We start from the raw sequence: 61,069 nt of genomic DNA, 5'->3' as shown, positions 1-61,069 counted from the left end.
GTAGTTTATGGACAAAACCGTACCATCAAACCTAGCTTGACGAGCATGGAAGTCAGCTTTTTCATTGATACTAAAACCGCAGTGACCTGGGATCCACATGATGTGGCATTTTTCAATACTTGGGTCTTTTAAAAGGTTGTAAATATCGAAGACGTACATATTGTATGGGTCTTTGTTCTTGATTAAAGTCAGAGCCGATTTGCTGTCAGAGAAAACTACAAATTTTTTCAGTTTATTTTCAGATGCAAGGAGGATCGCCTGTCTGATGGCTAGAAGTTCAATGAACGTAGATAATAGTTCTTGTAGAACTTTGAATTTTCGTAAAAGTAAATTTGGGTATTCTATAATTGAGAAACTAGAAATGTCCGAATTGACAGATCCATCCGTTGCGTATATTTTGAAGTTATTTTCGACGAAGTGGTTAAATTTTTGCAGACAAACAATTCGAAGACAAGACCTTGACCGATTTTTTTTTGAATTGGTGATCGAATTAATTCCGCTACGCACTTATCATGAATGATATTATTCCAAGAGGGTATTGTGTTAACTTTATTGAAGATGTTACTGAATTTTTTGAAGCAGTTAGAGTAACTATTGATGCCGTAATTGTGCTTGGAAGCGACTTTGTCAAAGAAGGCAGGTTTAAAGATGGAGAAGTTCTTTTGCAGTTACAAGAAAAATCCTCTTAGCTACAGGGAGTTCATATGAGACGGAACGTAAAATTGATGTTGGTGTTGAGCGGGATAATCCGGTACAACGTCTTAGGATTGAGTGTTGAAAGGTTTGTATTTTTTTTAGACAAACTTTCTTAATTACGATTCCAAAGACAGACCCACGGCCATTGCTATATAGATTTTGATATATATGCTAATCAAGAATTTATAAACTTTGCAATCCCTTCGGTATGCATTTCTATTTGTTATAAATTTTTGACTCTTCGATTTAATACAATAAACAACAATTTGACCTTACGCACGGACTCACAAAGAAGAGTCCCCAACCGCAACAGCATAGACGTAAGACAGATCACAAACGCATCACTTGCGTTTTGTTTTAGCAAATTTCGCGAACCATTCCAACATTTTTTGTTTGTTGTTGGCATCTTGCATTAATAACTGCTTGATAAGCGTAAACAAAGAGTTTTGATGATTAGCCATGCATTCCCATAAAGATGGATCGGTATGTCTCGAATCTAAAGCAAAATCGCCAGAGAATTCATAAGGACCGTTCTGATTCTTCGGTAAAACCGATATGGAAAATAACTGCGCGGTTAAGCTGTCTATATAAACAGCACCTATAGTTTATTTATGCACAAAAACGATTTTTAATATTGTTTTAGAAAATATTCCACAATTTTTATTATTCCAATAACTTACCATTTGCATTGGAATTGGGTGTGGTGAAGTCAATTAGTGTTTCATCCATCTGAGAGGTACGTTTCTGCTTCACAAAGAAATTGAGAAGCAAAAAAACTTTTTTCTTTAAAGTTACAAGATTTGCTTGCCTTATTTCTGTTTGCATCCTCCCCAACAATGGATAAAGCTAAGGGCAAGCGTAATCATGAATATGTCTTACGGCACGTACTAAGCTTTGATTTACCGCTTTCATGCAAAGATTTTCGTAATACTCGTTACCCGAAGCAGAGCCCAAAGTACTATCCAGGTATCTAAGACGTTCTTGCATTTCGGGTGTCGTACGTAACACCTATTCAATCAAAAATTGGACAACTTTCTGAACTCAATTTTTCAGACCGAAAAAAAGCCAAGGCTTTCCTTGTTTCTAATTTACATAAAATGTTTTCCTCATCAACACTACGAAATTTATGACTTTAAGTGATTTAAGAATAAGAATGAAAAGATTTGTCGGAGTTGTAAGATTGTAAGATATGACAAATTTTCGCAAAACTTTAGAGCGTCTTCAAGACTTTGATTGAAATAATAAATACAATGTTTTTTTTCAAGGATTTATGTCCCGTTAGCTTTTACACACGCTGCACCAAGGCCATTATTTCGGAAAAAGCCACGAGCCAATGTCTTTGATCAAAAGGATATATTTAAAACCAGATTAACGGCAAAAATTCTCATACGATTCATCTTGAATATTAATTAAAATAGGGCCATCTTCGGCTTTTTCAATAAGCGCCTCTAGAAAGGTGATCAAAAATCGTGTGGGGTAAGACGTAAGAAGGTTTTTTTGCTCTTGCGATACTTTGACCTCAAGAACTTCATCTTCCTGAGTGAGAGCGCGTGATTCTAAGGTCTTCTTATTTCCTTCAAGTTGCTGTTGTTTTTCTAATCGTTTTAAGATATCTACAGTGGAGCTTTCAGGGAATTGATTTCTTTTAGGTTGTGGTGCTGCTCAAATTTCTTGATGATGTGAAAGTATAGCATCAACTGATTTGAAGAAAAGAATTTAAATTATATCATTTTTCCCTCCGCCATATGCACAGAGTTGTTTTCAATAAATTCAAATACCCCACGATGAAAGAACACCTGTAACATAAAAATTGAGCTCGACAGGTCTCTGAAAGTGAGTAAAAACCGTTCGACAGTCCATCACGGTGAGCAAAAATCAATCGACAGGTCTTTGAAAGTGAGCAAAGTCAACCAGTGTGTGAAAATGACCAAAATCAATCCACTCTTGTCTGAAAATGAGCAATATATATATATTTTTTTAATAAAAGTGAAAGGGTTTAACAGTCCAATATTATCCAATGGATAACATAAAAACTTTAATTCTGTTTCCTTTTTCTATGTTAAAGTCTTTCAAGATCCTGCGATTTAAAATCCGAGGATTCGCAACATTTCTTGGAAGCGTAAAACTAGGCCCTTAGCGGGGAATCATATTGTGAACTTTACGAGTCTTCTCTTTCGTTGCCAGCATTAATTTCAACAATTTTCTAAGTAAATACAAGACTAAAAGTCATTCATCAAATTCAAATTTGTATATAGGGTTTTTTTAATTGGAACGTTTGAAAGACCACTGGGAATTATGTGAATAACTAATATGAAACTTCGGCCAAGAAGGCGTTCTTGCTTTTCAATATCATGCTATTTTTATATCCTACACTACTTTTGTGAACAAACTTTGCCCAAAAGAATTTATGATAAATAGCTTCTATTTTACCGATAGATCCAGAAATATTTTCGGAATCGATTTAAATTTTTGTTTTCATCTGTCTGTCTTTCTTGGTTTCTTATGTTGAACTTACAGGTCGTCATCCTTGAAATATTTTGAGGAAATACAGCACACTGCTATTTTTGCTCCAAGGACGAACTGTACTGAAAATAAACCGTGTGTTGTTGATTTGCTAACTCACAGAAGAAGAGGAAAATACTGAGTAGGAATGCCCTGTTTTATTTTGAATCATGTCGAAAAAAAAGCATTTACGCATAGAATAAATGATAAGCATCGACGTCTTCTAAAAAGTGTATTTGGTCACTTAAAAGGTTGAAGGCAGATGTTTTTATACGACATCAAAATTTTATCACGAATTGGGCCTGTTTGCTTTAGCTTTCGGTGCGTTGACAATACATCTTGGTCTTTTCGATATATACGTAAATAATTCTATATACAGCGTATGGCAAGGAATTCGTGCAAATTTATAATATTTGAGATTGTTGCAAATGTTTCGTATGCTTGTGTAAACGTGATATTGAAAAAATGATTTTACGACCATTTTTCTCTCGTTTTGCAACGTCATCGATACGTAATATTATGCGACGATTTCCACGCCTTGTATACTGTAAAAAACGCGTAGTTTGTAGTTTGTGGTTCGTTTTAGCAAGACGAACTCACGCCGTACAAGATTAAGAAGATAAGCGAATTTCTGTGGACCATTTACGGAAATGCAGATATTCTGCGGTCAAGGCGACACGCACATTTTACGGCACAAGCGTTTTATCTCTTCATAGGCGCGTAAAGAACCAGCTTATGCAACGAGTCGAAGAGCAAAAGTAGTTCAAATACAATATTCAAGTGAAACTTTAAGCAATAAATTCGGTAACTTTAACAGTATAATAACAAACGTTGAGGGTTTGCTGCTATACAACTAAATAATTATGCTGTTTTGAAATCTGTTCGTGATTTATGTCTCACCCTGTATATTTGAAAATTGTAAACGTTTGTATTTTTTATTTTCGTCTTATATACAAAATATGCATGCGCTTTGCAAGTAAATCAAAATTGCCTTAGAAAGAAAGAGAGCAATCGTATTGAAGTTCATTGTTTTAATGTGTTAATTCAGCGTTTCTAAATTTGTATTTGATGCAATTATTTACAATATTAAACATTGATATCCTCTTTTTTTATTTTAAGATTGATTTTATATAGTACGCTCAATATTCGTCTACGTTTACATAGTACTTTATTTTACCTGGGCAGAAAGTGGCTATTAAAGTTTTTTAAAATCTACGAACTTTGCATATAAATTTTTGCGATAAGTTTATGGGATTTCCATATGTGGAATACGTTGTCGTGGACAGACGGCGAATTTAGTAACTGTTTATTAATGTATTAAAAAGTCTGTAGTCGGTAGTGGTCCTTTGAGTTTTAAAAATATCTTTAACGACCTTTCCGCCTGTAAAATATTTGATGAAAATTGCGAATTTTATTTTTGAATCTCGCCAAAGAACGTATCGCGCGGAAGAAAGAAAATAAAAGAAGAAACTGGTATGGAAGATATCGAAAAAAGAAACTAATGTTGGTAATTGAAAAGGAATTTTCCTACTACTTTCGCTGAAGAAGTATATTTTTTAAAGTAAATTTCAAATATTATGGAAATCGAAATGTGCTGATTACTAAAAAAAAAATATAAATATATATGTTTTAATTCATATTAACTCTTCTTAGGGGTGGTTTCAACTCAGTATTTGGCTGTTTAAATGGTTGTGAACGGTTGAGAAAAAGCGTGTAATAAAGAGTATGCTGTGAGCAGCGTAGAATTAATCTAAATATACTAAATCTTACTAACAAGAGCTATATGAAAATAATGGAGACGCTATGCATGTATTTCTATTTTTATTTATGGCTGTAATTGGAAATGTTTGGGAGAGTATTTGTAACTCAACACATACACAGCCTGAAAAGTGTGTGAGAGTGTACATGTGCATTTGCGCCTGCATTTGCGAAGAATTAAAATAAGAACGGCGACAATTTCAAAGGAATATGTGGAAAAATCGAAGTTTGAAAAAAATGATTGCTATACACATGTATAGAAAGGAAATTTATGGAAATTATCCAAAAGTGATACTAATGTGAAAATAGAAAAAATTCAATATATCATATTATACGCATTACGGAATACGTGTTTATACAAACAAATTTGAAAACCTTCGGTTAGTTTTGTTTATGTGTAAATCAGGCTTAACGAAAATTTTCCAAAGGGAAATATCGCATCATATATTTTCTTAATAATATAAAGACTTACCTTTATCTACGTAAGGAAAACTTTAACAAATAAGTGGAGGCGAGATGTTTATATTTCAGTTTCTTTTGCTGTTCTACACAATTGTAGCAGCTTCATCACCAGCCACTTGCAGCAACGCGTCCGTGTATTTTAGTGGCTCTGATTTCATTTCAAGCCCTTCCATTTACTCGTACACCATAGAAAGCCAAACACCATTTAAAAAAAATTATACTCAGAAATTACATGATTATAACGAGCAATGGCGTACCGTACAGCACTATAATAATCCATATCGCAACAATAGACCAAATGTAAATAAAAATCGTCATTCATCTATAACGCCAATTATTCCGTTGGTTACAACAGGGAGAACGACGTCAGCGCGGCCAGAAGAAATTAATAACTGTGGTTTGGACGGACTAGCTGTTTATAAAATAGTGTTACAAACCTATTGGACAAGGGAACTATTTCCAAAACATTATCCAGATTGGAGACCAACCGCGCAATGGACAAAAACTGTTGGTGAGTGCAGCGATCAATATGAAATAATAATTTACAGAAAATACTACCTTGAGCGATACAACATAACTAGGGATCTATATTTAGAAATTTCTCTTTAGCTTAATACTTGCAATAATCAGATTTGAAATTTTTTTTTACCCCTTTGGGAAACATATGTGAATAAACCAATATGGATTTTGTCCCAAATGAGACTAAGAGCCGATAAATATTATCAGTTGAAATGTTATGAAAGTTATGAAAAAACTAAATCTATAGAATGCTTGCAAAATACTACATAAATGAACATCTTATTTTTTTTTCTTTTACATCACATTGTATATAACATTATTATTACTCATACGCCAGATTCTTTCCCTGAACGGAATTGACAAAGTATTTCTCGCTAACATAGCTTTCTAGGCTGTAGGCAGGTGCTTTCCACAGAGTGGGTTCAAATTGAATAGAAATTTTGTCTTCGTTCATGCAGGTCAAGCGTACGAAGACTTCCAATTATAAGTACTTACTTTGCAGTGCTCTATGATCTTTGCAAAAATTTGCAATTAAAAGTGACACAAAAAGAAATGTTTAAAAAAATGAAAAATAGTTTTGGGAAAAAGATGTTTGAGATGCAGTTTGACATTTAAGAAGGCGTTCGCTAAATCATGGAAGAGTTCTACTTATTCACACATTTTCTAGTTTGGCCGCACTAGAGTGTCAAATTTGCATGTTTTCCCATAGCCATGGTAACATAGCATATTTCAAAAAATCGGTAAAAATAGTTCCTGAAAGCAAAGTGTGAATTTTTATTGCCCATTCGACAGGTACTTTTATATAGATTCACGTGATATAGGTGAATATACGCGACATTTTCTAGTTTGGCCGCACTAGAGTCTCAAATTTGGGTGTTTTTCCATATGCATTTTTCGCTAACATACCAAATTTCAAAACACCGTTAAAAATAGTTCCCATAAGCAGAATTTGAATTTGTTTAGTTTGTTTGAAAGGTAGTTTTACATGTATTTATGAAATGTCCACAAAAATATTTTCTTTCTTTTAATATGGACGGACTAGGCTTTCAAACCAACTATATCTTAATTGTAAATATTTAACATGAGCTCTGTTGAGTCGTTAACAGAGGAATGTTAACAGAAATGGTAGGTGTCTTTACTAGCTAAATTCGAATTTATCTCACACCCTTAATAATTAATTGGTATCAACTTACAAAAAGTCACTATATAATTATAACTATAATTTAAATTAGTTAATCAGTTAAGACTTAACCTACAAGTAAATTGTTTTATGTATATAAACCAAACAAAATAACTGACCCAAAAATATCCTGCGAATGCACTTGTAGCGATGTCTGGTAGTGCAGTAGAATTAATTTTAAAATAAAAATTTATTGCTTATAAACAATTTCACCGGTTTGAAAAACCGGGGATTTGCGGCGTCTTCTAATCTTGACGCTAACGACTAGATATTGGCGTATTTATTTTTATTTGTCGAAGGTTTCATTGATAATGTTGAAAAACAAAGGTCCTTTTCTCTATAAGTAATCAAAAATTTTTTTTCTTTACGCTCATATAATTTGTTTGCAAATGTCCCTCATAACAATTACATAAACCTACCTGCAGAACGACGTGACCGAAAGTATGCAAACACAAACTGTAGTAATCTTATAAATGTTTTTCTTTTTACAATTTCTTTCCGTCAGACTCCTTATAGGAATTTGGCTGGAGTTAGCTAGTTTTCGCCTTCTCATATGTCGACAAAAATTTTTTTTCCACAATCTTCTGTTTACATTTAAAACAACTTATACTTCGTTTTATTTCCGAAAGACAATAACACCTATCTCCCACATTTGAAAAACCAATTCTGTGTCTCCAACTTTTTCGTTCGCCCCTCTAGCTAATTTGATCTTCACACGCTGTTGCTTATGAAATTCCAGGGTTTTGTCCAAAGTGACGCCCACGTATTTGATACCATTTAAGTAATTGAGTGCAACTTCATATAAGTAGACGTTTTGCAATAGTTTTTCTTTCGGTTACTCGGTTATGCGCAGCGTTTTTTACGAGTGTTCAGTTAGCGCGCCGCAGAAATTTCCAAAACATCTGCATAGCCACAGTGTTTTGAATCCGTGATTTTGAAAAGAAACAAATTAGGGTTAATGGATCCGTATGACTTTGACGAATGATCATATTGGCTTGTGCTTTTGGTGTAAAGATCATTTTAGGTTTATTCCATCCCGGTATATTTGTATCTTTAGAAAGCTAACTTAGTAAAGACCATCTGGTTTGAGGGGAACAAACATTCTGCACCCTGTAGCATTAAAATTAGACTTATTTCATCTTTCCGTATGTGACATTTTGCTGGCAAAACTGCGGTCCCTAGAGGACGCCGTATACGTTTCCATTCAATACACACACGCAGCGGGCCTAGTATTCCACAGGCATCCACGAAATTGCGTCCCCAACGAAACCTGGCCAGTTTCATTTGAACTGCTTGGTTAGTCTCCGTTTACTTTACATAGAATGACAGATACAATCTCAGCTAAGAAAGAAGTGAAATCGTTGACTACAATGCATTGTTTAAGATTTGAGCTTACAAGCATAACTAAAGATTTGGTATTTATTGTATAGTTTATTAATAAGTTTAGTATACGGGGATGTCTATCAAAAACTTTTGCTAGATCAGAACACAATTCGTTCCATCATTATGATAATCCCTAATCAGTTTAGGGAAAAGAGCTAAAAGTTTGTGGTGCCCCATCCTGATCGAAACCCAACTGGGCATCTTGCACCTTTATCAAAGTACCAATCGGTGTGTTCTTTAATGATATGCTCAATTACTCTGGAAAGGCAGACTAGCATACTAATCAGTCGAAGGCTATTGTGTATAAGGGATAAGTCGTCACGAAATTTAGATTTCATTTGTTTTGTGTTAGCAACATGTAATAAATGATTTGATATGTAAGGAACGATGCATATTCCGTCGACACCAACTGAGATATATGTCACTTTGCAAATGGCATTAAATAAGAGGCTTCTGCAATGGAGATGAATAATCTCTATCGCTGAAGTTATGGGAACAGGTTGCAAATTACGGGCATTTAGTGATTTTGTGTGTAGCTCAATAGAATAATCCACCTCCCAACGTACCTTTACTAGGGAGCATGACGCCTATTTGCTTAGCGGTGGATCTTTCAAAAAATTTAATGCAGTCCAGATTCAATACTTTTTTTAACAAATAGTTCAAACGATTACGCAACTTACAACAAATTCGCCAATCAAATGTATCAAGAGATCAGAGAGGTTGTTTATAAGCAATATTTACAAGCGGATCTTTTTACAAAATGTACCGTGAATGGGCTCAGCTGGGGATCCATTAGCATGTGAACATTTTAAATGAGAATCCTACGTAAGGATAATTTTGTCAACCTGTTGCTCCTCGAATTTTATATCAAACGTTAATTTTTCTTTGGCTTCCTGGCAATTTGATTGGGATTGAACATGTCATACTTTATAAAAATTGTAAGAGGAGGAAGAATTGACTTAAATCCAATATATTATCCTAATTGTGCAGATTACCAACTTGACGTTCTAAATAGGATACTGCCAATAATCTAATGCTTAATCCTCATTCTAAATGTTGTTGCTGCTGAACATTAAAATGGATCGTTAAACAGCCAAACTGGACAGAGTGATGATCGTTTAAACATATGTCTTGTGCTTTAAAAGATTTAGCTGGTTGGACTAAATCGCAGTTAAAATCTTCTTTGTTATAATATTGTGGTCAATAGCAAGTAAGTCGCTACGCCTTCTTACAGAAGAGATTTATATGTGCAATACCAAGATTAAAGCTATCATACTTCAAGGAGCTGCCAAAAACATTTTTTGCTTTGTTATTGGCACATGATTCAAATCTGGTAAGATAGAATATAGGCTAGTAATAAAGCAAGACGCCCATTACACAAATTTGAAGTAAAAATACGAGAAAGTCGTAAATAGATCGCTGTAAACATTTAACCAAATAGGATTGAATTATATAAATTTGTGAATATTACAATTCCCTATATAATATATTTAAAAGTTCACGTCAGCTTTATGTTGCCAATAGTAGAATACAAGTTGCATACGATAGTCAACTACTATAAATTTAAAAATAAAATGAGATGCTAATAAGAACGATAGAAAATATATAGGTGAACCATCGGATTTCGTCTTACTTGTTTACAAAATGTCATAACCATAGTAAATAAGTGGAACTTACACAGCTATAAGAGATAATTTCCCAGAATCTCGTAAAAGTGTAATGATAAGTATGAAAAATTTAATTGAAACCTGGAAGAAAAATTTAATGTAGTTACACAAAAATTTTTCTATTACTTCAATATATCCCTAGGTGAAATAAGGCAGTGTTCAAAAATTAAATCATAAAACTCTATAAATGGATTTGCTTGACAGTGATAACGGAACGGTATGAAAATTCGATGGTCATGGTGTCTGTAAGGAGACCCAGATTATTGAATGTAATTAACAGCCTATGCTTTTTAAATTTCTTGTTTCTCCCTTTTCTAATTCCTAAATGACGACAGGAGACGTGCGTTATAGCAAAAGCATTACCATCGCGGAAGTAAACGCTGATAAACAGAAATCAGGGAGTATAAATTTTAAGAGATAGAAGTTTTAAGGTCCAACTGTTTCTCAAAGAGAAAACTTTTTTAAAAGAATATCAATTCAATATTTTGCTTTATTAATACTACTAAGCTTATTATCTAATATCCATTTATTTAAATTAGAGCCGATAGCCTATGTTGCTAGTGCTCAATGTCTTTTTTTTAGTCTAAGAATTCAATTCATTAGTCTAAAATTAAAATAATACTAATAATAATAATAATAAAAGAAATTTGACAGAGTTGGTCTTCATGTTATCTTAAGGCTCTTGAAATCATGGAATGTTGGACCCAAATTCTTCAACTACATCAAATCATTCATGTCGCATCGGCGGTTCAAAGTTAGAATCAACAATCATCTTTCTGATTTCTTTCTGCTAAAGAATGGCATTCCGCAAGGATCTCCTCTCTCTGTCACGCTTTTCCAGATCGCTTTCAACGAAATTAGCAAAATTCTTTGCCGTGTACCAAGAGTGGAACATTGTCTCTACGCGGACGATGTATACATTTTTACAAAAGAAAAAGACAACACGAAAGCAATCAACATCCTCGAATCTATTGCATGTGAGATCTCCACATGGGCAAACTCGTCAGGAGCTAAAATTTCTATACAAAAATCAAAAAAATGCACATTTGTCGAAAACAAATGTGCGATGCAGGAAACCTACTGATGCATATTAACGACTTACCAGTACTAAATGTGCAGACGCTCCATGTTCTCGGGCTCACGCTTTCCAACAATTATCGTTGGAAAACGCACTGTCTTCGGTTAAAAAACTCCCTTTTAACAAGGGTAAATTTCATACAGTACGTTGCTTGCAGAAGCCATGCGCATATTAACACTATTGCTTATCTTACCGAAATGCTTGTGTTAAGCAAGATTGACTATGCTTTGATAATTTATGGCAATAGCTGCAAATATAATATCAACATCCTTAAACCGGTCTATCATCAAGCCGTCAGATCAAGTTGTTATGCTTTTCGGACGACGCCCATAAATAATATTATAATTGAAACTGGTCTCCCAACTTTACAAACTAGACTGTATGAGTTAAAAGCTAAAATAGTCCCTAAGCTTCTTAATTCAAACAAATCCATTCTCGGTGATGACGTAAGAAAGATTATTATTGCGAAGAAAATTCCAAAGTCACCATCTGCAATTGACCATTGTTTGTGCATCGCAAAGGAATTGAACATTCCCTTAAAAATTCCCCGCTCTTTTGGTGTTAAACCTCCCTGGATTTTGAAAGACTGCTCTTTTGACATCTCACTGTCTATGCACAAGAAAGAAGATACTCCAAATTACGTCTTCAGGAATCTAATAGCTGCAAAAACCCAAGTGTTGGACAGTACTGGTTGGAATCTTTTATACACAGACGGCTCAAAATCTCCTGTTCTGCCTCCTGCTTGTGCGGTGGTAGATGCTACAGGACGGGTTCTTCTCAACCACATATTTCACGAAAGTACTTCAACTTTCACAACGGAAGCCAGAGCTATCCTTCACTCTGCCAACCTTGCCCATAAAAACAAACTCAAAACCGTCATTGTAACCGACAGTTTGTCTGTATTACAATCTACTCGGAACCCTTCGACTTCGAGATGGAGCATCATCAACAAATTAAGGAATATAATTACTACACTCGACGGAAAAATTAAAATGTTATGGGTACCAAGTCACATCGGTTTACTGGGAAATGAGCAGGCTGATCGAGCGGCAAAGTATGCTGCTTCTGCTCCTCTAATTATGGATGATGTCATGGAAAAGTTGGATCTTCAAAGATACATTGGAAGAAAAGTTAAAGAGAAAATTGCAGAAGGAAATTTACAATACCATCATCAACACTACTCTTGCATTAACCCTCAATAAACTCCACCTCTATATCCAACAAATGTTGAGAAAACCAAGATCCAAACATTCTCGAGAATTCGCCTTGGTCATACAATTACAACTCACCAATGGATCCTGAAGAACTCTTCTTCCCCAATCGGCTGTTGTGGACAAACTCTTACTATAAAGCACATTCTCTGCGACTGCTTCAACTTTTCCTTGGGTAGAAGTATTGCATTTGGAACGATTAACCCTTTGAACATTCTACAATCAGCTTCAGAACAGAATATCAATTCTATACATTACTTTATTAATACTACTAAGCTCATTATCTAATGTACATTTTCTTATTCTTTTTTTTTAATTAGAGCCGATAGCCTGTGTTGCTAGTGCTCAGTGTCTTTTTTTTAGTCTAAGAATTCATTTCATTAGTCTAAAATTAAAATAATAATAATAATAATAATAAAAGAAATATCGTTTTCACTTAATACTTCCGTTGAACTTTCTTGAATACGTGGAAAAGCATTAATTTTACTCGAAAAAAATATTCTCTTTGAAAGTACGGGCTATTTTCTGAGCACCTGCTGGTGCCTAATTTGCTATGCCTTGGAAGCTATTTGCGTGCGCTTAAAAACAGATCCAACAAGCGTACAGCATTTCTGCCAAGAAGCTAAAAGTATCTGATAGACTCTATGATGTTGATTGTTACTTTAGTTGATGAATTATATTTTTTTTTTTTGCTGTTTTCTGCGTCGTTTCGCAACATTTAGAATAGAAAATTTGCGATTTTGTCTTTGAAAATCGCAGCGAAAGATGCACTCTAAAACTTAAAGTAGTGCTTTTCAAGACAGCGATCAGCGAGATATGCCCACTTGCCCTTAATCGGGAATGTGCTTGCCTGGACCAGATCATCCTGCATCTGCAACACCAAATAGGTCAAAGGAATGGAAAGGATTATCTTTCAGACTGAAGGATAGATCCTTGTGAAACGATAAGAATAAGATAAGAAAAAATAAGAGCACTTACTTTCCACTTGACTGTTGCTGAACAACTGAAGAAAGATCAGGGGTCGCGCGAAGATTTTATAGCTGTTGGCTCCCCATGCTTGCTATGATGTTGCGAAATTGCTAATACAATGCTATATGTCTGAGAGAGTTACTTGACGATGAATATCTGACTCAGCGAGTGATGTTACGGGAGCACTTATTTAAAATGAAGATAGAGTAGGTTTCTCCACATTTCTATATTGCTGTTGTCAAATGGAAACAGGGAAATTTCCAAGATGTCGGCGGTAGGAATCGGTGCTTCATGGCTAAGTCGTTCTGCGTTTGTATGTGTGTGCAAAACGAGTTTACATTGTGTAATAAACAAATGTGAAGAGAACTATTCTAGTCTAATAATCTTAACTTGGGACATGAATAAAAACACACCATTTCCCAATATAAGAGTTTGAAGGTATACAACAATGTCTAAATGTACATAAACAATGTATATTAGTTAATATGAATGTTAGATAATACAAAAATATTATATATATGTAATCCAATTTAGATCAATTAATAATTTGGGTATCACCCATGTTGTGAGCGATAATGTAGAAACTTCCGGGGATTGGTCGTACTTTGTCGCGGGAGTAGTTGTGATTTTACTTGCGTATGTTGGTCAGGTTGGTTTCCCTGGGAATGTTCACCGCAGATGTGCCAAGCATTCTTGTTGTAATAACACCTTCCGTGACTTTCGATGCTTCACGGATTCTGGCTATCTTGTAACTATTTTTGAAATTGATACTGTCTTTCCTGCTGGTTTCGTTGCTTCGGCATTTCTTAAAACCGCAAGTTCTGTAGCTGTTACTATGGGCACAGGTTTCGTTGTCGTATTTGTTGCTTCTGGGAATTGTGGCACGTGTTTTGTGATCGTTGGTTTTTCTTCCATTGTTCTTGCTCCTGAATCTTTACACATGGCTATTCTTTTACCTGTAAGCTTTGCTTTTTTTGTCCGAATGGCTTTGGATGTTTATTGTGACAACTTCATTTTTATTCTGTCTGCGTGATAACTCGTGATCTGTTTCAACATCCATAGTTGAGAGTTGGCTTGGTTAGCCAATTATGGCAAGAAGCGGGTTTAATGGGGATACTGGTAATACATCCATCGTTGGGGATTTCGGATGCTTTGTAATGCCGTTGGGTCCTGGTGGCCCGTACGGTACAAAGTCTTGGATAAAAGTTCTTTGATAATACTTCTTGCTACCTCGGTGTCGATAACTTCTTTGATTGATAAACCGTCTATAATCACGATGGCTACATGAATGCAGTTGTCCACTCACAGTACTGATGGTTGAAGGAATGGCTGGTAATCTCGCCTGCGGTTACAGTATATGCGACCTAATTTGTGCCGTAGTTTGTAATTGGTGTGGCACATTAGATTTTGCATTCTCAATGCGTACGGACGGAATCTCTCACGCATAGACTGGACTGTTTGACGAATCTTTATATCCAAACGCATCACAAAATCTTTCTTCTTCTTCTTCTTTAGGAAAGCATTCACTTCCTTTCAACGCAAACATTAGTATTTCTAAGAAATCCAATTATTTTTGTAATTACAAGAATACAGATTGAATTTTTTTGTTTTTTAATTCCAATTTGCACCCGTTGCGGTGGTCACAGAGTTCCTTCGATAGAAGAAACTGGCCACGGTGGTGGTACTTTGTCCCAAGATATTTTTTTTCCCATTGTGCCAAACATGTTCTTAATAAACTTTTCAGATATAATATTATTATTCCATTGCGCTTTCTGTCTAGACCAAAGAAATTGTCAAGAACACCCCCTTACAGCAACCTGACCGCTTAGTAAACTTTTAAATCTTTCAGAATAGGCGAAGAAAAATTTTAAATCGCAGGGATACGCCATTACGCGTGCTAGTTACGTTTGGCTTATGCCGACAATAATTTGTACATAGCTTTAAATTAGTCTAATTTAATTATAAGTTGTTCTTTCTTTTATGCAAGCTGTAATAGTTGCTTTAAGATATATGCATTTGCATCATTATTCTTTGGTGTGCAGGTTTAAAAATTGAGTAAGTACAATTATACTGGTGCCTATATGTATAAAACCTACCTTTTGAAGAGGGAAGCATGTCTGCATTATTATCCATTTTGTGGAACCGTACCAGGCAATATTTATACCAACAAGTCGCGTGATGATTTGGAGAAAAGTGAAAAGTGATTTGTGATAGGCTTGTAAATGTGATAAGAAGCAGCATTCTCGTGATAAAAGATTGCTTTTAGAATGTTGTGTATAGTAAATCAAGTTAAGTGTGTATATAATAATTTTACGAGTTTCTGCTTGAGGCAATCGTATAGTAATTTTACGACGTTTTCTTTGATGCAAAATCGCTTTTGCCTTTTTTTCTTTTGATAACAACATTAGCCCATCTTCTTTGCCACTTTATATTGCGATTGAATTAAGCTGACAAAATTACTATATTAAAATTAGTATATAAAAATTACCATTATATGGTAGTGGGGTGCCAACGTTATGCTTGGATGCACACATAAATTCCAAATTAGGAAGTTGCATTCATTGAATATCTCTATGCCCATTCAAATCCAAATTAAAGTGGGTCTTATAACGCCACTTAAAATTTATGCACAGGAAGCGTAAACTTTCACAAATACTTTAAACTTAAAGAAATTGAGACCTGTATGTAATCGTATGGTTAGATATACCTTTTCTATGTCTTTCCTTCATTATTCTTATTAAAATTAAACTTCCTTAGAGTTAACCTTTACAACGTTATCCTGCGGCAGAAACCAAAGGAGCTCCTTAGTCACTTTTCTTTTAGTAAGTCAGTGCATAATAACCATTCGTTAATTCTTCGAGTTACGTGTTCTGTGGCTAAATCCCTTCAAGTAAGAGCTATAATAGTTTACAATTCCGTACCTGTGGAGTTAAAGCAATTTATATACCCTTGTGTAACATGCAAACGTAAGCTTTTAATCTTCGCCGCTAATAATGATGTTAAGTGTGGATGTTGTATGTGTTAATAACTTTCTTATCTTAGCCTAGTCATATTCTTTTTTCTGTTGTCTTTTTACCTTCAATTTTCTTCTAGTTTCTTTTAGATTGTTTAAGAACATTATGTTTTATTGTACTTTATTATTATTATTAGTATTATTATTATTATTACAATTAATTTAGTTAGTCTATTTGAAAAATCTGCCCCCCCTTAGATTTGGACCAACGGTCATTGAGTTGTTAGCATTATTTATTTTATTAATGCAGCTATGGAACATGTTGCAACCTATCACAAGAGATCTTAATGGCTTCAACGTTACATAAGCGTCAACAAATAGCTCAACTCAACTGTACTAGCGTCCGCAATAAATACAAACAACTTGAACAATATCTCTATCGTAACGACATTTCCTTGGTTTTTCTTTCCGAAAGCTTTCTTAAACCTTATGATTCATTTTTTATTAAAAATTTGATCATATCTCCAGCTCTTGTCATGGTGGTGGTGTGGCGAGACTTATATCTAGCAAAACTGATTGAAGTGTGTAGCTATCTCATTCACACATCCCTCGGCGAGCTTTTGATCATAAGTTGTTAAATTCCAACTAATTGTAATGTTTCTCATTCTTCTGAATTAACAGCTTATTTTCTTTTAGGTCCGATACGCCCACATTGATATGTGGTGATTTTAATGCTCACAATGTGAGTTGCAGCAGCCTTCAGCTCTAATGAGCTTTGTGACAAACTCGCTGAGCATTCCGGTCCAATAATCGCCTCTACATTGCTTGGTGAGGAACGTGATAATTTTTTCTTAAACGACATATCGCGCTTCGATGTCGATAAAGCCATTAATTTCTGAAAAAATTCATCTTCAGGCTTGGATGGTATTCGTCACATTCATCTCAAAATGTTGAACATCGAAAACCGATTAATTCTACTAAAGGATTTTAACAACATTCTAATTACCGCTTATGTGCCCTCTTCCTACTATGAATTCCAAATCTTCACTTTAAGTAAAAAGAGTAGTTCCTCAGATTAATCTTGATTCCTATAGATGTATTATCTTAGTTTCTTTCCATCCTTAAAAAAATTTTCAAGAAAGTAGTATATACATGTTTACAGTGGTTTCTCAAATCTACGTTTATTCTCAGCAACTTTCAATTTGGGTATAGACGTTCCAGATCTGCCCAAGACTATTGTCATTTTGTGGTCAGCGACCAACTCAGCCTTTGCTAAGAATCATATTTTGATTGCCTGTTTTACGGACATAACTTCAGTGTCTGATTCTGCCAATATAAATATTTTAAATTCTATTCTACTCTCTTAGAATCTCTTTACCAAATTCTGTAATTTACTATATAACCTCTTTCTCTATAAAAACATGTTAATTACAGATGATGATGTTGCTGTACAAAGGAGATCTTTTACAGGTGTTTCTCAGGGATCAGTATTAAGTCCTTTTTGATTTAATTTGTATATTAATAAAATTTTCAGTTTCCTTTCCTCAAAACATCTCAATCCTGGTCTATGCTGACGATCTTGTCACTTTTATTCCCAACTCTGACCTAGATTTGTGTAATTTGCAATCTGCTCTCGACATTATTTCCTGTCGTCTTGAATCACTTCAACTCACATTTTCAGTCCACAAGACCAAATACTTGGTCTTTTCAGAAAAAAGGAGAGACCCCATGGTTACTCCTCCGCTCATCTATGGTTCTTCCAATCCGTTTGTTAAAACTTTCGACTTTTTAGGCTTTGTCCTACACTCGAAGCTTTCCCCAGCAGCTCACATTGGCTTACATGAAATATTTTTAACTCATGTATCGAAATCCATTTGTGGTATTTGTTGGGGTTCTGACCCCTCTTGACTGATTAAAATGTATCTTGGCTTAATCAGATCAAAATTAGCATACGCTTGTTCACTCTTATTGGACATCCCAAGGAAAGATCTTCTGAAATTATGCAGAATCCAATGGAAATGTGGTTATTGGTGGCATGAATTCTACCCATACATTAAGGTTGCTAAAGAAGGCAAATGCAAGAGCTAAGAGATTTCACTTACTCGCCGGTTTTTCATCTAATAAAATTCTATCTGTTGAGAATCATCCGGCCTTACCTTTCATTTACAACTTCACATCTTTCAATTCCTCTCCTTTCTTGTTTAAAATTTTTGCTGACAAAACTAACAACTTCAATATTCTAAGAACTGGTGTACATAGCTTATTCAAAATTCCTCTTGGTTCTCAATACTCTCGACAAGTAATCGAATTCTTATCAGTGAGAAAATCCACAGTTACGGCGGAGGTACACCATAGTTACTCGAACTTGGTCAATACCAAATGAGAACATTTTTCACTCAACTTTATTGGTGGATCTAAGACCGATGTTCTAGGCAGTGGCGTTTGGTTTCCATATATTAATATAGAAGCCTACTTTTCAAATCACCCATATAGCACTATATTTTCGGCTGAACGCTTTGCGATCCTGGAAGCCATCTCCTTAACGAGTACTCAGCTTCAAAAGAAATACCTTATAGTGTTAGATGATAAATACGTCCTTACGGATTTGAAACGAGATCACTACTCTATAGCCCCAAGTCTGATGCATTTTCTTTTCATTTGCTCTAGGTGCCCAGTCAAATGGGTATTGGCAACAACACTACAAATACAATTGCCTCTTCCAGACCATCTCATTTTAATGACCGTGCTGTGATTCCTGCAGATCTGACGACATTCGACAAAAGGCAACAGCAATTGGATAGATAAATCACCTTACCGTCATCATTTATACTCTTTATTTCCACAAATAAATAAAGCCCCATGTTGTATCAATTGCGCACTCAGACGTGCAATTATTTGTCTTATTAACGGACTGATGTTCATGTAATGATTATCTATTCAAAATTAACATAGTAAAGAACCATTTATGCGCATATGGGTTCTTACAATCTCCTGATCGTTTCCTAACTGCTTGTCCGAATGTTGCCACTTCTATTCGCCACTCCATACTTCCCAAATTGTGTTTGTGTGGTCTTCATGATCGCAGCATTCTTGACATTTTGCGGTCTCACGACTTAGCAGTTCAATTCCCAATCTCCTCTTTATTTAAATCATGTCGAACCTACTCTCTTTCACGCTTTTTTTACTTTCGCACTTATCGATTCTATCATATGGCACTTTATATTCATGTGCTACATTACTTCTTACACTACACAATTTATCGCACTCGGTTCTATAGTACGTGGCGGACGAATAGTATGCAAAACTTAATAAAAATTTTAAAAAAATAACGGAGGTATAACACGCAAAATTAACAAGGCATTAATAAAATATAGCTTAATTGCGAAATATTAAGAAATAAATAATAATAATTATATACCGAGACTAACCTTAACTTTATTAAAGCTGAAACAGAGAAGTTTGTGTTCGGTTGTTGGTTTGCTGAATATAAGGAGAAGAAGAAAAAAAAAACTAAATAAAAAATTAAATTGAAAAGTCAAATAATAAATAGGGCAATGCTTAAAGTCCTTCTTCGGAGCAGTCGCAGTGTTTGCAAAAAATGCATTGAGATGTTTCACTATTTAATCAGAGATAAGGTCGCTATAAATTTGTTACCTGAGGTTTGGCTAAACTACATCAACTTAAACTTGTAAAAATCAAAGGGGACGAATCGCTTAGGCGGAAAATTTGCAATATTAATTCATCGTGTTATGGAATTCCATAAGTCAGAACTGACAAAATTGAAAACATCAATCTGGATATTCACAACGCTAACGGAAATTTTTCACGGTTCATTAGCATATATTTTCATGGTGGATTTTATTCAGTTAAGCTCAAAGTTAGTGCGAATTGGTGTTTTCTATTTTTCACGCTATCGACTTGACTTATTTCCCATTTACTCAAAAATGCGTGCAAGCTCTAAATGACGGATTACACTCATACCACATGCTAGTTAAATTTAGCGCTAGTGCCATTCAAGAAACGAAATGTTGTAGTAGACTACAATATATCTAACTGAAAAAACTGTCGAAGTTTTTTTATAATGCTCTCACTGCTCAGCTACGCTGTACTAACTCTACATCTACAACAGGGAATGTAGCCAGCTGTATTAATTTACGCTCCGTGCTTAAAAGGTTCCGTAAAATTAACTTTCCATCTGTAAGCTAAATATATTTAAATTTAGGAACTATCATAGCAGAGAGCGGAGATTAAAGCTGTTATGATCTTAAAGCAAGTGCTTCGCATGAATGAAGCAAGGCAAATTGGAATATCTGCAAAATGCCGCGTAAAACCCGCGGCTTAATAAAATGTCTTAAAGAAATTGTTTTCGCAAAAAAATTAAAATGTCATAAAAACGAAATAACTCGGTTCTTTTGTTAAAAAGCGATTTTAACGGCCTGGTTTTTTGGGCGCGTATATATTAAAAATTGTAGTGTCTAAGGATATCCCAAAGCATAGCCTTTTATGAAATCAGGCAATGATTTTCGTTTTTCTAGTAATTTGATCAAAACAATTTATAATCATATAAACGTTCTGTTTGACATTTAATTGATTTTACTTAAAGTATTTTCATTTAATTTTACAAGAGACCATTAAATCGTTTTTTCTCTGTAATAAAAAATAGGTTGCAGCCATGACAGCTCTTACATTTTATATCGCCTTGGTCGACTAGCTTCCGCGGGTGTTAAACAGTTCGCTGAAACTGGCAAAAGTGATATATTCGACAACACTTCTGGTGATCAGCAACAGCAGTTAAAAAAGTCGATGCCATCTCAAAACATTGTTGCAAATAAGTCTGGTTTCAGCGTTTTTGATGAATTCAACTTGCCTGCTATAATAACTGGAGCTGGACGCAGTGAATCAAAATTCTTTGTCGACAGCAACCACAGCTTGATATCTCTAATGACGCGCGTTGTACCATCGCCTGATTGGTTTATCGGAATCGATTCATTCCAAGTAAGTTCGAACCAATGTACCCAATAGAATAATGAGCTTTTTTAAACTTGGCGGCGGATTGATGATAAAATTCTCGTTTTTAAGAATATCAATTAGATGATTGGTGCAATAAGCTAAAAATGAACCCCAATTAATAAGTAATTAGACCAATGCTAAATTGAAGGGAAAAGTCGACATTTTTGGCAGAGCCAATTCGATGCTTGAGATGAGCGTTGCCAGCACGAAATATTCCACAAATATTGAAAATACGGAAAGTGGTCTGATCTTATAAAATTTTCTGTGTCTGAAAATAATGAAATGATTAATCGAGTGACATTCTTTTTTGATTATATAGTCCGGAAGGTTAATTGTAGTGGAGTAGGCATATTCGATATTTGAGCAGATAAAGGGTTTTTAAACGGTCAGCCTTTTCTTTAATGAAAGCCCAGCATGGGGATTGTCCACATTGACAGTCATTGGGAGGTTCCTCGGAAGATTAGATTTACATTAATAATGCTATCGCGAAATATGAGCGCTTTTATGTGGTTCACTTATATTCCATTGGTGGCTATGTTGACGGTTTTCTTGGATCCTTTTGCAGAATAACCTGTTTTTATTTTATTTCGATTGAAGAATAAATTCACATTATCATAAGCTTCATAAAAGAAGCTAGGTTAAGCAACGAAGTTATCGACTGCTTTCTCAAAGAACATTGCAGTCGAATCTAACTAGCATCAGCATATCGAAATATGTTCGCTAGAAAATCCTGACGTTGACGTTGAGAATCAAGTGTGTATAAGTTGAAAAGTTGTGGTATTAAGACATTGGCGTTAAACCTCAGTTCATCTCAATCGAATCAAAGTCTATACAAAAGCAGTTGAGAGGATATTTAAGATGCAAAGCCGCAAATGCGGGAGTATATCAAAATCTCTTCGATTTTTCAAAGTTTTTTTAGATTAGCACAACCATAGGTTTTATTAATGTCGTCATATCCATTTTTTATCCCTTTTTCATTTCATATTGTGAAAACAACTTCGTATATGTATATATTGCTGCGCAAACGAACGGAGAAGAATGAGATTTTAGGTGTTTAAAAATATCATATGTCTATCCTTCATCATGGAATTTATGCTTTAATAAAGAAAAATAAGGAATGTGGCCTATAATTCGACTTCTCTTGCTCTTAAGAAAAACTTATCTATCTTAAAATGCCGCTAACCATTTAGTATTGTCTTGTTATGGCATCTAACAATAGCAGACATACAAGTACAGGAAAGGACCTTTAACATATCGTATTTTATACTAGCGGCGAAAAATTGCTGCTTCAATTTCAGGGCTTTCGTTACATCCTCCAACTAGAAAAGAGAAATGGCTTCCGCTGGAAGTTGGGAAGAAGGAAAGGCTACATGATTTCCAGTAGACAAGGGTTTTTTGAAGAAGTCGCGAGTTTTATGTATAGTTCAAATCAGTGTGTTTTTTTTACGGCTTATTATACGTAAACCGTCACATTCTGTCAAACCTACGCTATATTTTTATTCTAATTGTTACTTAGCACTGAGAAAAATTCGAAATTTGCCATCTCCAATCTTTCCACTCGGCTCATATTTGTCATTCCCTTATTTTGCAAAAATTAAATAAAGAATGCAACTTGGCCCAAACTTTTTCCGAATGAATTATTTCGTCTGTTTAAAATTTTAACATGATCAAAGAATTTTCATTCCAGTCAAACTAGTAGAAAGCCTTTCCCTCCAAGCCACGAATTTCTAAAAAAGCGCTGTACGAAAATTTTCAACTTTTTCCAAATTTCAACCAAAACTTATCCGTGAAGTGGATTGCTTCACATGAGATTATTATGATTTCTGAACTTCATCTAGGTTAAACGTATACATGTAACTTGATTTTTGTCGCTGGTGTGCTCTTGCAGTTGTGTTTGGGCGGTTCGTGGATTGACAAGGTTACAATTGAAATGGATCCTTTAGACGCTGGCAGCGACAATGGTTTTACTTTTACGGCCCCCAACTGGCCAACATCGCCACAAGGAGTTATTTATCGCATTACCTCAAAGTATCCCGCTCATCCCGCTGGCAGTTTCTTTTACCCGACAAACAAGCGCTTACCACCAATTGCAACAGTTCAGCTCATGAAGGTATGAACAAACTGTAATAATATCTTCATTTTTACTACTTTTGCTGTTTCATGATCCGATATGCATCGCCTTCTATTTGCAGCTTAAAGAATATGAATTGAGTGAAGTGTTTCATTTCGCTGAAGACGATCGAAAGTACGAAGTTGTACACACGCAGACTCATTTAGAAATGGAGCATAACCACGTAGAAATGAACAACGAATTGTCAGCGAGTATAGAACAAGAGAGGCAGAATGAAATAGCAAAACAACCTACATTCTTAACTGAAAAGGACCGAATACGTTCGCAGCTCTTGGCGAAAATGAATCCCTTGTAAGTATCTAAACGCAGTGTATTCCAAACGGATAAATTTAACACATTCGCAGGTAAACCATATAAAGACTGTTTTGTTATCAGCATGGGAATTGCTTTTTGTTCTAACGCCGTTCATAACTTTAATATTCTCAAAGAAAAACCATGACTCTTACTGCTTTTTTCAGTTCAGTGTTATTGTTTATATTGAGAGTGCTCATTACCAGTAATCGATTGTATTTAACGGCGTTTGTGCGCAATACACAAAAATAAATTTGAATATGTACTCCAATTGTTGAAAATCCAGATAGAGGGATAATTACGTATGAACAATTTGGCGAAAGCTAACTTTGAAGTCCGTGATTAAGTTGCAGGTTATTTGCGCGAATATTTATATGTTTGCGTTAATAAAAAAACACCTTGTAGGGATTAATAATTGGTTTTAAGATTGATAGTAACCCTGTTAAGATATGTTATGAATGTAAAAGAGCTTGTAGGCTTGCAAAATGTGGGCAGACCTGAAATTAATTTATAAATTTGTGCAGTAAAAATTCGAGTTTCTTACTAAAAATAAATTGGAGTCAGTTCGGTCTTTAGGACGGAATATTTTTCTTATTGTGAGCGCTTGTTGCATTACTATTTTTGACAAACAACGATTTAATGATACAGCAACCAAAATCGTTGTATACTTAAGGTAAAACATTTCGCTAGCAACATTTGCGAAACAAAATGATCACATCCTAGTTGAAGAAATCTAATATAAACGAACGCCATGAAAAAGCCTAGTAGAGTGTAAAAAAACCGAAAGGAACACATTTATTAAAGTTCGTCCTTTACTAAAGTACGCGTAAATGATTGATCACATTTAACTTTTCTCGCTGCAGTGGGTTTAAATCGAATCTTAAGAAAAAACTATGTTATGAACGAAATATGTACGTTATATGGGGGAATGCCCGTGTTTGCCCGGGGATTGAAATCGCATAATATGAAAACGCGTTATAAGGGTACCGCGTTATAAGGCGGATTACTGTATATGTAAGCGCATAAGCAGTAGGATTTTCAATTTTTCTCTGGTTGGACGTTTTTACTTTTGGCCTCCTCATGTGAACATTTTTTTTATAAATAAATTTTTCTTTTTTTAATGACTACCATTATATTTCTATATATCTATCTATTTATTGCAAAAAAACTTTTGTTAAAATCCTGGATCCTGGTACGTAACATTGCGTTTGAGTCTCAACTAAAGTCACCTTGCACCCTTTCTTTGCGTTTCACACACCTCGATCACTCATAAAAATACTAACTATAATATTTAAGAAAACAAGGAGGTCCACAACTTATGCACATTTATAGTTATATATTTTACCGCAATTATAAATTTTAAAATAACTTTTAAACACCCCTTAAATATTTAAAATATTTAAAATAAAGTACATACGGATATACCTGCCAGCTTCAAACCAGAGAATTTCATTGCCAGAGGCTGGATTCGCGTCCAATTTATTTTTGTTTAAATGATATTTTGGACAAAGGCGAATATCTATGAAAATTTACAAATTGAAAATAATTGTAATAAGAATTTTTTTTTAAATAAAAGTAATAACAATAATAAGGAAAATATGCGTAGTAGAAATTAGAGAGAATAATTACAACAAATATTCAGCTGGCACAAATTAATTGTAGAATTCAATTGGGTGCTAGAAATAACTTTTATATGTGTTATAAATAACAATAAAAAGTATTTAAGGGGGAAAAAAAGAAAATAAAAAGAACAAAATCCATATATAAACACAAAAAAAGAAAAACAACTAAGAAAGTTACAGAGTTATCAGAGGTCACGCAGTTAAACAGAATTTTAAACCATTTATAATGGAGTAATTTATAGCTAAGTCAAACGCTTTGCTACAATCAGTGCACATGGCAACCGTGCGCTAAATTTTCCCCTCAATGTCGCGAGTCTTTCATTTATTTCAGAAAAACCATTTCTTGTTTCCATGGAAACTTTGCAGACACCTACGTCTCGCTCTGTACATTGTGCACACGATCAACGTGATCCTTTCGATGGTCCCAAGACTGCGCCCGCTGTTATACTGGCACATCTCACATCACAGTAACGTTCACAAAGTCAACAACTGATGAACCTATATTGGCTCAAGATGGTGCAAATAAACGATCCATGTTGAATGGTAACAGACAAGATAGAATTTACGAAAAATAGAAATAAGGTTATCTCGTATTCACAATATTATCCTAAACGACGCAAATCAACGCAGATGATTGGAAAGCAACAACAACTAAGTGCTGATCACAAAATCCAAAATGATATCAACACACAGAACAATGCAATGAATGTAAATTAAAAGCAAAGTCCAACACATATAACAATTTTATAATTGTTTAGGATTTAAAACCGTTCAAGACAAAAAAAATAAAAAAGAATTACAAAATTTACACGCACAAAATAAAAAACGCGGCCATAACGCGCCCATAGAGCTGCCAGACACATACCTCTTGTATAGAGCTCAATAATTGTGCTCATTTTAATTCTTTTACTTTCCCTTATAATCTTTGATAGCGGTTGTTTATATTGTATGTCTTCAACTAGGACATCAGACTTTGTTGCGCAAATGTTGCTAATGTAGTTTCTTATCTTATATATATAACATTTTTGAATCAATTAAAACATAGTTTGCATGCGTTGTTATAGGATCATTGCATAAAGTGTTTGTTTACGTTACGTTAGTGAAAAAAAGTAGAACTTTCAAAACTGATTTTTAAAGAAAAAGATAAAAGAAAAAATTGTTTGCCTGTTCCTGGTAAGTTCGCAAATTAGTTAATAACAATTTATATACACAAAAATATTTGAAAAAAAGAAGATTTATAGCGACGATTTTTAATTTTTTGGTAGGTTATGGTCACAAAACTCAACAATGCTACGCAAAGGAAACAGGTTAAAAGAATGCTAGCAAAAGTGCCTTCCACTGCACGATATTTTAAAAAATATAAAAAATGGTGTAATATTGAATATACAAATTTCTTTCAATAAATAAACGAAAAGAACTTTTCGCGCTTCTCGCTTAACGCGTTTATTAAATTGGTCTTCCATAGCTTTGTTTTTTAAATAATTAACTTTTGTTTGCAAATATTTGCCTGTTTATTTAACTTGTTAATCTTTCTATTGGTTGTCAAATAATAAAAATGTAGATGACTAGGTTAATTTTATTTAGTTTTTTCGTTTTTCACAGCAATAATAAAAATTCAAATAATCAGTTACCCAAATCGCTGTTTTGTGTGCCAAGAACGACGCATGCAAAAATTTCAAAATTTTGAGAAACACTTGCGTAGACCTAAAACGCAACGCAAGCTATGTTTACGCATGATAAAGCCATTGTCTTCAAGCACTTTATTTTATATAAATAAAATGAAAGTAGGGGCATGTTTGAGGTTTCTCTGTTCATAAAAATCAATATTAAGTAAGCGACTATAACAGCATACATAGCGGAGGAGTTATATGCATATTTCAATAAAAATTATAAAAAAAATAATGTGGTGGACGTATAACATGCAATATTAAAAAAAAAATCCTTAATCAAATAATCACTAAAATAAATAAATGATAATAATACTTTATATCAAACCTAACCCCAACTTTATTAAGGCCCAAACAAAGAACCCTGTGCTCACATTGCACATTTTTACACATCCTACCGAATTTCTAGTTGTTAATTTGCTAAATAACGGAAGAAGAATATCATAAATCAATAAATAAACATATTAAAATTTGGAGATAATAGAATGAATTGGAATATCGTATTGCCGCTGTTATATTAAGTGTTAAAGGAGATATAATCGGCGTCAATTAAAAGTAGTATCATTAACCTCATTTCGGCTCTAAAATACAGACGAAATGAGATTAGAGTAACTTATATGAAAATGTAGATGGGGAGCATTTTAACCTGATACATTTCCAATATTGACTGGCGCTTTTACTGATTCACGTTGTATATATATTCGTTTCTTGCAGGAACGATACGTTATTCAACAAATCTGCAGACGTTCCAAAGAACGATAGAAAAGCTATTATACTTAATATAGCAAGCAGTTACGGAAATTCTAAGTCGTTGCTGGCATCATCACCATCATTAACAGGCTATCCAAGCATTGTAAAACGACATCGTGCAAAACGAGTACGAGATTGTCGTGTCAGCCATTGGTCTGAATGGTCAGTCTGTAGCAAAACTTGCGGTGTAGGCGAAATGCATCGGTATCGCAAAATTATTAAGCATGGCAAGCGTGGTGGTCGTCCCTGCCCGCCACTCATGCAATCAAAATGGTGTGGTGCGGATATAAGATGCCATTTACCTAATGCGTATTTTAATTGGTAAGGGTTTTATAGCAAGAAAATTAAATGCCGCAATTTCCTATACTTATATTTTTTGTAATTTACATTTACATATTTTGTTCATTACAATTTTCAGGTCCAACTCATGAATGTTTGTATAAAATCTGTTTTGAATGTTGTTATTTTAACTTCCATCACTATCTCATTGTTTATGTTATAAATTGACGAAGTTAACCAATTAACTCAGAAAATCAACCTCGAACACACAATTCCGAGTTGGAAAACAATGGACAACTTGCAAAAGCAAAACTTAAAAGCGTATTCTCTTAGTATCAAACGTTATGAATTACAATACGTAACTAATGTATGAGATACACGAAATGTAATACAAACTAAAAAAAAAAAACTACGGGTGACTTACAGAAATCTTTTCAAAGATTAACATGCTGAGCGAAAGCAAATTTTACTTTCTTTTCGCAAGAACTATAACAGAAAGCGCTGAATATACGCGTATTTTTCGACTCAATCTTACGCTAATCATTCTCTATGAACCGATTCCCCACAAACGGAGCTTGGAATTGATATAGTACATTCCTCAGTGATGGGTATAAAAGAAACTTAAAGTAACATTCGAAAAGATTTCACCATTCTCGCCTCTGGAATTAATATTTCCTTCACCTTAGGATCTTATGTTAACGTTTTTTTAAATATGAAAGAACAGAGCACTACATTTTATTAGAAGTGGGCGTCCTAACGTCCTAGTCCAAACAGGCCTAAAAGACGTTAAATAGCGGCTTTTTTAAAATTAACTGCAATCATGACTCTGTTGTAATGACCAAATGCCCTGCTGTACCTTTCCTCGCACTTCAATCTTATAACCATCTCAAACGTCGAATCCTTCTCTTATTCAACAACGCACTAAGTTAATTAAGAAAGCACCAAATTAACTTATGGCATCTTCTTAAAAGATATTCAAATATCTGACGTTTTATTTAGAAAAAGGAAACGGCGATGGCATGGGATAGAATGAACAAACTAGTAAAGACTTCCCACACTTAATTTTTACAATTCTTCCTCTTGCTCATATAATTTTTACAATTCTTCCTCTTGCTCATATATTTTACAATTCTTGTTCTTGCGCCAAATTCATCAAAAACTCCAAAATGCAACTAAACATTTCAAAAACTTAATTTACTCGTAAAATAATTTATTACTCTCTATATTTTACTTTAGTGGCATTTCCGTAATAAAGTAAAAGTTTTAGTAATAGAATTTGGATCGAATTAACCTTACCTTCATTAAATTTCATGGCACGTAAGAAATTGTACAAAAATATGCGCATGCGTGTTAGCACAGTAAGATAGACCAGCGCCAACAACCTACAACTGGATATCGTTCTTTCAATTACCAAAATACTGATTTTGATCTGGTTCTATTATCATCCATTCAACTAACTTTTTTGTAGTACCCTGGCCAAAAATAAAACGTTTCCTTACTTTTTTCCTTATTTATTCCGTTAGGAAATTAATAGCCTTTGATGTAACCAGCTCGTTGACAGCTGCCATATAACCTATTATAAATTCTAGTCGGGTCTTCTTCCCTTTTATCAGATCAATGCATTCTCTAAGCGAATTTTCACCTAAGCTTGTCTCTTCAGTAAACAAATAAATCCTACTAAGATCCCCACACACGAACACTTGAATGACATGATAAACTAAATCATCTTCAGCTAAAACAGACATCAGAGAATTTTTAAGCATTTATTTCATTTCTAATAGCAGATTCCTAGCCGAGTAGTGCGATTTATACGGATCATCTGCTGGGTCATTTTTACTTTCTTCATTTACAAGTTTCATTGCTTTCTCATAAATTTCCTGGCATGCGAGGTATTTAAGTAATTAGGAGAAATGTTGCTTATAAGCCGGCGACATCTATATTTTATCAAAAGAACAACATAGCACCAAATACATCGATATCCTAAAAGCTATTTTCGATTTTCGAGTATATATAGAAAACACCTACTTGATACAAAAAATCTGCTGACACACGTAAATAAATCCCTATCTCAAAATGCGCAGACACTTAGCATTTTAGCACTTACTTTCTCGGGTAAGTACCACCGGAAAAAAACTCTTGTAATATTTTATTCTCAACTCACAAGAAGGATTGCACATAACAAATCACAGGGACAACTTCCATTTCCAAAAATAATGGTTAGCATATTCTCAGTACTGACGGCTCTAAGAGTTCTTGACTATGCAGCAGTACATACTGCAGAGCAAGTCCAAGTGAACCATATGCTACACGGCAGTACGTCAACATTTACAACCAAAACTAAAGCAATCTTAGAACAGTTATTGACCGATAGTGTTTCGTTGTTAGAGTTATTTCAAACATTGGTTTACTGGGAAATGAGTAGTTGGCGTTGACGCTAAATCTGAAAATTCCTCGCTTGTTATTATGGAGGGCGTAATGGGGAAGATAAAAGAAATATTGGAAAAAAGTTTCCTTTTAATTACCGCCAAAAATCGACCATCCACGCTACTCTAATATTAATTCTAATCCAGTTTCATTACTGCATCCAACAAACTTTGAAAAACTCAGTCATAGCATTTGCAGGAGTCCGCCTATTTTGTGACTGTTAAAATATTTCTACATTTCGAAGGTTCACATTTAGTACGAATAACCGAATCGAATCTTGAAATTGCCTACGGAGAAAATTATTAAAAATTATTTTAGATGAAACCGTGACTATACACACTTCGCTTGGAAGGTTTAAACAGAACGCTAGGACAATGTTAATATCGATTTTTGAAATTTTTATTGAAACATTTAATTAGTATGCACCATCAAATGTTTTAATAGGAATCAAGCAATTTGTGGCTGAGTCTTTATCCGTCAATTTTTCAATTCATGTTATTCTAGATTTAAGTTTTGTAAAAGAAAAACAGGAAACGTTAGCAAGCAAAAATCGCTCTAAAAATAATAGGCCTTTTTTGAAGATTGTAAGTAACAACTGAGCCAACAAGAAAGTAGCAAAAGTAGGAAAACGTATTTGAAATAAACCAATATATATAATAATAAGCCGATTATTTCCCCTTTCTATGCAAATGTAGATAATGTACCTAGTGACTAAGAGAAATATTGTCCTTTAAATCAAATATTTGTTGGTGATATGGAAGGAAAAAATTTCATATAAAATAGTGTACGTACAGTACATAAATAGATACACTAATATATTTAAGAATTATTTTATAGAAAAACAATAATGATAGGTCTCACAACCAGGAAATCCTAAGTTTTAAAATCAGAATGCCATTCACATATAGGAGGGCACAAAGAATATTTGATTAAGTAAAAATACAATCGTTATAATATACGTATATAATAAATAAACGTATTACAACTTTTGTATAAATAAATGATAAATCAGATTAAATTCATACAAAATTAGTTTTATTGGTTGAAATATTCCAATGTCATTTGAATGGAGTTTTACATAATTTTAAGGTAAAGTAAAAAAAGCTAAACCAGAGTTAAGCGAAACACCATGACAACGCATTACGCAAATTCAATTAAACACATAACCTGCGTGTACTGCTAAAGCAAACCAAATGGCTGGCGTTAATACAGTATAAAATTTTTTGAAAAATAACTTTTTTTAAAGTATTTTTTTTTTTTTTTGGTATGTTGAACAGAGATGGACTAAGCCAATAGATTTGTGGCTTATAGGTCCAAATAATAAACTGTTGTAATTTTTAGTCACGATTATGTATAAACCGTAACAAAAAAATAAGAGCGGCCGTAATAACTGGAGTGAGCATGTTACATGTAATTGTGTGTGCGTGTGTGTAAGGGTGCTTGTTGAGTTCTTGAAAGTCCGACAGTGTTGCAAACTTTGGCTGAAAACGAAAAGGAATGTCATGGAAATTGAAAATGATTGAACGCAAAAAAAAAAAGAAAAAACAAAAAAAAAAGGAAAGAGGAGGAAAAACAAAAATTCTAAAAGGATAAATTGGCTTTTCTAATAAAGCAAGTTAGTTCCCCGAGACGACGTACATTTTTTGCTGCAAAGAGATCGAGGAGACAGCCATATAACTTGAAGAAGTTAAAGGAATCTCTAATGCCATCAAGCCTGTGACATCTGAAGATTAGATGCTCAGCAGACTCTTTTTTTTTTTTTTTTTTTGTTTGTTTAGAGATGGATTGGACCAGTTAAGTTAATGTTAGATCCATAATCCAGAAACGAAGTTGAGAGCGATTGATGAAAAAATTTAAGCATAGGTAGACTGATGTGGCAGAATGTTCGCAATGAGAGGCTCTGTTCCGCTGTCAATCCATAAATCACCGTCCTTGTTACTGTACTGTCAAGATCCGGCTAATAATGCCGATAAAAGAAAAAGTGTAGGCGATTCGTGATTGTAATAGAAATACTAAATGTAAAATTAGAATGAAAACTCAGCTGATTTGATAAAGGCAGTCAGTTGCTTCAAATGCCTAAAGTTACCAGCACGAAAAATTTCATATAGATTGTTATACAGGTTAAATATACTGAAAGATTGTCTAAGGATGTCAAACCTCCTGCACTCAAAAATAAGGTGCTCGGCAGACTCAGTAATATTGCAATCCTCACAGATGTCAGAGGAGGAGACTTTCATCATTTTAAAATAGACCTTGTCGTAGGTGTGATTACTCATAAGACGGTGAAGAACTTTAAATTCCCATGTTGTGAATTTTCCTTTAGGTAGAAGCGTGGGTGTCAAAAAAGGGTAAATTTTGTAGAACAGCCGGTCACTTTTTTCTCTAGCTAAAACATGATACTCATCTTTCCATTCTTTTATGATGAGTTTTTTGACTAGCAGAAAAGCTTCGCTGGGGGGGTAGTTTATGGACAAAACTGTACCATCGAACCTAGCTTGACGAGCATGGAAGTCAGCTTTTTCATTGATACTAAAACCGCAGTGACCTGGGATCCAGATGATGTGGCATTTTTCAATACTTGTGTCTTTTAAAAGGTTGTAGATATCGAAGACATACTTATTGAATGGGTCTTTGTTCTTGATTAAAATTAGAACAGATTTGCTGTCAGAGAAAACTACAAATTTTTTCAGCTTAATTTCAGATGCGTGGATGATTGCTTGTCTGATGGCCAGAAGTTCAATGAAAGTGGATGATAGTTCTTGTAGAACTTTAAATTTTCCTATAAGTAAGTTTGGGTATTCAATAATTGAAAAACTAGAGATGTCCGAATTGATAGATCCATCCGTTGCGTATATTTTGAAGTTATTTTCGACGAAGTGGTTAAGTTTTTGCAGACAAGCGATTCGAAGACAAGACCCTGATCGATTTTTTTTTGAGTTTGTGATTGAATTAAGTAAGTTTAATTCAACTACGCATTTATCATGAATAATATTATTCCAGGAGGGTACTGAGTTAACTTTATTGAAGATGTTACTGAATTTTTTGAAGCAGTTAGAGTAACTACTGATGACATGATTGTGTCTGGAAGCGACCTCGTCAAAGAAGGCAGGTCTGAAGATTTTTACCTTGAAAAGTTCTTTTGCAGTTACAAGATAAATTCTCTTAGCAACGGGGAGTTCATAAGAGATGGAACGTAAAATTGATGTTGGTGTTGAGGGGGACAAATCGGTACAACGTCTTAGGATTGAGTGTTGAAAGGTTTGTATTTTTTTTAATGTATACGCAGGAGCGTTACACGATGTAGAGTAGGGATATTCAATTTTGGATCTAACAATAGATTTGTAAACGTTTAATGCTTTCCTAGGTGGGAGTCCAGTGTGAATGTTGGTCAGAAGTTTGATGACATTTGAGCCTGTGTTGCAATTTTCGAGGCTATCCTTGTAATGCTCATGCGTGGTTAAACTTGAGTTGATTATTCTGCCCAAAAATTTAAAAGAGGAAGACGGACTGATTTTTATACCATTGATTGTAATGTAAAAAATTTTTTTGGGACCCTTAGCAAAGCGAACGACTTTTGATTTTTCCGGGTTGAAAGTTAGATTTAAGTCTGCACAAAGTTTGTGAAAAAGATTGGCTTTAGTGTCGAGGTTACGGACTGCTTCCATTAATGATTTTCCAGCAGAGATGATGAGGAAATCGTCAGCATATTGAAATAAATGGGTAGAATTGTCCTGTAATTGATGTAAACCGGCTGTGTATAAATTGAAGAGAACTGGGCTGAGACAGCTACGTTGAGGTAAGCCTCCACAAACTTCGACTGTATGTGAATCTAATACGAGAGTTCTCGAGGAAAGAAAGTTGAGAACCCAATGCCTATTTTGTGTCGGGATTTTAAAATCAGATAGAATTTGGTCCAGTTTCGCTAAGTTTACACAGTCGTAAGCTTTATTAATGTCTAAGCAAAGCATGACTACCTGGTTCCCATTTGCTTTTTCATTTGCAATTGTGAAAAGGACTTCATTAAGGCACATACCGGTGGAGATATTTTTTTGGTAAGCAAAGGACCTTGACGGGAGAAGGTGTGAGTGATTCAGGAATTTTGTTAGTCTTTCTTTAATCATTTGGTTGGTAATTTTTAGAAGAACAGGCAAGAGGGATATGGGTCTGAAGTTGGTGAATATTTCAAGATCTTTTCCGGGTTTAGGAATGGGCACTATTTTAATTGTACGCCAAACGGTGGGAAACGAGTTGGTCATCCAGCGCTCATTTATAGCAGATAGCAGGGTTAGAAGGCTTGATTCCGTCATGGCCTGCTGCTGTGGACTTCTTTTTCGACTTAAGGACGTGCATGAGTTCATCAAGGGAGAATGGAGAGATGCTTTCCATCCGAGAGTTAAGTAAGGAGGTTTGGAGACCACATGTCGAGGGAACTTGAGCTTTCAGCCATTCAAGGTAGGATTTGTTGTTGAGATCATCCCAAATGGGGTGCTTGTATTTCTTTTTTGTGGTGCGATGACCATTTAAAAATTTCCAGAATGGCTTTGTATTGCTATTTGAGCATAGCTCTTCGATAACGAGGGCTCGATGGCATCTTTTGGCTTTTCTAATCGATTTCTTCCATTCTTTTTGTGATAACTTGAAATCTTCAAAATTAGAAATATTGGGGTATTTGGAAAATTTTTGTTTAGCAGCCTGTAATCTACGGAATTGTGAAGTGAGCAGCTCGTTCCACCAAGGTTTTGGTGAGTAGGAATTCGAGATTTGGATGTCGGATTTGGCGCTAATTATTTCTTGTTGAAATGAGCACTGGATAGATTCGACCTGTGGCTCAAGACATACGTGAATAAGATTATTTAGGAGTTTTTTCCTCGAGATAAAGTCATTTATCTTGCACGAGGTAATAGAGGTGGCATTAAAGAGAATAGGAAGGTGGTGGCTGTTTCCCAGGAAAATTTCTTTTTTAACCTCCCGTTTGAATGTGAGATGGGTTGCGTTAGTGAAAGTAAGGTCCAACACGCTACCACAATTGTTGGTCGTAGAGTGAAAATAGGTTGGTGAATTATCATTCAGACAATAGAAGTTACTAGCTTTAATGATTTCTTGCAAGGCTTTGCCTTTATTGTTTGACACGGAGTCACCAAAGCAAGGGTGTCTTGCATTGAAATCTCCTGCAATTATGACATTGTGGAAACTATTGAGCATATCACAGAGACGATTAAAGTCATCCCGGAAAGATTGAATGGGGATGTTGGGCTTGAAATAGCAAGCAGCAATGACGATATTAGGTTTTAGACAAGAGGTTTTGATAATGACTATGTCAGCAGTCGATTTAAATGGGATTTGTTTGAAGGATATGGCTTTTCTGGCAAGGATGGCAACACCTCCATAGCCGTCACTTCTACATTTATAAGCGGAGTTGTAATTTGAGATTTTGAAATCGGAAATTTTTTCATCGGACAGAAAGATTTCACTCAAGATGGCGAAATCAGTTCGGTTGGAATTTATGAAAAAATCAAGAGAATGGGCATTACGCCTGAAGCTTTGTATGTTATACTGTAGGAAGGACGTCATGAGAAATGTTAGAACATGATAGGGCCGACCCAGATGTACCTTGTTTTAAAAGATCAAATTTTGATTTAAGGGAACTTATTTCTGTTTGGATGGTTTTAAGCATGTCTTCTTGAGAAGAGATGGAGAGAATCTTGAAAATCTTTTCCAGAATTATCTCCATTTCAGTGGATTTATGGTAATTGATGAAAGTATGCTTTTCGGGGGGCGGGGTAGGTTTTTTTGGCTCCTGCGACTTGTTACTGTAAGTCGAGGGCGTCTTGAGAGACATTCTATGCAAGGACTTGGAAATACTTATTTTATTTTTTAAAACTGCATTGAAGTTTTTGTTAATTAAAATATTATTTGTATCAATAGTAGGGTCTCTGATATTGTTAGGAGCATTGCTGTCCTTCATTGCTGGGAAGTTTACGTCATAGTTTTCAAGTAAATTGTATGGGTTGTTAGAGAATTTCTCTTTGTATTCTCTAAAAGATAAGTTCTGGATGGTTAAAATTTTTTTTAAATTTTCCTCTTTCTTTCTTTTTGGACACTCTCGAAATGTTACGTTGTGGTCCAGCGACCCGCAACCTAGACATTTGATTGAGAGGCATGAGTCCGTAGGACAGGCCGGTGACTTGCCACAGTTCAGGCATCTGCTTTCCTTACTTTTGCAGAATTTGGCGATGTGACCAAATCGGCCGCAATTATAGCAGAGCCTGACGGAAGGAATGAAGTAGTCAACTGGAATATTGCAATAGTTGAATTTTATACTCTTGGGAATTAGTTTACCCTTGAAACCAATTTTTAGGCTGTTTGTTGGGATGAACATTTCTCTGTCTGCAGGGTCTCTTCTGAGGATTCTTGTAACAGAAATGATTTCAATAGCAGAGGTAGCTGAGTTGAGAAAGTCCTCTTCCTTAATTGAAGGTGGAATGTTTTTTACGATCCCAAATTTTTCTGTGAAAATTCTAGGGATGTAGGCCTTGCAAGACTTTGGACCAAAATCATTGTTTATTATAAAGTTGTTGGCATCAACCGCAGTGGCAAAACCAAGTTTGGCTTTGCCGTTGCTGATGGTTTTGATATTAATCAAACCATCCAATTTGAGATCTTTGATGTGTTCGAAAAAAAATAGAAAAGGTTTCTTTAGGTTATTGTTGCATACTTCAATGAATACGTAGCACTCACCGGTCGTGTCGTCACTATAACGATGTGGACTAGTTGGGTCAGAGCTCTTTCCTTTTATGGGACTACTATTATTGTTACTGTTCACAGAGCTGTCTTTATTGGGAGGCTTATTCCTAGAGGGAGCGATCGGGGACTTTAAGGAGGTGATATTGACATCCTCAGTCAAGTCTTTTACAGATGAATTGTTCTTATCAGAGATGATCTTTTTGAGACCTTCGTTCTGGGCTGTGATTCTTCTTTTAAATGAACCCTTGCTATGCGTGACTCGAACAAAATTTTCGAAATCACCATCGTTTGATAACATGTTTGAGAGTCTCACCCCCTTGAGGGGCGGGCGACTTTTAGGTTTCGTGCTAGATTAAAGGCAAGAGAAAAGGATCAACTGACTTACCGAGAAAAGAAGGGATATGGAAATCAGCCGTTTTTGGTGGAACCGACAGAGACAGAGAAGCACAAAGCCTTGTAAGTTAAAGTAGTTTTAAGAATTTGACAGGAATCGCCGCTACTTGATGTCCAATGTACGGGTGAGTTGACGAAGTGAGTCTTGTCAGGATGAGGTTGAAGACAGCAGGTGGTGCTGCGCAATTTGCGGAGAAGCACAAGGACGTCGAAGCCTTTGTTGATTTTGTTTAAATGCCGCAACTTCACTATATATATTTTCACTACTTCAAGAGTTTTCAGAAACAAAAAAAAAAGGAGAATATTTTTCCTTTTTTTGTTGAAAAAAAATTTATTTTTCAAGAATTTTCTGCAAGAAAGCGTCTTATTTCATGCAGAGTTGCCGAGCGAATGGCTCAGCAGACTCAACAACATTGCAAACTTCACAAACATCACATGGTACAGCGCGAATCATTTTTAAATAAACTTTGTCATAAGTGTGACCAAGCATGAGTCTATAAAGAATTTTGATTTCCCAGGAATTAAAAGAAGAAACAGAGAAGGGTTTGAATTGAAATGTGGGGTTTAATTTATAGAAAAGACGATTGGATTTAACGCGCGCGATTACTTTAAATTCGTCGTTTAGCTGTTGAAGGATGTGGTTGCGAATTGCCCGAATTGCTTCATTGAGAGTATATTTGATGGACAAAATTGTTCCATCAACACGAGCTCTCCCTGCATGAAAGTCGGCTTTTATATTTAAAAAAAAGCCGCAGTGGCCAGGTACCCAAACGAGGTGACAGTCATCCACTTGAGATTCGTGCAACGTCTTGTGAATGTCAAACACATATTGATTTTCTGCATCTCTTTTATTTATTAGAAGTAGAGCAGACCTGCTGTCGGAAAAAATAACAAAACGTCTGATACCATCGGAAAAAGCAACCATGATAGGATGTCGAATGGCGGCAACTCAATAAAAGTAGAGGAAAGTTCCTCTTCCACTTTGACGCGAAGTATTGTTTCAGATAGATGTTTCACGACCGAGAAGCCAGATACATTATGTCCGACGGAACCGTCAGTGGCATATATATCATATCCGTTGTTGTAATAAAAAAGGAGCGTTTCTTGGCATAACAACCTTATACTAGAGAAGTTAACATTTTGTTTTGAGGTAGAGATTGGTTCGAGAATGTTCATGAAGACTTCTCTGAATCTAACTTATCAAAAATATGACGAAGTTTTTGATAGCAAAAAGTATAGCTGCAAGTGACAGTGTCACTGAGAGATATAATTTCCTGAAAAAAGGCAGGATTTATCATCTTGACTTTAATTAACTCCTTGGCAGTGCAAAAAAGGGCTCTTTCGGAAACTGGCCATTCACCAGATATAACATTGAGAATATGTTGAGGAGTTGAGGGGGTCAGTCCAGTACAACGCTTTAACATTCGGTTTTCAAATGCTTGTATACGTTTTTCAATATATTTTGGGAAATTGCAACATGTGGAATGTCCAAATTCAATTTTGGACCTGACTAGAGATTTGTGAACGGTCAAAGCATTTTTGGGAGGCAAGCCTGCCTGATTGTTTGTCATGAGATTGATGATGTTGCATCCAGACTGACAATCTTTGAACGCCTTTTCATAATGCCCACGAAGGGTTAAGCTGTCATTTAAAATTCTCCCAAGAAATCGAAGAGATTTTACCTGATTAACTTGGGTATCTTTGATAAGAAGTCTGATTTCACATTTAGAATCTTTGGCAAAATAAATAGTGTTTGTCTTGCTGGGGTTAAAATATAAATTAAGATCAGCGCATGCATCGAAAAACAAGTTCGCTTTCATCGAGAGGTTATTGACAGCTGCTGGAAAAGATGAGTCCGCAGATACGATTAGAAAATCGTCTGCATATTGAAAAATGTGAGTGTTGTCATCTTGAAGATCATGCAAAGAAGCTGCGTATAAATTGAAGAGTATGGGGCTTAAACAACTGCCTTGTGGGATACCACCGCATATTTCAACTTTTTCGGTACCCACCACCAACACACACTTGGATAAAAAATTAAGTATCCACAGCCGCATTTGAAGAGGAATCGAAAAGTTTAGGAGAATTCTACCAAGGTTAATCAAGTTGACACAGTCATAGACTTTGCTGATGTCCAGGGAGAGCATGACAACCTTTTTCCCTGCTTTTTTTAAGCTGGCTATGAGAAAACACAGTTCATTAACGCACATATTCGTAGATTTGCGTTTTTGATAGGCGTAAGACCGAGCTGGAATAATGTTGTTAGTTTTCAGGAAAGCAGTTAGTCTCTCCTTAACCATGAGGTTGATGGTCTTTATGAATACAGATATTAGTGAAATTGGTCTGAAGCTACTTAAATCATTTAAGTCTTTACCTGGCTTGGGAATGGGAACTATTTTTATGCATCGCAAATCTGAGGGTATAAAGTTGATGGACCAGCAGTTGTTAATTGCATCCAAGAGAATGCTAAAGCTTCCTCCAGACAGTGCTCTGAGCGTGTCATACTTGACTCCATCACAACCTGCAGCAGTAGCTCTCTTTCTGGAATGTAAAACATACATTAGCTCAAGCAATGAAAAGGGTGTGTTACTGATACTACTAAAAGGAATTGAAGGCATTGTAATAGGATTAACAATTGGAACGTAGCTCTTGAGCATATCTAAGTATTTTTTATTATCACGGTCATTCCATACAGCACAACCGCTTAATTTTCGAGTAGAATGTCGAAGACCATTGATATAATTCCAGAAGGAACGTGGGTTGTCGTTACTACATAACTCTTTAATAGCGATGGCTCTATGTGCTCTTTTCGCCTTTCTAACTGCAGACCTCCATTCTTTCAGTATTTTCATGTATTCAATGTAGTTGGCTGGATTGGCATATTTACTCATTTTTTTTCTTGCAGCTTGGTATTTGCGGAAAAGTGTTGACAGGGAAGGATTCCACCAAGGTTTAGGTGAGAAGGACTCAATGTCAGGGAAGTTGGTTCTAGCAGACATGATCACAGACTGAAAGGCACTTTGAATTGATGATAAATCAGAAGGAAGATCAACTTTAGACAGACGGTCCATAAGGAAGTTGCGTGAAATGAAATTTTCTATTTTCTTGACGGAATTGTTACAACTGTGGAATATAATGGGGGAGTGCTGACTTTTGCCAATGGAAACATTGGACATGTTCCAGTTGAAAGATAAAATAGTTGAGTTCGAGAAAGTTAGATCCAAGACACTGCTCGCCGTGCGACCGCTCCGGTTACAGTGAAAGGTAGTATTGCCATTATTTAAGACACTGAAACTGCTGGAATTGATGGCATTTACAAGGATTTTGCCTTTGTTGGTAGAGACTTGATCGCCATACAGGCGGTGTCTTGCATTGAAATCTCCAGCTAGAATCACATTTTGTTCACCGTCAAGAAAGTCGCATAATCTCTGAATCTCATCACGAAAGGTTTGCACATCAAGACTGGGTGGAAAGTAGCATGAGGCTATGAAAAGATTCGGTTTCATGTTGATGGTTTTGATGATGATGATGTCAACGGCAGAGTTATAGGGAATACGTCTGCAATTGACACCTTTCTTAACTAATATACTAACACCACCATGGCCATCACTTCGGCATTTGGTGGCTGAGGCATAATTCGAAACTTAAACTTCGAAACAATTTTCATCTTTCAGAAAAACTTCACTTAAGATACAAAAATCGATCTTGTTTGAGTTTTCTTCTTTTTATTTTTTAATAGAAGCTGTACCAATTAATTTTTTCTTTCAATCGCCACCAAAGCTGGAAATAACTTCTTTATTCATATTTTGGCGTTAGTTGCCAAGAATTGCTTTTTGTTGGACAGGCAGCCAAGTTGTGAATTTGAATGTTGAGTTTTGGATATTAAGTGGAGACGTTCGCGTTCTAAGCATGCCATTTTTTAAGCGAGATATTGTTGAGTTGAAAAGTTGCACGGTGAAGTGTTGTGAGATTATACGCGATTAAAATGATAAGAGAAAATTTTTGGGCTAAGAACTCTTTTTCATAAAAACTCTCCAATATGAGCTTTTAGCTTAGTTATCTTGTTTCGCCTCCTTTTTTCCTACAAAAGCATGCAACCATGCGTTGACAGGTTTGTTAAATTGTTGAACGAAAAGGACGCTAATTGCGGGAGCAGTGTTGACTCTATTTTCGTCCGTTTTTTGCTGGTCTTGTGATTCGGTACGGGAAGAGGAGAACGGCGATAGGAATAAGAAAGAGGTGGTTGGATTTAATAGAAAAGAAAACTAAGTTTCGTTTTGAGAAAAAAAGAAAAAGATTTTTGGTTGCAAAACAGGAAAAATTGAAAGTTTGATGGTCCTGACATCTGCCAGGAAGAGAAAGTACCTAACTTAAAAACAGAAAAGAAACAAAAAAATATAAAATAAACAAAAGCAGCTGGTTCAGTGAATGTCAGGTTAGTGACAATTTTCGATGAAATATCTATAAATAGACATTAATATGAATGAAAGTTACGTTAAGCGCAAACGACGCCTAACAAAAATAAAAAGATTATTGAAAATGATAATTAAACTGAGGAATGTACACAATATACAAGGTGTTATTGCTATGCAGCTTTATTTTTTTATATATATTTTTATGTATTTGTTATATTACAGTAGCTTTAGATACAAGAGGACTTAGATAGACTTACTTGTGCATTGGTTAAATATAATTGGCATAATGGTGTGGTTACATAAAACTAAGTCTGATACACACATACGCCTGGTTACATAAAATCCAACCAGTGGCGACAACACCAACGTAGAGCCCATAAAATGGTTACAAAGGACAAACGGTTTCCAAATTTTTGTCCCAAAAACGATTAGAACTAAAAGAAACATTCATGCATTACCCTTATAATAACGAACGGATGGACGAAAGCTACTTACCGAAAGGGGAACCCCGTAAGCCCTGAGCCAATCTATACGTTACTCTACTTATGGCCCTCTTCGAACCATGATTTGCAATGGGAGACCTCGAGATTAGGTGCGATGATCCCTTTTATCCAGATTCGACTCATAAAGCAAAAAAATTAGCAAATTTTTATATTTTTCCTTTTCCTCCAATTCATGTCACTTTCAATAACAAAAACAATATTAATATATCTGTATTAATTAAAGATTAAATAATTTTTAAATATATATGTACGGGTACTTAAATTATGACGTTAACCAATTATAGATATTAATAATGTTGTAAGGAAGCGTTTTTGCTTCCTTACGAAATACAAGTCCGTCCGCTTAAAAGTCCACCCGCACTCCGCAACCAGCAAGTCCGTTCTGGCCACGCACATCGTTCTGTGAACAATACACGAGCAGCCCCCTCCAACTTCAAATGCTAAATCACAAATGATACTCGCAAAGTTAACATCATTAAAACACACACCTATGCGTGAAAAATCAAAATCTCAAAACACACACTAACTTAAGATCATAAAAACACCCACCTATGCTTGTGAAATAAAAAGAATCTCAAACACACACTAAATGTGCTCATACTTGTATAAGGAGAAAATGTTTAGACACATGTTGCACAGGCTTACGCGAGTTAAACCATAGGAACACACACGCCAGCACCAAACGAAGGGTAAAGAGGATGAAGGGAACTTGTATGAAATGGCTCGTAGGCATAGGACATGTAAAACCATACAACAACAAACGAACTTAGGTAATATTTACACAACCGTCAAAGTGCAGAATAGGTATGAATAAGAACTGTCCGGCACAACCCAAAGCCTTAGAACTTGTGAGCCAAGTCAACCACAGGCATAAAACCATATGCAATAAGTACAACAGCTACAGGAAGAAATCTGTATACCTTAAGATTGTATAAGCGAACGATGGAAAAGCCACATCATATGTATTACTGTATAAATCCCGCTAGGTCATTTAAGCTACGAAATGCATACGCATACTCGCTCATGCAAACCCACGCATAGCATTTTATAGTACTGTTAGGTCATAGTAACATACAGAAATATGTATGCCTTAAAAACTGTACAAGCGAACGATAGAAACGCTTACATATTAGGCATTACTGCATAAACTCCGGTAGGGTATATAATCAGGTAGAAGCCCTTATGTTCTACAACGAATTTACGATCAGACAAAACAAATAAACGTTAGAGTCACACATAGCAATGCACACAAACACACACACAATATCACACACGAAAAGAAAAACAAGCATATGCAAACACAGTGCACAAGCACTCATATACCTAACGGTGACTGGATCACGCGATTTGGTACCTGAGTGCTTAGCGAGTAAACACTTGAACAAATATAGTAATAAGCTTTATGTAAGTTGGTTTTAAGTTGTGCATAAGTAGGATCTTACAAGTCGTAGCTGAGGTTGGGACTGCAGCCAACCTAAGCTAAGCATACACATAAGCATTTGTAACCCATAGAACCTGTTGGCAATAGGACAAGCGAGCGAGACTCAGGCTATAAAAGAACAGCGCATCGCACAGACTCGTTCATTTTGGTGTCATAGCCGTCTAGGTAAGTACCCTCAGACAGATTAACAAGTGACCGGTACAAGAGTTTTTTTTTGACTTTACGGATAGGGGTTGCGCTGGTTAGTATTAATCGCCATCCCTGAAGGACTGAGAGACGTTTTTTTTTACTATTTTATTTCTGGACTCACACACCAACCAGGGACAACAGTCGGGCCAAGGCAGCTATGACACTGGCAAAGTTTTCGGTTCTTTCTTCCAGCGCCCCGCGATATTTAAATCGTAACAAAAATCCTAACGTCATAAGTAATTAAGTAAAACGGTAATAACGCGACAAGTCGGGTCACCGCGCTGGTTCCTTGCCCCAGCCATTTTCTACAAACATTGCTTTACTTCCGTTCCGTAAAGTGGAACCAATAAAGCCTGGAAATTATACACCATTCCCGCCGAAGGTCCGGATTATTTTTCTAAATTTTCTTGCAACGAACCTTGGATTGACTGAGTCATACCCCGCCTGAGGAAACTCGTTACAATGTATACACAAGATAAATATGAAGAACAACTTGCGATGACGGTTGGGTGCTATCGGAGATGATGATATAATTAATATTGTGGATGATATAGATGATTTAGAAGCGTGATTGTATATTATAATATTTGTTACAAATACAACAATGTAGTAGGTGATTTTGTTAATCTCACTCGTTGAGAACGTTTATAACGGGACGAAAGAAAAACGAGAGAACTGAACGAAATGAAGATAAGAGCGTAAATGATTTTTTAATTTTTTTTTTTCCAAGGAAAAATTCTGAAATGCTAAGTAGCTTGCAATTGATATTAACTTGAAAGAAGCAATAACTAAACAAAAACTTGAAAAGAGATAAAAAGAGGTAAAATAAGAGTGCCCAGAAAGTTATGAGTTATAATTGAATAACATGTTCTTGTTTTCTATTGGAAATCTGTGGAATTTGATTAGAATCATGGCGTACAAAAAAGCCATCAACAATGAATAATAAACTCCCGAGTAATTTTTGTTAACTGTGATCAGAAGACAGAGTACAGCAATATCGATTTAGAGTTTTTTTTTTAAATAGATAGACATTGATGGGAAACTATAAAAAATTTGCTTATTTGTTAATAACATTTCTTTTTAGAAAACATCAAAAAATTGCTTTGCAATTATTATTAAAGTAGTGCCTGTAATGTTGGTTGTGAAAGTGACTATTTAACTTACCTACGCACAACAGTATATATCTTAATTTCAAGTAAATAACAAAAAATTGAGAAATAATTTTTGTTGTTCTAATGGTTAGTTGCGCACGGTACGAGAAGAAAGTACCGAACGCCATATTGAAAAAGTTGAAAATTTTAATAGATTGCGAAGTTTTCTGTTGAAGGCTGAGTTGCTGGTTTACTGTGACACCTTTTATTGTACGCAAGTAAAACAAAAAATTATTTTGAAAACACCCAAAGAAAAAAGTGTAATGGAAAAGCAACAAAAATTATATTTAAAGAAACTAAGGAAATATTTTTATATCTTGACGAAATGTAGTGAAAAATTCCTAGAAGCAGGCAAATAAAATAAAGAAAAAAAGATTTAATAATTTAATAATTTAATTTCAACAGCTATAGTCAGGATGTGCACCATTCACCACAATACTATTAGTATGTACAATCACAATACTATTAGTATGTATGTAAGAGGCAGTCATAGTAAAAATATAACCAACAACTTGAAGTTGAAGTTATCCAAAGTGCCAAGTTTTTCTTTGCTTCTTTTTTGGTATCGTTTGAAGGTTTGAGAAAAAATATAATAAGATCGTAATAAAGAAGAAGAACGGAGAAACGAGAACAAGAAAAAAGAAAATGTATTTAAAGGTGCTGAAGGAAGCCATTGCGACACCTGTTGTAGAGTGTGATTAGCAGTAAACAAGAGAAATACGGATGGCTATCTTTGACCTATTTATACAGAGGCTTATATAGCTTGTATGCATGTGTGTGTATGTATAGTCGCTACTGTAATTTTGTTTGCATATTATCTATTATCACTTTGTTTTATAAAACAAACGACGTAAACAGATTTGTGTAAGATAAACTTCTTTTGAAAAATTAAAGAGCACATCTATGTATAGTCGGCACAGGCAGAATTTGGTAATAAAAGCATATATGTGACGATTGACTAAAAAAGTACATTTTTAGAATTTAGAAGTGATGTATTATTAGAATAGAAGTGATGTGAATGTAATACATGTTTGTGGAAAAAAAAATTTAAAAAGACAAAACTATGGTGTTTTATTTGAAACAAAAATGGTGTTGCAATTCTGACAAATGCAATTTTGTAATAACAATAATCTCAATTTAACATATTAAAACGTGTTGGTCGCCGTAAGCAATAAAATATGTAAGAATAAATTCATGTGAAACTAAGTACATACTATCTACATAGATACGAGTGCAGGCTGATATTTACTTGATAAATTCAAATATAGTCGCATAACAAAAACCGTTCCAAAAATTTTATATGTTAATTATAAATAGTTGCCATACAAACGCGGTCGCTTGCGGACGCATCAAACATCTTCGTCACTATGATCATCAAACATAATCATTATTATAATCAACATCATCAACATGCCAGCGTCAGCAGCATACTCAGCACCATTCGGTTTTTATATCACAAGTACTCTTTGCACACATTAGCGTAAATGTTTATGTAAACATTTATTTAAAGTGCAGATGCCTAGAAGAGTGGCACAGTAGAAAGCTCATAGATAAACAGTTAAAAGACCGAAGCAACTTTGCAGGGAATCGCAAAGAAACAATACAAGAGTTCGTACAATCGTTAAGCTTTTTTGTTATTCTTTTGTTAATTTTGAATTTGAATTACTTTTGAATAAATATTTAATTTTAACATGGATGTAACCATTCCTTACATTTACATATAAAGTATTTTTTTTATCATTATTTTAGTTTATTAATTCAACCTTCGCAATTGTGTGGCAAACTTTATCCCGATCTCTATGATTTCAGCTTTTTGAAAGTTATGAACTTCATGACTAAAGAAATGCTCGCATGTTTTCTTAATGCATACAACTTATGTCCCTTTGTCTATCAAAGAGAAGTCAACCAACATGCGCGTTAATAGACTTTCCATTTTGATAAATGCCGAGGAAAGAACGGGAAAGAAAGTTGTATGCTTACCATTGAACATCAGCAAGCCTAGGACTATGTCCATCTCAGAACAATTGCAAGAATTCTAATAAACTTTGAAATTCCAGTTTATCTGATTTTATATTCTTAATTTCTGATTATGGGACCTGATTCAGTTGCCTAAGTTACATCGTTTTCAAATCGAGTTATAACAGCTGCAAAATGGCAAAGTGCGTATCGTGCTGACGATTTTCTTATAGCCTCGGTGGGTTGTCCTCCAACAAGGTCGTTGAGCGTCTGTAATGAGGAACGAATTTAAGTTAAATTTTTCCTCTAACCTAGCAAGACTAATATGATATTTTTCGACAAGAGATATAGCAAAGTTGTCATCCTGTCAATCAATAGTATCAACATCAAGTGGAAAATGTCCTTTCAATTCCTCGGGTTAACTATCAATCCAAGCTTATCTTTCCGGAACCACTACGGCATGCCTTTCAAAAATTTCTAATGTAAAGTCAACTTGTCAATGTGGGGATGCCGCTAAAAAAGGGCTAAGGGTGCATAAATCTTTGCTACTTTCGAAAATTTCTTTTAAGGGAAAATTGGCCTCATTCTTGAACGCTTAAATTCGTCTGTTGTTGACGATTACGAAGGTTAACGACTGCGTAGGGTGGTCATTGGAATAGTCGTTAATTCTTTCTACGCACGTGATTTAAACTACTGAAACTATGAATATTGGCGTATGACTTTACAGTTATTAATAAATTTAAATAAAAAAAAGTAAATACAAAATTGAATTCGCATACTCAACTGCATGTAATTTTCTCGGGTTTATGTTGTAACGAGTTTCCTTAGGCGGGGTATGACTCAGTCAATCCAGGATTCGTTGCAAGAAAATTTAGAAAAATAATCAGGACCTTCGGGGGGAATGGTGTTTAGTTTCCTAGATTTATTGTTTCCTCTTTACTGGATAAAAGTACAGCAATTTGTGTAGAACTGGGCTATGGCAAGGGAAAGGAACGAGCGAAGTGACCCGATTTTGTTGCGTGCTTACCGTTTTATTTTCTTTTCTTACGACGTTAACTTTCACTTTTTGTTCGCTTTTAATATCGCAGGGCGTTGGAAAAAAAGAACCGGATACGTTGCCAGTGTCATAGCTGCCGCCGGGGTGTCCCCGTTTCGCTACTCGTCGGTAAAGACAAAATATTCTTCAGTCAGCTGGTACATCCCTCATCCATAATGTCAGTTGTCCCGCACAGTCTTTCAGGGATGGCGATTTATACCAACCGTCACATCCCCTATCCGTAATGTCATTTGGCCTACAAAGTCTTTCAGGGATGGCGATTTATACCAACCGTCACATCCCCTATCCGTAATGTCATTTGTCCTACACAGTCTTTCATGGATGGCGATTTATACCAACCGTCACATCCCCTATCCGTAATGTCATTTGGCCTACAAAGTCTTTCAGGGATGGCGATTTATACCAACCGTCCAAAAATAGATTTGTCATATTGTCTGTAACCGCTTACCTCCAGGCAGCTATGACACCGAAATGAGCGAGTCTGTGCGATGCGCTGTTCTTTTATAGTCTGAGTCTCACTCGCTTGTCCTATTGCCATCATGTGTGTTTACATGCGTTTCGAGGTCCTATGCTTATGTGTATGCTTAGCTTAGGTTGGCTGCAGTCGCAACCTCAGTTACGACTTGCATGATCCTACTTATGTACAACTTAACCGACTTACATCTAACTTATTACTATGTTTCTTCAAATATCTACTCACTAAGCACTCAGGTACCAAATCGCGTGATTCGATCACCGTTAGGTATGTGAGTGCTTATGCACTGTGTTTACATGTTCCTTGTGTGTTTCTACATGTGCGATCGTGTCTCTGTAAATTTTGTGTATGCAGTTTATGCATTGTCGTATGTTCTTATTATTTTCTTTTCCTACCTAAGTTCAATTCTGCTTGTTTTGTTTACCCTAACGGTGCTGCGCATTTTTACACATAGAGATTCTCGCTGAAGTTTGTTTTGCATGCATGGATTTTCTACCTAAGTTCAGTTCTTGCATGTTAAACATTTTGGGATTTTACTTGTATTTATACTTTGAATTTTATTTAGCCTTTGAGTTCTTAAACATTTCGAGATTCTACTAGTATTTATACTTTGAGTTTTATTTAGCCTTTGAGTTCTTAAACATTTTGAGATTCTACTTGGGTTCTTAACATATTGATTTCTTGCATCTAAGTTTTCTTTTATTTGGGTTCTTGGCTCTGCTATCAAATATTTTGAGGTTTTGGAATCTAAGCTGTTTGTACACTGGGGTTCTTAACTTCTTGGATCTGAGCTTTTTTCCCTTTTGATTGAGTTCTTGACTCCGCTATTACATTTTGAAATTTGGATCTAAGCTTTTTGGTACACTGGGGTTCTTAAACTGTGATGTGGTGTGCTTCGTGGTTTTACAGAGGCATACTCACTATGTGCTTGTACTTTTCTCTTTACACACATGTGGTGTGTGTTTCTATGAATTAACTCACGTGGCCCTGTACAATAGGTGTTTAGACATTTTTCTCGTTACAAGGTATCGGTATATTAGTGTGTGATATTATGATTTTATCTGTACAAGGTATAGGTATACTTAGTGTGTGTTTTATGATTTTGATATTGGAGGGGGCTGTCCGTGTATTGCTCACAGAACGGCATGCGTGGACAGATCGGACTTGCTGGTTGCGGATTGGGGATAGATGTCTAAGGCGGACGGACTTGTATTTCGTAAGGAAGCAAAAACGTTTCCTTACAATGTTGAAAAAGATTGTATAGTATTGTATTGTGAAATACTCGCTTATCCGTCTTAAAAACATTGTGTTATAATGGGCTCGAGCTCTATCATAACAAATCATTTGAAATAAATGCTGCCTACGGTAATCACCGCAACACAGCTCTGCCAAACGACTCTTGATGATAGTGAGTGTTCTTTAGAGGCGTGGTTAATTACACCTAATAAAAGTCCAGTTTACAGAATTAAAAAGAAATACAGTGGTATTCTTGGCAAAGCAAGGAACATTGTTCCATACGATACAATAATTAATAAAAGTATTGATATATCTTTGAATTACAAGTTCTTTGGTAAATCAAGCGGGAGAAAGAATATTTAGCGGAAAATGCTTTACTGGAACGAAAACAGCTATAATACCATGCATAATGCTGTAAAAAGTCTTTTCAAGAAGAGAAAATTTAACGTACTTGGTTAGAAGCAATATGTTCTTCCACTTGCTTATATAGTGGAGTTTTTTGGATTGATTCAGCATTTATGAGAGAGAATGCTGGACAGATACATCGTCGTAGTAGCCAATAGAGAGAGACATAAAACAAAGATGTTGCCGCAACATTTGTCTAGCGGATTGGTTACTGAAGCCAAATAGAAGAAGTATTGTTACATCTCCGCAGAATTTTCAAGGCGAAAGTGGTAGGTGAAAGTCACACATTACGTTAAAAAGTCGCTAAATTTTAATTTACTAGATATGTTCAAAAATGTGAAACTTACTTTAAGTATATAAGCTTATACTGTACAGCAAAAGTCTGGCTGATGACTAATGCGAAAGCATAATAAAAACACTGAGTCAATGTCTGCATTGTTGGCGTGACAAATCCAGAGACTCGGCACTATTATTATAGGATTAAATATCATTTTTGGATGAACTATTCTTTAAGTCAGGATGTAAACGATTTTCAGTTCTAATAAACTCATCAATATGACGAGACGTGTTTCATTAGTTTATATCAAGAACAGGTAGTGAAGGAATGTATGTATAGGAGTCACCTTAATTGCATAACATTCATATTCGTTAGCTTCATATTAGAAGTTAAAAAATTACATAACATATGATGTTCGTTCCGTTTGCTTACAAACACAATCCTGTAGCATTGCAGAAGGGTTGGTGAATTCAACAACGAAAATATTTAGCGGGTATGGGAGATTAGGATGCCTCGAAAAAGAAAAAAAAAGTAGAAGAAGAGGAAGAACGTGAGATGATGGGAGAAAAAAAAAACATGCAAATTTAGAGAAAAATAAAGTTATTGCCTGAAATTTAAGGATCCTTTTAAAAGATTATTGCGGAAGTATTAATAAAAATATCTATTTCCCTAAGATAAATTCGGACGAAAGGAAAATTTTAAATCCTTTGAGTAAATTATTTAAAAGGAACCGAAAATATTAGTTCGAACATGAAAAAATATTATTATTGAATATAGCAGTTATTTCTTTAATGCTCAAGAAGTTTAATGAATAATTCTATTGCTCGCATTAATGAATGTATTAGAGCTCAATGTAGAGAGCTTTTCCTTACGAAGAGAAAATTAAGCTTATTGTATATTTTATTGTAATTAATTGTATTGAAAATTGTTTTAAAAATATAGCTTTGGAACAATCAGCAGAAACCCTCTAAAGGAAATTTGCTGGTTAAAAGCATCTTTGTAAAATGTCTGAAAAATCGGTTCAGTTGTATGTCCTATGCTAAGTCGTCAAATACAATTTATTACCAGAAGGAGACAAAAATAATATCATATCGGAAGAAAAACGATGTACTCTGCAATTGAGATAAATCAGTAATGAACATACAAACGGTAAAAATGTTTGTTTTTTTATCGACAATGTTTTTACGAAGATAAGTACATTTTAACACGAAGTTGTACTTGTATCGCATATAAAAAGCTTTCGATTCATTTATAAATTAACAATAATACGATTTTTCGTTTTAAATATTGAAATGATAGATACGATAGACACTGAGTTTGATGCTAATATCTAAAATTTACAAGTAAAATCTACTATATTTATAGAAATGTAAGAAAAGTTACACCAAAAAATCCTGCACCAAAAACCTAAAAAACCTACACCAAAAAAACCTACATCAAAAAATCCTCCACAAAAAAACTGAAAACGTACACCAAAAAGCTAAAAACCTACACCAAAAAATCCCACACCAAAAAATCCTGCACCAAACAACTAAAAACCTACACCAAAAAACCTACACCAAAAAATCCTGAACCAAAAAAACCTACATCAAAAAATCCTACACAAAAAAACTGAAAACCTACACCAAAAAACTAAAAGCCTACACCAAAATAACCTACATCAAAAAATCCTACACAAAAAAACTGAAAACCTACTCCAAAAAATCTTACACCAAGAAACTAAAAACCTACACCGAAATATCTTACACCAAAAAACCAAAATCCTACACCAAAAAAGCCTACACCAAAATATCCTAAACCAAAAGATTATACACGAAAAAAATAAATATTTTAAATGCGCCCCTTGGAAGCATATTGCTCATACTCGCATGTACAACTAAAAGTAAACGATGCTAAAGTTAAATTATCGATATAATTAAATTAAGATCATCGCCAGCTATTTCATCGTCATTAGGGGAGGTGACATTTACATAAATATGGGAAGGGGAAGTTGGAATGGACGGGCAAAACAGTTCATTTGATGATACGTCATCTGACATATCAGTATATTTCCTCTACTGCCTCGTTCACGGGCACAGCCACATCATCCACATCATCATTTCTATTGTTATTGAATTTGCTTTAGCATCGTATGTTCCATATACGGTATCAGCGGTTGTAGCAGTCACGTCATTAGTTAAACATGTTAAGCCTTCATTTTCTAATGTGATGTCCGATGCATGTTGAGGGTAACCTTTTATGTCTGCGATTTATGCCGCCGCAGTTGTCGTTTTTATCTTGGTTGGATTCTGTTGTAGTCCCCACCATTGATCCAAGCAATCGCTGTGTTCCGCTTGAATTTTGCGCAATAGACTCGCTGCTCGTGCGATCGTCTGCTTCCAGGACTGCGGTGATATGTGCGAGCAGGCTTTCAGCAAGTTCTTCAAAGCTTCCGGCATCAAATTCTTTATTGTCGACAGACTGATTGTCGATTTTATTGTCGGACAACAACTTATCTTGTACTGTAGGCAATGAGCTATTATACGCCAAGTTGACGCTACATTCTGAACCTGTTTCAATTTTAACAATGCCAATGCCTCCTGCGGTGACTGTGAGTCCTTGGAACCCTTCTGTTGAGGGTAAGCATTTTTGGATACTGCTGATCCATTTAATAAAGATTCACAGCCAATGCAGGTAGCAATTTTGTGTTGCATTTGCTGTTGTTGTGCTTGCAATAACTGAACCTGCCGTTTCAATTGCTCAACTTCTGCATCGAGTTTTTCATTTTTTCCAGTCGTTCGCAACCTCTGGCATTTATTTTCTAAAATTGCGCTTTTCTCAGTCATTGCGTTAATTATATTAATTAAAAAATTTACTTCTCAAGGTTATACTTTGTTATTTTCAACTCACTTCCTTTGTATTTTTTCTTCCCAAGATAAGTGATCCAGCCGTCCCTTTTTAGCTTACGTGAAAACGAGGCTATCGACTTCAAATTTGGCAGAAACATTGGATGTTCTTGCACGCAAATTGAAACTAAAAATGGGCCACATCCGCCGAAGGACACACTTACAGCAATACTTAAAGTGACAACATGACTGTTTTTCAAACGAAATAAAAAATTGGTTTTTTGCTCGTTGCTTATAAACTATAACAGATAAATCTACAAAAAAGTGGAATTCGTATTTTATGGGCGATGCTGAAGAACGTGCAAGAAGTGGGCTAACCTTCCCAATATAGTTTATGAAAAATTGATTTTTGTTTTATTACCTCTATAACGCGTGGAAGCGAGCCTTAAAGAAATCCTCAAAGTGTATAGATTCTTGGCCACTTCCAGTAAAGCATGTGCGTCTGTTCTTTTCTCCATGTGTCCGTCTGCGCAATTGCAGATGTTTAGGTTTTGGACTAGCTATGGCCGAGCTAGCAATTCACCACCGCTAGGCGAAAAAGAACAAGCGATAACTAGTTAATGAACAAGTTATTTTTTGTACCAACATTTTTACATTATTTACAATTTTTGCAAGCTTTTTGCCATAATTATTTATTCTATTGCTAACGGAACGAAAAATAAAAAACAAATTTTGCATATTTAATTGTTCTTTTTTTACGACATGCTTGACTGGCCAAAGCGGTTAGATTGTATGCATATTGACAAGTTGGAAAACTATAAACGTACATTATCTTTAATGATCGCGGTTTTATTTCTCAGTTTATTCACAAAAGATATTATTTAGGGTTCATTTTTAACAACCAGAAAACTTCTTCCTTCTTCGCAAGTAATCCTTTTTCTCTAACTTCACAATTTGCGTTTATCACTCTACTTTTATTAGCCCCAAACTTATCAGCTAATAGAGATACCAAAGCCATATATTACTGTTTTTGGTTTCTCACTACTATCACCCTGCTAGTCGCAACCTGTTTGGGCGACAGTTTTCGTTAATGTGTTAAGTGCAACCTTGACTATCCCTGCCGTAAAATGAACAAAAGTGCCAAATAAGAAAAATTTTCTTTTGTTTTCACTACTCTTTAATGTAGACATGGGCATTTCCTTATGATCTGCGACATTTATTAAGGCCGAGCATCAGGTTCAATATAATGGTTAGTTGATGAGTGCAGATCTATGACAATTGCTGAGCGAATATATTTCAACCACATTTTCGGCTACTGTGTTTGTGCCCGTCAGTTGCGTTGCTTTACCGGTATAAGGGACGGAAGGAGTAATGGTGTCTAGAGTTTTGGAAACTCAAATGTAAGTGCTCAAGTAGACTACAGTTAAGTTAAGATTAATTTAATAGTAAATATTTCAACTAATTCAGGTACGTTAAAATTCATTTAATATTCCCTGTTTGCGTTGTTACTGACAAGATGACATTTTGTAATTCAGCCATGGCTAGTGAACAACTCAAAAGAAATAGCGGTGGAAGAATTGTTCTATTTTGGGGTTAGTGCATTGGATTGGTAATATCCTTGTGTAAATCCTTGTCTGCCTTTGTCTGAACTTTTTGTATTTATCACAATTTGCTTTGTTCATTTTTTGAATTGAATTGAACATTTCCAAAGTGATCGCCAGCAAATCACGAACAATAATTGCCTTCAATACAGCGCCTATAAAGTTCAAATTTTTAAGAAGACTATGATGGCAGGTAAGACGGGCTGGCATTAAGTTAAGAGTTAAAAAAATTTTTTTTCGCATGTTGGTCTTTGCTCAGAGAGATTTCAATAAAAGGGCAGCAAATTATCTTAAATTGTCCTTAAGAACCACCCTTCCTTTGATTTCTTTTCAGGGAACTACCAAAAATCGACGTTTCTGCTTATTGCCTAATTTATCAACACCTTTTTTGTCAACAACCCAGACGGCGCTATTTAATTACATTTGTTAAGAGTATTTCTATTTAAACGTTAATAAAATCCTCTGCACCCATCGCATATGGGTACAACTTGGAACCGATATGTGTGTCGGCAACTACTCGGATAATAGCAACAATATATGTATTGTAGAATAGGATCGCACTAGGATCAGAAAATGACCTCTTTGTTGAAAGAGATGTTAATTTATTGGACATATCATCTATCTCTTTATCAAACTCAGAATTTGGCGGCTTTAACGTTTTGTATTCATTATTTTTGCTTTTTCTTTTCTATTGCAGATGTTTACATTTTGGAAATATCCGCCTGAGTGGCCGAGTAGGCAAAAGTCTCGACTAGCAACTCAATGGTCGTGGGTTCATATCTCAAATGCGGTAGAGTGTTTAATGAAGCCGAAAGCCTTAGATGCTAGTGCTTTAAGAGTTTAGTCTTAGAATTAATTCTCTGACCAAATTCATAATAATAATAATGATAATAAAAGGACTTGGAAAAAGCAGGTCATTTTCCACACAATCTATATAGAATTCTTCTCCATAATAGCCCCATGTGAATATACAATACATAATTATACTACTACTTCACAGAAAGTAATCATAACAGTACTTGTCATTATACAAAATTTAGGACTATTTTTTGTTTATTAGTCGTTTCCTGCAATACGGCCGTCCGATAATAAGTACGTATATATGCCCGGTAACGTGTAATATCCGCCCACCCGTTGTGAACCTGCCGTTACCTTTCGTAACTTACTTAAGTTATGCTTACTCATGCTTTGTGGAGAATTTTTTCGGTTTTACATTAGCCAATTTATCTATAATTGGCGCTGGTTTCTATGGCATATTTTATTAATTGACACATATGGTTAATCCCACGCTGCTCATTAGTTCATATAGTTCCCAGGAAAAAATCTACCGATTGCCGACCATGTCGAGATTTCTATGGCGGTAATACGGTGACTATTCCAAATGGATGTCACCTTCTACAATATACTACTTTAAATACTTCACTTAGCATGGCTTCTCTAAGTTGCATATAGTCGTCTTCGAAAATTCTGATCGAAAACGCTTCTCTAGTGAAGCATTAAATGACGTACATTAAGTGTTTACTTATCTAAATAATGTTCTCTTCGCAGGGACAAACGCGGAAAAACATATTGGACTTTTAAGACCCACTTTGAGAAGACTTATACACCTTCAGACTTAACGCTTAACCGGGAAAATGTGCTTTTGGATTATCAAACGTAGATTTCTTGGGTTGCAATTTATGGAATGAAGGGATTAAGAGTGTTGAGGAAAAAATTGTAGACAAAGATTTTGAACAATTGTAATAGTTCATCGAAGTAATAAAATAAAACTTTATCACAAAAATATGGTAAGAAAAATTAATAACTCGAGTGGCAACCAGATGCACTGCATTTTTATGAGTAGAAACTATATCTTAGGTTCTAGCGCAGCCCTCGTATTGTGGAGGCGGGATGTGTCCCTAGCAGAGATTTTAAGTAAAAGACGAGTATCCTTTTGCCCTGATCATTCGTGATTGAAATGATAATTTAGAGAGTAGAAACAGGTAATAATACGTAATAAGCAAGTAATAATGAGTAATAATAAACAGTTGAAGGTGATAAGGACTTTTGTCGAATTGTATCCTTTTCTTGCCATTTAATTGTATCGTTAGGTGAATGCAATTCGAAAATTGGAAGTACTTTATATGTCGTTTGACAGTCTTCGCGTGGACACACACCTCCATTTATATGCTATAATACCGCTAACTTGGCAGAATTTACTCGTAGTGCTTTTAGTGAAGCTATTAAACATGAGCAGAAAACTCTAGATTGGAATGGAAGATTCTATTGAAAATTTGAAAATTTCGCTGATGAATCCCTAGAAAATTTGTGCTGTATTTTCGAGACCGAACACTTAAGGATTAACTCAAACGTGCCGAAGTGTGAGCTTTAACTAAGTACAATTTCGAAAATATATTTTTGCTAATTACTTTAATTTTAAGGTCATGAATGTAGAGATATACATGTCTGCTTCTGTCAAGTCATTTTGTCGTCTGAAATCGCTGCAATCATTTCATTCTTTCTTGGGAACCAAATGTAAGGGCGAAGCACATTGAAATTTAGATACTCTGCAAATGCCATACTAAAAATTGAAGTCTGCTTTAGCAATTTGTGCTTAATTGCGGCTAAGCGTCGCTGTTTAGATAATGATAATAGACTTTCAGTAGTTAATTTATGTGCAGTCGAATGTTTCATAGAATGAATGGGAATTCTCCTTTAAGACTTTTGCCATTTATTTGAGAACTATAGATGCGTTTTCAAGTTGACTTCTCTACGGAAACTTTTTGAACGTATTGTTGCTAAGCAATTAGTTTTTCGTATCAATGCTTCTATCTCTACGTTTCATCATGACTTTCTTAAGGTTAGAACAACCGTAAGGAACCTCTTAATTTACTTGCCATGCTTTCAAGGCGTTCTCGTAAGCCGTATAAAGGGATGTAGTATGTACGGATTTTGGTAAAGTTTTAAAGAAAGTTAATCATAAGAACAAATTTTTCAATTCCTTAGTTTATCTTTACATTTACTGCAGCAGACATCCTAATATATTCGAAATAGATCCTTTCGAGTTCTGTTTAACATTATCTCTTCTGGCGAAATTCCTGCCGCCTCTGGGGTGCCTCAAGGCATTTGCTAAGTATCCTTTCTATTTATCCTGCATATAAATCTTTGTACTAACTCTTCTGTGTGAAGTTTATATAGAAAAAAAGGCTTGGACCTGAGTATTATTCCGAACTTTTTATTATTCACGACGAATTCGTATTCACGACGATAGGTATTGTCTTATTGCTTATCTTATTTATGTGATATACAGTAGGCGATAAGTGATTTTCAACTCGGCTTTTGTGTATAATTTAATCAATTGACGTAGACAAAAAGACGGAAGAAATGAATCAAATGCATTGAAATTTTCGCCTTCATACACATGTTAACGAGTACTCTTATGTGGCTGCATTTTTTTTCGTGATCTTTAAATAACGTTGATCAGGCTAACATACTAGATCAAAGCAGAAATACAGACATAAAATTTATGACCTTTCTTGTTGCCTTTTTTTTGTTATTTGTGTCACTTTAAAGAGACATATATTAATCGTCAAAAGAGTTACGCGAACAATAGTGTTACTTGCGCACAGGGAATTTTATTACTTTTTATTGAAAAAGAAAGTAAAATTAATCTAGGCCGAAAAAAAATATATACAATTTACATTAATAATTAAAGAAAGAAAAAAAACGTTGTTACAAATTGAATAAGTCAGAAATTAATCCCAATTGACTTTTGCTTGTCGTTTGAATATATATCATAAAAAAATTTCATTGTTGCCATCTTTGCGCAACCAATAAAAGAATTCCGAAACGTAGAAAACATTTTAGAACAGGGAGAATAAACATGATAGTGGTTGAATCAAAAAGTTTCTATTCTCTATTCTGTGTTAAGTGATATGCGAAGAACAGAAAAAAATTTTATAATTTCGTTAATTTAACTAAAATTAAATATACATACTTTTTATATATATTATCTAAAATGTAAACGAGTACATTTTTCTTGTAAGAGTATTAATATCAAATATACCATTAATGGTATAGTGTTAGCGTCCTTAAATTGTTGATGGTGCTCCGTTTCGAAGTCGAAGAAGTGCGTAAAGCTTTCAATAAGTAAAACAAACGAAATGAAATAAAGTAAAATAAAATAATTAAGAAAATTATATACGGCCGTGATCGAATCTTTTACAACCTTCACCGCGGTACTAAAGATGAAGAAAATAATAAAAGTTTCGTACTTTTTAATACCCTTCGGGCGCGGTTTTTTCTTTCTATTTTTAGAATAAAAGCGGAACTTTGTATGAGATATGTGTTGCAGTAAAAAAACACCGAAAACAAAAATGTTCATAGCTTTTCTTCTATACGTAGGCGTATTCTTTAAAAAAGTTACGGTCTTTTCAAATTCTCTTCCAAATATATAGACAATATGTTCCTCTTTGCGGATGAGAGTACATGGAACTGGTCAAGAATTTATATATTTTGTGGGTTTTGTAAGCCTTGGTTTTGTGCCTTATAAAGGTTTTGAAAAGAAAATTAATACATGGCACATTATTAAACTGTGTAAATTAAAGTTTGGCAACTCTGCTGCGTGTTGTAGTCGCCTCTTAATTCTGTTCAAGAAATATTTCAATTTCTTAGCGTATTTCTTAGCTTTTCAGCTTTATTCATGTCTAGATTGTAAAAATTTTTAAAAGAATAAAGTGTCAATTTAACTTATATAAATTATATTAATCTTTTATGTGAGAAATTCTCTTGATAAAAGTCTCTCTTTTTTTCTGTTAATCTTTGTTTACAGTTTCTCTTACTTTCTGTATTTACAGTAACGAAAGTGAGAAGTTTGCTTTAATTTGCTGAAAATTTGTGCCGTGAAATCTTTTAGTTTTTTATTTTTTTTTTTCTTCTCTTTTTGTTGTTTTTACTGGATAGATTTTTTGTTTTCACTATGTCGTGCGAAAACAGGCCCTGAATCTGAACGATTCATCTCGTGTCGGCTGGGTACTCGTTTTTCCCACACAAAGTGTGCTGGTATTATCGGCGTGCTGCTAATGCAGTCCTTGATCCCTCAAAAGGCTTACGATGGCCATGTCCTCACTGTAGAAAACGGAACGTAGGTTTCTAGAAACTCTTCATGGGGACGAGAAATTGTTTCTCAGATTTGAGCAAAAATCGCGGCTCCTTGTGGGGGAAATTTGAAATAGTTAAGACTAGGTTTGATGGGTGTCGTTATATTGCGCAGTCATCTTCGTCCTCAGCTAGCAAAGTGAAATTCGTAGCGTAGCGCGTGGTTCGTTACCTCTGAGTTCTCCCAAGTCCGAACCGTTGGTGCAAGTTAGCGATTCCTTAAAGTCTACAAAGAATGTTGGCGTTTCTATTACTGTTGAGGCGGTCGGTAACATAAAAGTTACAAAAAAGCCGGAAAGTGAAGAAGAAAACGATAATAATAGTAAATCGTCCTCTCCTCCTGGCTGTTCGAGTGTGAACGTCGGTCGCCAAACTGGGCACGTCGCACAAGCTGATCGTGCAAGTGTGGTTATGTGTTCTATATTCTCCCCACCTCAAAACTCCTCAGCCCTGAACCCTACTGCTCCTAGTACAGATGACATTTGCTTGGCATTGTTCCTCTTTTGCCATATTGTCATTACTAGCTCGCTGGTTTTCTCATTATATCATGCCCTTTTTGTATCGTGCAAAGGTGAATCGAAAATTCATTTTAGCCGACATGGTGCAGTATTTAGCATTGGCTAATTCATTTATAAATAGCTTTGGAACTATCGTTGTGAAGGTGTGATTTAGGCTCAAGCCACTCACCATTTGACATCTATCGTAGTTAATGT

At 35.1% G+C, this 61,069-nt stretch overlaps 2 protein-coding genes across 5 annotated transcripts; one reads left to right on the top strand and one right to left on the bottom strand.

Moving 5' to 3' along the window:
- Positions 1 to 801: 801 nt before the first annotated feature.
- On the bottom strand, positions 802 to 2,560 carry LOC119638305 (ATP-dependent DNA helicase CHL1-like). Its single transcript, XM_038035042.1, has 3 exons — positions 1,600 to 2,560; positions 1,377 to 1,542; positions 802 to 1,294 (listed from the first exon to the last, which is right to left on the bottom strand). Exons 1-3 carry the CDS (start codon positions 1,681 to 1,683, stop codon positions 1,038 to 1,040), a joined length of 507 nt encoding a protein of 168 aa, XP_037890970.1. The 5' UTR covers positions 1,684 to 2,560; the 3' UTR covers positions 802 to 1,037.
- Positions 2,561 to 4,409: 1,849 nt separating this feature from the next.
- On the top strand, positions 4,410 to 55,181 carry LOC119638316. Of its 4 annotated transcripts, none has more exons than XR_005247422.1 (7): positions 4,410 to 5,929; positions 21,042 to 21,373; positions 23,277 to 23,498; positions 23,581 to 23,810; positions 27,814 to 28,170; positions 54,806 to 55,019; positions 55,087 to 55,181. XR_005247422.1 is itself a non-coding variant. In XM_038035051.1 (7 exons), the coding sequence occupies exons 2-7, from the start codon at positions 5,473 to 5,475 to the stop codon at positions 29,926 to 29,928; spliced, it is 1,617 nt and encodes a 538-aa protein (XP_037890979.1). In that variant the 5' UTR covers positions 4,410 to 4,759; positions 4,852 to 5,472; the 3' UTR covers positions 29,929 to 30,159. The 4 variants fall into 4 exon arrangements, 3 of the variants coding, with proteins under 3 accessions (XP_037890979.1, XP_037890982.1, XP_037890980.1); XM_038035051.1 differs by lacking the exons at positions 54,806 to 55,019; positions 55,087 to 55,181 and adding an exon at positions 29,910 to 30,159 and having other exon boundaries at positions 4,410 to 4,759; positions 4,852 to 5,929; XM_038035054.1 differs by lacking the exons at positions 54,806 to 55,019; positions 55,087 to 55,181 and adding an exon at positions 29,913 to 30,159 and having other exon boundaries at positions 4,411 to 5,929.
- The last annotated feature ends 5,888 nt before the right edge of the window (positions 55,182 to 61,069 follow it).

The sequence above is a fragment of the Glossina fuscipes genome, unplaced genomic scaffold, assembly GCF_014805625.2.
Source record: "Glossina fuscipes isolate IAEA_lab_2018 unplaced genomic scaffold, Yale_Gfus_2 87, whole genome shotgun sequence".
Taxonomy (NCBI): Eukaryota; Metazoa; Arthropoda; class Insecta; order Diptera; family Glossinidae; genus Glossina; species Glossina fuscipes.
Note: the sequence above shows the minus strand (reverse complement) of the source record. Positions and strands in the feature narration are given on the sequence as shown.

Excerpts from the sequence above, each read along its gene's own strand:
- LOC119638305 (XM_038035042.1), bottom strand. The coding sequence starts at position 1,683 with ATGCAAGAACGTCTTAGATACCTGGATAGTACTTTGGGCTCTGCTTCG. Across the intron at positions 1,543-1,599 it reads AAAATCTTTGCATGAAAGCG|CTTTATCCATTGTTGGGGAG; the intron begins GTAAATCAAAGC and ends GCTTGCCCTTAG. Across the intron at positions 1,295-1,376 it reads ACCCAATTCCAATGCAAATG|GTGCTGTTTATATAGACAGC; the intron begins GTAAGTTATTGG and ends AATAAACTATAG.
- LOC119638316 (XM_038035051.1), top strand. The coding sequence starts at position 5,473 with ATGTTTATATTTCAGTTTCTTTTGCTGTTCTACACAATTGTAGCAGCT. Across the intron at positions 21,374-23,276 it reads TCGGAATCGATTCATTCCAA|TTGTGTTTGGGCGGTTCGTG; the intron begins GTAAGTTCGAAC and ends GTGCTCTTGCAG. Across the intron at positions 23,811-27,813 it reads TTGGCGAAAATGAATCCCTT|GAACGATACGTTATTCAACA; the intron begins GTAAGTATCTAA and ends CGTTTCTTGCAG.